Below are 72,089 nucleotides of genomic sequence, written 5' to 3'. Positions count from 1 at the left end.
TGAACTCCAGAGCCAAATGCCATGACTGTAGAACCTGTGTCTCCGTAGCCCTCAGGAGCCCCAGTACCTGCGATTGCAGCTACTTTGTCAGTCTCTGGCATCCTGCTGAGGTGTGCATAAGTGTGACCCCCCTGAGGACTTTCTGATTGTTTTTTGAAGACTCTTACTCATGTAAACTCATTTGTCTTTAGAATTTCTCCCTTTTATTGAAGGTCTTTTTCTAGTTGCATCACCACTTAGTGATTGGTTGTAATTCCTTAGTGTCAGGGAGGCTAATCCCCAGGAGTCATGTCCCATGGTGGGGGAAGGTAATGTGTTTACATGCTGAGTTTGGCTTAGAGAGTGGCCACATTTGAACAACATGGAGGCTCTCAGGCAGCATGTCTTAGGCACCCTGCAGCTCTAGGCCTAGTTGAAATTTCAGGCACACAGGCTCATAAGCATAGATTAGTATCAAGGACTCATCATTGGAGCATCCTCTTCAATGATATTTTCCCTTGCAATTGGGGAATTGTTGTTGCTTCATTGGGGAATGTGACAGAGCTCCCCTGGCCCCTGGCTAGGAACTCAGCACTCCCTCAGTTGTTATTTGTAACTCAGTTGAGATTTGTCAACTGTAAATACTGTGAAAATACCCAAAATATATCCAAACATTTTTATGTAACCTATATACATGGCCTGGAGAACTCCATTCCAACCATATGTACCCCATCAATAACACTGAGCACCAGCAGTCCTCCCTGCCATAGGTGAACCCCTCCATTGTCCAAAACTTTTAAAAAATGAAGCCTAATACATTGCCAAATCCAATTAATAGAAAATGAAATAGTAGTGATAGGATTAAAGTTTAGAAATAGACAAAAATACTAATACAGAAAAACTAAGATAAAGTAAAAATAAATTTGGGTATAAAAAAATGAACAGTATTATAAAACTGTTTTTGACGTTTTACCTTTCATCATTGTATTAGGTGTTGCCCTGTATGTACAGTGGCAAGGCAATTGCTTTCATTTCTTTCTCAGTGTCTTCATCTTTTCTTTTCTTTTCCCTGATTTTTGATTTTGTCTTCAAAAAAATTTTAGATCACAGTAAAGTCACAGATAAATTATTGGGGACTCCCATGTATCCAACATAAAACCCATTTCCCTATTCCCCAGAAATGATCTTTCTACATCTTTATGTTATATTTGCTGCAATTGAGGTACAGATATTGAAACATAGCTATCAAACATGGTGCCATTTTGTTTTACATTATGGTTTATATTTTAGACAGTCAATTTTCTAAATTTTTAGTTACTTTATATTTTACATAATAGTTTACATTTTAGCCTATAAACTTTTATACATTTTTGGTGTAATTCAATGTGTCCTGTGTCTATCATTGCATGATCTTGTGGAACACTTCGAATGCCCCCCAGTTACCCTGTTTCCATCTATTCTATTCTGTTCTGCCCCTCCCATCAGGGCACACAGTGACAACCAATCTTCACTGTCTGAAGGACCAGATTCACAGATACTTAAAACAAAGCTGAGAGCTTGACATACTAGACTGTGTTAACCAATTCGGAGCCATCAATTCTCTTTAGAGACACAATTCCCTTTATTTCAGAATATCAGGCCTCCCTAAGATGGGGGCACAACTTCCCAGTGATTGTATGGGTGTCCACCCAATTATATAAAGCACTAAGACAAGATGAGCACTCACATACTCCCTAAAAGTCTACCCCTGTACCAGATGCTCCCTCTTAGGCATCTTAATCAGGTAATCCTTCCTTATATTTTCCAAAGAGTTTTCTCAAAATTATAGTTTCGACCACATACCTGACAATCTCCCACGTTCAAATGTTCCCGAACAACCCCACCGCCCAATTCCTTGGGCCACCTGACCTCTCCTGCCAAGCCTTGCCCCCTCCAGCCTGAAATACCCACTGAAAGGTATCCCATCTAATCACTTCCCTGTACAAATAGGTTCCTCCATTTTGTCAAAGATTTCACTCATGTAGACATCAGCTCACAACCTTCCTCTCATCCCCTCTGAATTCCCTGTAAGCCTATCATCCAGTCTCTAGCCCTCTGAGTCAGCTTGGTATGCTTATTTCAGACCTGAGAGATCATGAAGTGTTTGTCCTACAATGCCTGACTTCCTTCACTCAACCTAGGTCCTCAAAATTCATCCAGGTTATCCCAAGTGTTTGTACTGTGTTCCTTCTTATAGCTCAGTAGTATTCCATTGTACGTATACACCACATTTTGTTTATCCATTTATCTGTTGATGGACATTTGGGTTGATTTTAACTTTTGGCAAGAATGAATAATGCTGCTATGAACATTGGTGTGCATATATATCAGTTTGTGTCCTTGTTTTCAGTTCTTCTGTTTATATACCCAGCAGTGGGATTCTTGGGTCATATGGCAAATCTATAGCTACTTCTTTGAGAAACTGCCAATCTATCTTCCAGAATGGCTGGGTCCTTCAGCATTTCCACCAGCACTGGGTGAGTGTTCCCATTCCTCCACATCCTCTCCAGTACTTGTAGTCTTCCAGGATTTTTTGACAGCCACCAGTCTTAAGGGAGTAAGATGGTATCTCATTGTAGTTTTGATTTGCATTTCCCTAATAGTTACTGATTTTGAGCTTTTTTCATGTGGCTTTTAGCCATTTGTATTTCTTCTTTCAAGAAGCATCTGTTTAAATCTCTTGCTGATTTTTTAAATGAATTGTTTGCCTTTTTATTTTCAAGATATAGGACTTCTTTATGTATGCAGGATATTATTCTCCTATCAGATATAGGGTTACCAAATATTTTCTCCCATTGTGTAGGCTGTCTTTACACTTTCTTGAGAAACACCTTTGAGGTGCAAAAGTCTTTAATTCTGAGGAGATCTTATTCACCTATTTGTTCTTTTGCTGCTCGTGCTTTTGGTGTGAAGTTCATGAAGTCATTTCCTATTACAAGGGCCTGTAGATGCTTCCCTACATTTTTTCCCAAAGTCCTTATGGTCTTGGCGCTTACATTTAGGTCTTTGATCCATTTTGAGTTAATTTTTGTACAAGGTTTGAGCTGGTAGTTCTCTTTCATTCTTTTGCATGTGGATATCCAGTTTTCTAGGCACTATTTTTGAAGAGGCCATTCTATCCCAGTTGAATGGGCTCCATGGCCTTGTCAAGTACCAGATGACTGTATATCTGATTAGCTATATCAGAATTCTGAATTTTGTTCCATTTGTCAGTTTGTTAATCCTTGCACCAATACCATGCTGTTTTCACTACTGTAGCTTTGTAGTATGTTTTGAAACCAGGTAGTGTGATTCCCCCAATTTAATTTTTTTTTAATATGTCTTGGCTATTTGAGACTTTTTCCCTTTCCAAATAAATTTTATAGTAAGTTTTTCTAGTTCATTATAAAAGGCTGTGTTGATTTTTGTTGGTATTGCATTGAATCTGTAGATCAGTTTTGGTAGGAGAGACATCTTAATGATAGTTAGTCTTCTGATCAGTGAACAGGGAATATTCTTCCATTTATTTAGGTCTTCTTTGATTTCCTTGAACAGTGGTGTGTACTTCTCTGTGTATAAATCTTTTACATATTTACTTAAATATATTCCTATGTATTTGATTTTTTTTTACTATTGTAAATAGTATTTGTTTCTTGATTTCCTCCTCGGATTGCTCATTTTTGGTGCACAGAAATGCTATTGATTTTTGTGCATTGATCTTATAACCTGAGACATTACTGAACTCATTTGTAAGTTTTAGAAGCTTCGTTGTTGACTTCTCATTGCTTTCTATGTATAGGATCATGTCTTCTGCAAATAGTGAAACTTTTACTTCTACCTTTCCAATTTGGATACTTTTTATATCTGGTTCATGCCTGACTGCTTCAGCAAATACTTCTTTAAAAATGTTCAATAGAACGTAATTGGAAAATTGTTTTAGGCTGCGGCAAGGGAGGGGGACACACCTGGAAGCCGATTAGGGAATACTCTGTGAAGCCTGGGAATTTCGGTTTTGGAATCTGTTTTTGGCGTCACAAGCCGGGCTTCAGATCTGTACTAGTAAAGTGGCTGCGGTGTAGAGGCGCCATCTAGTGGCAGTGGTTTGGAATCACAGGACGGGAGCTGTCCAAAAGCTGAAGTGAAAGATACACGTACTAATGAACCCAGCTTAGTAAGTGAATTGCAGGGTTCAGTCACAATATAGAGTTTGCGGATCTGACTTCCCCCATAGGGCTGGCACCCAGCTGTGGGGATCCCTGAGGGCTGTGTTACACTGCGGGGCTCCCAGGCTTCCTGTTGACCAGATTGGAGGTTGCCAGGTCTGAATTCCCTAAACTCTGGTGGCCCAAACCACAGAGACCCACACCTCTTGAGTCCTCAATATCTCAGACTTCCCATGCCTGAATCCATCATGCACTGAGGTCCATCTGAGGTCCTTAAATGCCCTAGCCTTCAAAGTTGGCGTTTTTTTCTTATCGTTTCATTTTGTTTTGTTTTTATTTTCATTCTGACTCATTCTTTACTTTTTTCAATTTCCTGATTGCTAACACCGCATTATCCCCGAGTCTTCTCTCACAGCATATCCCCCAAACTCTTTTTTTTTTACTCAGTTATTTAGGGTTTTTTTTGTGTGTGTGTGGTAGGTGCTGTGTAGTGGGTGTTTTAATTCTGGTTCGTGTATATCTGTTTTTTGTTTGTTTGTTTGTTTGTTTTTTCTTTCCCCTACCTGTTCCCCACCCATTGCCCACCCTCTTTTCCTTTCTTCCTCTCATCCCTTCCCCCCCCTTTTTTTTCTTTTTTCTTTTTTTTCTGCTGTCTCTTTCCCTCTTGTCCCTCATATTCTACTTAGTTTATTTTAACTCAATTATACAATAGGTGCGGCATGAAACACCTCACATTCACTGGGATTTCTCATCCTCCACTGCCTCATTTCTGTGTGAACTGATTTAGGCTACTACACTATCCTCTTTCCCCTACATCTTGATATCTGCCACCATCTACTGTCTCTCCTATATTCCATCTCCCACCTCACTTTCTTCAATCCACGAAGGGCCTAAGTCTTATTTCCTAATACCTTTGATTTGTTTTTTGTCTGTTATCCACACTTGAAACTATTACCTTTCTTTTCTCTTTCCCTCTCTCACGAAAACAATAGCTTTTTAGCTCATACCACATTCCTCCCATATTCAATCATCTACCTCATAATAAGTACTCTACCTACTGCTATAACTCTACACAATTTACATGAATCTAACCTCCATCCTCCCAGATCTCATATTCTTGCTTTGTTAACATAAATCACCAATACTACTATACACTTTTCCCTTGCTCACACAATTGCCTTTCCCCAACACTAATATACTTTCCTTTAAAGTGAACTTAACCAACAACAAGAAATTAGAATAAGAAGGAAAAAAGTAACAAAAAGAAGATATAACACCTATGCAAAAATAACAGCGAATTAACCTCCAAGAGTAGACAAAGAAGCTAATGAACTGATTAAATACGTCAAGATAAAGAGATGACCAGAAAGCAACAAAAATCTACAAACCAAACCAGTAATCAGGAAAACATGGCGGAATCCATTCAACAAACCAAAAATCATGAAGAGGAGCAAAACTTTGCACAAGCAATGAAAGATCTCAGAACATTTATCACCGACAAATTTGACGAAGTAATGAAAGAGTTTAACAACATGAAGACATCACTTGGAGGGGAAATTGCAGACAAACGCAAAAACATAACAGATATGATGGGAATGAACACCACAGTTCAAGAAATCAAAAATACACTTGCAGCAAATATCAGCAGACTAGAAGAGACAGAGCAAAGAATTAGTGATGTGGAAGACAGTACATCAGAAATCAAACAGATAGTAGAAGGGGTCAATAAGAAGATAGAAAAAATCCAGTTAGGACTTAGGGACCTGAATGACAATGCAAAACGCTCAAACATACGTATTATAGGCATTCCAGAAGGTGAAGAGAAGGGAAAGGGGTCAGAAGGAGTGTTGCAGGAAATAATGGCTGAAAACTTCCCAAATCTACTGAAAGAGACAGATGTGCATATCCAAGAAGCACAGCACACTCCACTAATCATAAACCCCAACAGGCCCACCCCAAGACATATACTGGTCAAATTATCCAATGCTCAAGACAAAGAGAAAATCCTAAAAGCAGCAAGAGAAAAGAAAACCATCACATACAAGGGAAGCTCAATTAGATTAAGTGCTGATTTCTCATCTGAAACCACGGAGGCAAGAAGGCAGTGGTATGATATAGTCAAGGTACTAAAGGAAAAAAATTTCCAACCAAGAATACTCTATCCAGCTAAACTAGCATTCAAACATGATGGAGAGTTCAAAATATTTGCAGACAAACAGAAACTGAAAGAGTATACCAACAAGAAACCTCCCCTTCAAGAAATTCTAAAGGGAGTTCTACAGGAAGAAAGGAAAAAACAGGAAAGGCAGAGTTGGAGGAGAGTATAAGAGCAACAACAACAACAAAAAAGACAAAAAAATGCAAACAAAATATGACAAACACAAATCCAATCAAAATATGGCTAACACAAATAATTCCTTGAAAGTAATAACACTGAATGTCAACGGATTAAACTCACCTCTCAAAAGATTCAGACTGGGACATTGGATAAGGAAATATGACCCATCTATATGCTGTCTACAAGAGAAACATCTTAGACACAGAGACGCATGGAGATTGAAAGTGAATGGCTGGAAAACAATCATAAAAGCTAACAATAACCAAAAAAAGGCAGGAGTAGCTATATTAATATCAGACAAAATAGACTTTAAATGTGAAACAATTGTGAGAGACAAAGAAGGATACTACATTTTAGTGAAAGGGAAAATCTGTCAAGAAGATCGAACAATCATAAATATTTATGCCCCTAACAAGGGTGCCTCTAAATACGTGAGGCAAACGCTGGAAAAACTAAGTGAAAGAATAGATACATCTACAATTATAGTGGGGGATTTTAATACACCACTATCAACTCTGGACAGAACATCTCAAAAGAGAATCACCAAAGAAACAAAACATCTGAACAGTATATTAGAGGAGCTGGATCTAATAGACATATATAGATCACTACACCCAAACACAGCAGGATAAACATTTTTCTCAAGCACACATGGATCATTCTCCAAGATAGATCATATGCTAGGCCACAAAGAAAGGCTGAATGAATTCAGAAAGATTGAAATCATACAAAACAATATCTCTGACCACAGTGGAGTCAAGCTGGAAATTTGCAAGGGACAGAAGCCCAGATTTCACACCACTATTTGGAAATTAAACAGCACACTGTTAGAAAAACAGTGGGTAAAAGAGGAAATCTCAAAAGAAATCAATGACTACCTTGAAACAAATGATCATGATAACACAACATACCAAAATTTATGGGATGCAGCAAAAGCAGTACTGAGAGGAAAATTTATAGCCATAAATTCACATATCAAAAAAGAAGAAAGAGCAAAATTGAAGAGCTAACTGCACATTTGAAGGAATTAGAAAAACAACAACAAAGTAACCCAACAGGTAGAAAAAGGAAGGAAATAACAAAGATAAGAGCAGAAGTAAATGAAATAGAAAATAAGAAAGCACTTGAAAAGATAAACAAGACCAAGAGCTGGTTTTTTGAGAAGATCAACAAAATTGACAAACCTTTAGTGAGACTAACAAAGAACAAAAGAGAGAAGATGCAAATATACAAAATAAGAAATGAGAAAGGCAATATCACCACTGACCCCACAGAAATAAAGACTATCATAAGAGGATACTTTGAAAAACTATATTCCAACAAAAATGACAATCTAGAGGAAATGGACAAATTCCTAGAAACACATAAGCAGGCCATATTGACAAAAGAAGAAATTGATGATCTTAACAAATCAATCACAAGCAGAGAGATAGAATCAGTTATTAAAAATCTCCCAACTAAGAAGAGCCCAGGGCCAGATGGCTTCACAGGTGAATTCTACAAAACATTCCGGAAAGAACTGACACCAATCCTGCTGAAACTATTCCAAAAAATCGAAACAGAAAGAACATTACCCAACTCCTTCTATGATGCCAACATTACCCTAGTACCAAAGCCAAACAAAGACATCATAAGAAAGGAAGATTACAGACCAATTTCTCTAATGAACCTAGACGCAAAAATACTTAACAAAATACTTGCTAATCATATTCAACAACACATTAAACGTATTATACAACACGACCAAGTGGGATTCATCCCAGGTATGCAAGGATGGTTCAACATATGAAAATCAATCAACGTAATGCACCATATAAACAGATTGAAGGAAAAAAATCACATGATTATATCTATTGATGCAGAAAAAGCATTTGACAAAATACAGCACCCTTTCTTGATAAAAACACTCCAAAAGATTGGAATACAAGGAAATTTTTTGAACATGATAAAGAGTATATATGAAAAACCTAAAGCCAACATTGTTCACAATGGAGAAATCCTAGACTCCTTCCCTCTAAACTCAGGAACAAGACAAGGATGCCCACTGTCTCCACTCCTATTTAACATTGTCTTAGAAGTACTTGCTCGAGCACTGAGGCAAGAACCAGAAATAAAAGGCATTCAAATTGGAAAGGAAGAAGTCAAAATTTCATTATTTGCAGATGACATGATCCTATACATAGAAAACCCTGAGAGATCTACAATAAAGATTCTAGAACTCATAAATGAGTTTAGTAAAGTTGCAGGTTATAAGATCAATGCGCCAAAATCAGTAGCATTTCTATACACCAATAATGGGCAAGATCAAGAGGAAATCAAGAAACAAATACCATTCACAATAGTAAATAAAAAAATCAAATACTTAGGAATAAATTTAACTAAAGAGGTAAAGAACTTATACACTGAGAACTATACAAGACTGTTCAAGGAAATCAAAGAAGACCTAAATAAATGGAAGACTATTCCTTGTTCATGGATAGGAAGACTGAACATTATTAAGATGTCTATCCTACCAAAACTGATCTACACATTCAATGCAATCCCAATAAAAATCAACACAGCCTTCTTTAAGGAACTAGAAAAACTAACTATGAAATTTATTTGGAAAGGAAAGAGACCCCGAATAGCCAAAGACATACTGAAAAAGAAAAATGAAATTGGAGGAATCACACTACCTGACTTCAAAACATACTACAAAGCTGTGATGGTGAAAACAGCATGATATTGGCATATGGAGAGACACACAGACCAATGGAATCGAATTGAAAGCTCTGATATAGAACCTCACATATACAGCCACATAATATTCGATAAAGCCACCAAACCTCTCAACTGGGAGAGAGTGGCCTATTCAACAAATGGTGTCTGGAGAACTGGATAGCCATATGTAGAAGAATGAAAGATTATTATCATCTCACACCTTATACAAAGATCAACTCAAGATGGATCAAAGACCTAAATATAAGAGCCAAGACCATGAAAACCTTGGAAAGCAGTGTAGGGAAACATCTACAGGACCTTGTAATAGGAAATGGATTCATGAATATCACACCAAAAGCACGAGCAGCAAAAGAACTAATAGATAAATGGGACTTCCTCAAAATTAAAGCCTTCTGCACCCAAAGGAGTTTGTCAAGAAAGTAAAAAGGGAGCCCACACAGTGGGAGAAAATATTTGGCAACCATATATCTGATAAGAAACTTATAACTTGCATATATTAAGAAATCCTATATCTTGAAAATAAAAAGATAAACAACCCATTTAAAAAATGGGAAAAAGACTTAAACAGACACTTCTCCAAAGAAGAAATACAAATGGCAAAAAAGCACATGAAAAAATGTTCCAAATCTCTAGCTATCAGGGAAATGCAAATCAAAACCACAATGAGATACCATCTTACACCCATAAGATTGGCAGCTATGAAAAAAACAGAAGAATACAAGTGCTGGAGAGGATGTGTAGAAAGGGGAACACTCATCCACTGCTGGTGGGAATGCAGAAGGATCCAACCATTCTGGAGGACAGTTTGGTGGTTTCTCAAAAAATCTAGCCATAGATTTGCCATATGACCCAGCAATACCACTGCTGGGTATATACCCAGCAGAACTGAAAACAAGGACACAAACCGATATATGTACACCAATGTTCATAGCAGTATTGTTCCCTATCGCCAAAAGTTGGAATCAACCCAAATGCCCATCAACAGATGAGTGGATCAATAAAATGTGGTATATACACACAATGGAATACTACTCGGCTGTAAGAACAAACACACTACAAACACATGTGATAACATGGATGAATCTTGAGAACCTTATGTTGAGTGAAGCCACCCAGACATTGAAGGACGAATACTACATGACCTCAATGATATGAAATAACCAAGCTGCCCTAGATAGCAAGAAACTGAACGATAGGCTTACAAGAAATCGGAGGGTGGAGGAAGGATGTGAGCCGATGTCTGCAGGGGTGGAATTTAAGACGAGATGGTGGTAAGTATGAACACAAAGAAGAGATAAAAGGGGGGCAAGGGGTTGCCTCTGGTTGGGGCTTTGCGGGTTTGAGGGTGGCTGGGGAGGGGTGGATGGGTAACATTGCCCAAAAGTGGGGGGAGGGAGGGGTAGCATACAAACACAGGAGAGGGTCAGGTGTTGGTGGAGAGTAAAATGCCGAGAAAATCATATCAAAATATAATAAAGAGGGTTACCTGTTTAGAACGCTCAGAGGGGAGGGTCTGATGCAGGATGGGCTCCTGGGCAATGTCTAAATGCTCATTCTGCCAGAGTGGGTGACACCATGGGGTAGAAACCCAAGTAGTGAGAGTGGGGGTGGACCCACATCCTAGGGAGGACTAATGCCATCAAATAGAGGGATATGTATCCCTCGAGAGAATGGGTGGCTCCCAGGGCATTGGGGCATTCGAGCAAGTTAGGCCCTGAACACTATTCCATCTATCTCTGGAAGTGGCTCCTTGGGAAACGGAGGTTGGCTGTCACTGTGGGCACCAAGGTGGAAGGGAAAATGGACGTTAAATGTGTGGAACCAAGGTAAATGTGGGGTAAGAGAGGAGTTTCGTGAGAGTACACAAGGATGGATATAAAACATGTAATATTACACCATAACATATAGGAGATGACAGACTGATAATGTAAACCATAATGTAAAACATAGGATAACTAAGAATGTAAAAAACTGTGTATCCTAAAGTATGCACCACAATGTAAGCACAGGTGTCACCTTGTTAGAAAGCTATTGTCTTAGACGCTGTACATCACGTTAAGTAAATATGATGTGAATAGGTTGTAAGGGTATCGCTGTGGAAGGGAAAAGGTTTTGTGGTGGATGTATGGGAGTGCTATATATTATATATATGCATTGCTGTGGTCTAGGGCTCCTGTGAAGAGAAGCTCAATAATTAGGGGGAAAAAAAAAAAAGAAAAAGATAGGATGTAGAATTTTTTCTATTCAACATGTATTCTTTATCTAACCTTTAAACCCATCGCTATTTGCCATTCCCTAGTAAGAGACACGGACATTATATTGGGCTTCAAATTTCAGGGAGTTCTGGATCACAGAGTGTTTCAACAATGGCAATGGAGGGATATTGGCATAGGATACCATTGACAGGTGATATATGGCTGACAGGGAGCTGTACAGAACATATGTCCAGGGTGCATGGTAATGTTTGGATATACTCATAGTGGCAACAATTAAAAACCACAGCAGGGGGGGTACTGGGTTCCTGGCCAGGGGTGCTCTGTCATGGTCCCTAAGGGAGCAGCGACAGTCTCCCAGGTGCAGCGGCGGGGACCAGGAGGGAGTGAGGGTTCAACAGGGAGCCCCTGACGCTAATGACTATGCTTGTGAGCTGATAAGCCTAAAATAAGAACAAGGCCTAGAGCAGCATTGTGCCTGGGAATTTCCTCCTGTCAGCCTTCATGTTACTCAAATGTGGCCAGTCTCGAAGCCAAACTCATCATGTAAATGCAATGCCTTCCCCTCAGCGTGGGACACGACACCCGGGGATGAGCCTCCCTGGCACCGAGGGACCACTATCAACTACCGACTGATGATGCAACTGGAAAATGACCTTATACGGAAGGTTCAATGCGGATCAGCAGAATATCCCTGTCTACATAAAATAACATGACTTTAAAATGCTGTTTGACCTAATGTAAGGGGGAAATGGAAAGGAGAAATGAGTTTATATGGCTACGAGTCTCTAAAAAAGAGTCTGGAGGCTGTCAGAAGGATTGCCCTTATGCACAAATGAGCAGAGTCTGAGAGACAGATAAAGCAGATACAACCCCCAGGTATTGGTTCCTTTGAGGGCTAAACAGACCCATGGGAGTTATGGTCATGGCCAATGGGGTTAACTACTAGGTCAGAGGGCCCCTCTTTGGAAATGGTGTTTATGTGTGATGAATCTGGACTCAGATGGGATCTCTCTTCATAAGACTTTCATGCTAATGTGCTGAAGGTGCAGTTAGTGTTGGAGTTTAAGATATATTTAGGGGATTTGAATCTCTGGACTGACAATGTGATAGCCAGGTCCTGAGCCTCAACAGACTCCAGCACCTACAATCTGATTTATTGGACTTACCACACTCAGCTAAGATGGAGTTGAAGAAGGACAACCACCACACCATGGAGCCTAGAGTGATTACAACTGAAAGTGGGAGGATTGCATCCAGCATCCATGTGGAATCTGAGCCTCCTCTCGACATAGAGGTGCAATGGACAGAACCAATCCAATGTCCACATAGAAGAGGTGGCATTGGATTGGGAAAATTCGACAGGGTGGCTGATGGGTATAGGGAAATACAGGAAGAGATGAGAGGTGGAGGCGTCTTTGGGACATGGAGCTGCCCTGGATGGTGCTTCAGGGGCAATCACCGGACATGGTAAATCCTCACAGGGCCCCCTGGATGGAATGTGGGAGAGTATGGGCCATGATGTGGACCACTGACCATGAGGTGCAGAGGTGCCCAAAGATGTACTTACCAAACGCAATGGATGTGTCATGATGATGGGAACGAGTGTTGCTGGGGGGTGGGGGGGAGTGGTGGGGTGGGGGAGTGGGATTGAATGGGACCTCATATATATATTTTTTATGTAATATTATTACAAAGTCAATAAAATAAAATAAAATAAAAAAGTAAAAATGTTCAATAGAAAGGGTGATATTGGGCATCCTTTTCTTGTTCCTGACCTTAGAGGGAAATATTTTAGGGTTTCACCCTTGTAAATGATGTAAGGTATGGGTTTTTCATATATACCCTTCATCATATTCAGAAAGTTTCCTACTATTCCTACCATTTGCAGTGTTTTTTCAAGAATGTGTGCTGTATTTTGTCAAATGCTTTTTCTGCATTTGTAGATATGATCATGTGATTTTTTCCTTTAACGATTTATGTTGTGTTTTACAGTAATTGATTTTCTTATGTTGAACCATCCTTGTATAAAAGAATAAAACCCACTTGGTCATGGTGTATAATTCATTTAATGTGCTGTTGAATATAATAGCACGCATTTTGTTGGTGATTTTCACATTGAGGTTCATTAGATTGATAGGTCTGTAATTGTCCTTTTTTGTTGTGTCTTTGTAATGCTTTGATATTATGGTAACATTGGCACCATAGAATGAGTTAAGTAATGTTCCTTCTTTTTCAATTATTTGGAAGATTTTTAGAAAGACTGATGTTAGTTCTTTCCAGAATGTTTGATAGAATTCACTTATAAATCCATCTGGCCCAGGGCTCTTGTTAGTTGGGAGATTTTTAGTGACTGATTCTATCTCTTTTCCTATGATTCATTTGTTGAGATAGTCAAATTATTGGGTGTGGGAACGGTAGCCATGGGGGTTGCTGGGTGTGGGGAACGGGAGGAAGAGATGAGATGTGGAGGCGTTTTCGGGACGTGGAGTTGTCCTGGATAGTGCTTCACGGACAATTACGGGACACTGTAGATCCCCCCAGGGCCCACTGGATGGAACGTGAGAGAGTCTGGGCTATGATGTAGACCATTGACTATGGGGTGCAGTGATGCTCAGAGATGAACTTACCAGGTGCAATGGATGTATCACGATGATGGGAGAGAGTGTTGCTGTGGGGGGAGTGGGGTTGAATGGGACCTCATATATTTTTTTAATGTAATTAAAAAAATAATAATAATAAATAAATATTTAAAAAAAATTATTCTTTCATCAATGTAGTCTGCTTATGTGTTTCTAGGAATTTGCTCATTTCCTCTAAATTGTCCTTCTTTTTGGAATATAGTTCTTCAAAATATGCTCTTATGATAGTCTTTATTTCTGTGGGGTCCATACTGATATCCCCTTCCTCATTTCTTCTTTTGTGTATTTCCATCTTCTTTTTTTTTTTTTCTTTGTTAGTCCGGGTTAGTGGTTGTCAATTTTATTGATCTTCTTAAAGATACAGCACTTTCTTCTCTTTATTTTTTCAAGTGATTTCTTATTTTCTATTTCATTTACTTCTGCTCTGATCTCTATTTCTTTCTTTCTTCTTCTTTTGGGGTTAGTTTGTTTTCTTGTTTTTTTTTTTTTTTTTTTTTTTAGTAATTCCTCCAAGTGTATAGTTAGGTCTTTGATTTTAGCTCTTTCTTCTTTTATGATGTATGAATTTATGGCTATAAATTTCTCCCTCAGTACTGCTTTTGCTGCATCCCATAAGTTTTGATATGTTGTGTTATCATTTTCACTAATTTTAAGGTAGTTACTGATTTCTTTTGAGATTTCCTCCTTGACTCACTCTTTATGCAAGAGTGTGTTGTTTAACTTCCATACCTTGTTGCCCAATCTGGGTCCCTGTCCCTTGCAGATTTCTAGCTTCATTTCACTGTGGTCTGAGAAATTATTTGTATGATTTCAATCTTTCTGAATTCATTGAGACTTTCTCTGTGGCCTACCATGTGGTCTATCTTGGAGAATGATTCATGTGCATTTGAGAAGAATGTATATTCTGTTGTATTTGGGTGTAATATTTTATATATGACTATTAGGTACAGCTCCTCTAATATACTGTTCAAAGTCTTTATTTCCTTATTGTTTCTCTGTTGAGATGTTCTGTCCAATGATGATAGTGCTGTATTAATATCCCTTATGATAATAGTAGAGGCATCTGTTCCTTAACTTAGTTTTTCCAGGGTTTGCCTCGCATATTTGGTGGTGCCCCTTTTAAGGGCATAAGTGTTTATGATTGTACTCTCTTTAGAAAGTTTATCACTTTCACTAGTATTTAGTGTCCATCTTTGTCTCTCACAATAGTTTTGCTTTTAAAGTCTATTTTGTTTGTTATTAATATTGCTACTTCTGCCCTTTTTTTGTTATTTTTTGCCTGTAAGATTGTTTTCTGGCCATTCACTTTCAACCTCCTTGAATCCCTGGGTCTATCATATGTTTCTTGTAGACAGCACATAGATAGATCATGTTTCCTTATCCATTCTTCCAATCTGTGTCTCTTAACAAGTGTATTTTATCCATTGGTATTCAGTGAGATTACTTTGAAGGAATTACTTACATTAGCCATATTTTCTTTGGATTTGCATTTGTCACATTGTTTTTATTTTCTTTTTCTCTTTTACTCTTTTAGTTGTTCTTACACTCTCCTCCAACTCTCTCTCTCCTGTTTTTTTTTTTTTCATTCCTCCTGCAGAACTCCCTTTAGCACGTGTTGAAGGGCAGGTTTCTCGTTGGCATACTCTCTTAATTTTTGTTTGTCAGTGAATATTTTGCACTCTCCATCATTTTTGAATGCAAGGTTTGCTGAATAGAGTATTATTGGTTGGAAATATTTTTTCTTTTATTATCTTGATTATGTCACACCACTGCCTTCTTGCCTCCATGGTTTCAGATGAGAAATCAGCATTTAATCTTATGGAACCTCCCTTGTATGTGCATCCTGCTGCTTTCAGGATTTTCTCTTTGTCTTGAGCACTGGATAATTTGACAAGTATATGTCAGGGGTAGGCCTTTTGAAATTTATGCTATTTGGGATGCATTGTGCTTCCTGGACATGTATATCCATCTCCCTCAATAGGTTTGGGAAATTTCCAGCCATTATTTCCTCCAACACCCCTTCTGTCCCTTTTCGCTTCTCTTCTTTTCCTGGGTTGTCTATAATGCATATGTCTGCATGTTTTGTGTTTTCATTCAGGTCTGTAAGTCCCTGCTGGAATTTTTCTATCTTTTTATCAATTAATTCTACTATCTGTTTGATTTCAGATGTACTGTCTTCCACATCACTAATTCTTTCCTCTGCCTCTTCAAATCTGCTGTTATTTGCTGAGAATGTATTTTTGATTTCTTGGATTGTGGTGTTCATCACCATCATCTCCAATATCTTTTTGTGAATGTTTACAATTTCTTCTGTATTCTTTCCAATTGTTTTCTTAATAATCTTAATCTCCTCCTTCACTACATTAAATTGTTTTATGATATATGTTTTGAGAGCTTTAATTAGTTGTTCATTGTTTTGCTCCTCTTTCTGGTTTTAGTTTCTTTATTGTATTGGGCCATGTTTTCCTGATTATTGGTATGGTTTATACATTTTTGTTGCTGTCTGGTCATCATTTTATCTTGATGGGTTTATTATGTGTTTTTTTGTTATTGCTGTCATGTCATCTTTTTTTTTTGATGGATTTATTCATGGGTTTATAGCTTCTCCATCTGTACTGGGGGGTTATTTAGGTGTCATTTTGTATGCAGTTAACTCCTCTCTTTGTCACTTTATTCTTCTAATTTTATTTCCTTATTATTGTCTAAGCTCCCTTGAAGGAAAATATCATGGCCTTGAAAATCAAATGGGGTGAGGAAAGAGAAAGTATAATCTTAGTATTGATAGTAAATTATAGCAAAAGAACCATGTGAAATCTAGGAGAATGGATATTAAACTCATATAATCTATGTAGAATTATAACAGTAAAAATGTGAAGTACCTACAATGAGACGGTATTGAATATGGAGAACAATATAGTATGATTTAAAAGGCCAGTGTGGTCAGGAGAGAGGGAAAAATAGAGGGCAATAATGTAAATAGTGAATAAAAGAAAAAAGAATATAGGTTTTAGAAATAAAAAGTAAAAATAAATTGGGGACTAAAGAAAGATGTAGGAAAGGGGATAGCATTAGTAGCCAAAATCAGTACACACAGAAAAGAGGAACTTGAGAATAAGGAAGAACAGCAAATAAGAAACACTGTCTGCAGCACCTAATAGGAAAAAAAAGTGAGACAACAAAATAAAAAAGGGCCATGGGGGATAAAGAGGTAGGAAAAACAAGAAAACAAACCAACAAAAAAGATCAGACAAGGTTTCAAGCAAGGAAGACTTCTTGCAACTGAATAAATTGATTAAGATTCTGACCTTCTCCCTTTCTCCCTTACTCACTTCCCTCTCCCCAGGGCAGCAGGAAGGTAGTGTGAAGGCTCCCCTTGGAGATTCAAATGGGATCCTCGTAAACCAACTCACCAAGGAAATAATGAACCTTAGTTTCCTGAGAGAGAGCACCCATAAATATGCTACTGGAGCCTACAAAGCACATCCTACTGTATCTTTCCCACAGGTGTGCTAAAGGGTCCTAGTTAATTTTCTGACTCCACCTTCTCCCAGTCCAAGTTTCCCTATCACAGGTCATTTAGGTAAATTAGGCTGTCTCAGCAGATTCACCTTTCCTCATTTCTTAGCCTTTCCCCACGCCACCTGGTATGCTTCTCCAAGCTAGAAAAAAGCAGGGGCTGAAAATTGTACCTGTACTGCTTGGGTTTGCCGCACCCCCCACCAAAACACTCTCATGCCTGGAGTCTCTCTGAGACCAGAGGGCTAGGTGAAGGTCGTAACTTGGGGAGTGCTGGTCCCGATAAACATGGGCCTGGGACAACATGGGCTTGGGGTACATGGTCCTAGGGAATGTGGGTCCTGGGGAATGTGATGTTTTGGGAATGTGAGGTTCAAGGAACATGGCCTTGGGGATTGTGTGCCTGGGCAACAAGGGCCTTGGGAATGCTGCCATTTGACCCACAGTATTCAGGGTATGCCACAGCTCTCAACCCTAGGGGAAGGGCTCTGCTCCCGCACATCTTCTGGTTTTAGTGTTAGAAACCCACAGTTTTACCTTGAGTGAGCACCACATGTGTTGCAATCTCTCCAGATTGATGTCCAAACATGCCCTGCTTCATAGTTCACAAAACTGCTTACTTGGGCAGGATTCTGTCCTACTCAGCTGTTGTTTTTTTTAAGAGAGATGACAAGAATGAACTCACTCAGATGGCATCTTCCCATATTCTCTTTAATGGTGCATAATAAGGTACATCTTAAATTCCCAATATTTGAAGAAATATTTTTGAATTAAATATAGTCATAATATGCCAAAAAAAATTAAAGTTCTATAAAGAAAAATTCCCCTGCCTCACTAATAATTAAAAAATGGATCAGTAATGCTGAAGAAAACTGGGAGGAGAATGACGAAGAGGGTAATGATGATATTAAGTTTCATATACATAGTCATATTGCCATGTTATGGTAATATTACTAGTAGTTCAAACCCTCTAAAACATATGAAAACTTTTAAAAAATATTTACACATTTTTCTTGGTAAAGGTAGTTTGACTTCACATAGTCACTTTACTATTTGCTGTGGTGGTATTTGTCATACCCTTAAACTTCCTAATGACATGATATTTATAGCAGTATGGACACTCATTTACAGAGACATAACTTTTATAAGAAATTTTCATCTATTACACAACCAAGCATAGTTGGAACACAGCAGTGGACAGTGGAGTTAATCCTTTGGGACAAGTCCCACCCAGGTGAATTCCAGGAAATCTCTGGTGACTGCAACTTCACTGGGGGCAATGAACCACTGACCAAATAGGCACACTTGGGGTACTGAACTAAATGGCATTCAGGTATAGGGCCATAGATCTCACTCAAGATATTGTGACTAAGCCTCACATCCATATCTCATTTCTCAATCTGGAAAATGGGGAACGAAAGTGAGAAATGCACTATATACTGAAGGTCTAGCACCATGTTTCACCATGAAGGTTCCCGTTATCTTGGAAATTCCTCTACTGGCACATATTGATTAAAAACATGATTCTTATCTCCAAAGACAGGCCCACTTTTCTTGATTTCTAATGACATCACTTCTCCTCCCTCTTTTCATCAGCTATCTTTTGTCTTTTGACAGTCATTGACTTCCCAGAGGAGGTCAAGAGTTATTTCAATGGTGAACCTTGGCTCAGGTGGTAGGTTTCCAGAACAGAATTTATCTCTATGGGTAATATTTCTACAAAACATTCTATAGCCAAGAAACTATTCTCATGGTGGCCACCTGAGTCAAGACTTCCTCCATGAGTCATCTTTCCAGTTCTGTATCCTCCGCAGTGCTCTGTACTTCCTCCTCTCCAAGTCAATATTGTTTCCAATGCTCTTCCAACATCAACAGGATTTATTTATATTTCCAGAACAACTTCCATGATTAAGACTCTTCACATGGCCTGCAAGAGTTTACTCAGATTCTAGTCTAATTCCTCCAAATAAATTATTCTGTCTTGTCCCAAGGTTCAGAAGGAATAGGTAGAATTCATTAAAATCATGCTCCTCAATGCAAAAAGAAGGTATTTAACCTACAGTCCCATTGAGTTTAGTGTGAACTTGTGGCTTACTCCTTCCATGATATATCTCCCTTGTTATTCTTTTATTGCATAACCTTCTTTCCCAGACCTCCATGATTTGGGGATGACTTGGCACATGGCTTCAGATATTGTTCATCATCTCAAAGCCCTGACATCAAAATTAGCTACTTCAGTGTCCATATCTAGTCGTGTTTCTCTCTCATCACTGCCTGAACATGTTCTCCTCATGCTTTTGATATATGCCTTGAATCATTTTCATCCATAAATCAATTAATTGCTCATATTGAATTGCCATATGTCAGTATGCTACAGTCAAGATCAATTCATTACATAAGATGGAAAAGATTTTTAGAAGCAAGTGAATGTAAAAGTGATCAATATGAATATGAGGACACTTAGACTGAGGTGCTTGACCTGCCCAAGTTCCAAAAGTGCAATTTATCAATGGAAGGAGAAATTCAGATATTATTCTCGTGGTCATGGTGGTCAGAGAGGAGAGCTCATACAGAATAAAACTGCAGTGGTAATAACATCTCAGAAATCCCAGTATGTATCAACACTTAATGTGACCACTGTGTAGTAAGTAATATCAACAAAAGTATGAGAAAGCTGCTCCAAACATCATTCCTGCACAGATATTGAAAATGCAGCAAAAACTTCAGAAACAAATTTGTCAGGGGTTTTACACATAAATGAAATCCCTTGGAGTAGTGACACAATGACCATAACTCCAAAGCATTTCTTCATCCATGACTACAACTTACTCCCTGACCAACTGATTCAACACATTTCCTGCCTGGAAATGAAATCAGGTATTGGTGAGAGGACTTCCCAGGGAAAGTACTGTATTCTCCAAAGTCTCTGTCAGCACCCTCTTCCCCAGGACAATGATCACACTCACCCTTTTCATTTTACATACAGAGTTGCCACAAAATGCAAATCACCTAACAGGCAAGCAGATAAAAACAGAGCATGTATTTACTTAAACTCTGGTTCCATTTCAGTCTAGGTAATATTTTTGGGAGTCACAAAATTCATCCACAACTACATAATAGACTTTACATCTGGGGTCTTTTGGTCATGTCACAACTTCCAAATGTGAGTATATCAGGGGTTCAGACAAGTAGGTAAAAGGCCAATGCATTTGAACACGTACCTCACTTGTTCTACTTTTCCCCAGGTGTCCTGTCCCAGCTACAGCTGCAGGAGTCAGGCTTAGAATCAGTTTTGCCCTTGCAGACATTATCCCTCACCTGCTTACAGTCTGGACTATCCATCACTGCCAGTGGTTACTGCTAGGTTACTATTTCCCTCCCAGGGAAGGGACTGAAGTGGTTTTCAAGAATATGCTATAATGGGGGCATTGACTATACTGAATAACCACTTCCAGATACACATCCTAGAACCAGTTCTCTCTTTAATTGAACTCCATGGCCATGGAGATTGTGGATGAGTATCACTGTGCCTCTAGTCAGTGTGAGACCAGACACAAACTTCCCAAGCAGGAGGGAGCTGGCTTTCAGGGATTACTCCAGAGCAGGGAACAAACCCAGGCTCAGCTTAAAGGAAAATATAGGAAAGTAGTGGATTACTCTAATCTCATCAGAGATTTCCCTGCTTATAAGAAATTCAATTTGTGTGTGTGTGTGTATGTGAAAGGGATATTTTATTAGTCCCTATCTTAATATTTTATTTTTACTTTTTAAAAAGATTTAAACTACATAAAAGTTACATGAAAATTGTATAGAGGATTCCCTTATACTCCTCCCCTCCCACACTTTCCAACATTAACATCTTTCATTAGTACATTTGTTAAAACTGATGAGCACATTTTGAAGTATTGTATTAACCAATAAATATAGTTTGCATTATAGTTGCAACTTTACCTCACACAATCATATAGGTTTTGACAAAATGTATACTGCTCTGTATTGATCATTGCAATGCCATGAAGGACCATAGTTTCTTATAGGCAGTATATAGCTGTGTCCTGAATTTTTATACAACTTTAAAACCTCTATTTTGGGAAACATGTGGCACAAGCTTTTGGGCTTCTGTCTACAATATAGGAAGTTCAGCATTTGATGCCCAGGGTCCCCAGGTTAAAGCAAGCTGGCCTGCACTGTAGGCTGGCCCAAATAGAGTGCCTGTCCATGTGAGAGTGCTGGCCCAGGCAGGACTGCCATCCCAGTGCAGGAGTGTGCTATGCACAGGAGTGCCAGCCAATGCAGAGAGCTGGTGCAGCAAGGTGTTGCAACAAAAAGAGACACACAGGAAAGACAATAAGAGACATAGCAGAAGAGGGTGCTGAGGTGGTGCAAGAGAATGATGGCTTCTCTCCTACTCCGGAAGGCCCAAGGATTGGTTCCCAGAGCCACCTAATGAGAATACAAGCAGACACAGAAGAACACACAGCAAATGGACACAGAGAGCAGACAACGGGGGAGGGGGAGAAATAAATTTTTAAAAATTCTTTAAAAAAAAACCCTCTATTTTATAATAGGATGCTTACACCAATTATATTTAATGTGATCATTGATCTAATTGAGTGCAGGTGTGCTGTTTTACAATCTCTTCTTTTTGTTATTTCTGTCCCCCTTCTCTTTCTTCCTGCTTACCTTCAGATTGAGTATTTTTATGATTCCTTCATATTTCTTTTGTGGACATTATTGTTGTAATTCTTTTCAATTACATGGTTTCTTTAGAATTTAGAGTATGTTTAATTCTTCACACTCCACCTTAGCAGACATTGAACATACAATAAAATTACAATAAAATTATTCCATTCTCCTTTCCCAGACTTTGGGCAGATTATGTTATAATTTTACTTCCATGCCAAATTATTTCCATAATACATTTGTAATTTTACTTTAAACAATTACGTTTTATTTTGTTTTTATTTCTATATTAAATCACTTCATAATACATTTTTATTTTTCTGTAAACAGTCAATTACTTATTTGTTCGTTTTGATTGTGCCGTGCACTTCCTGGGGAACATTTAATTTTCCTTTATTGTGGTAGTAACATACATAAAACATAAAATATCCTTAATTGTGGTAGTAATACAAACAAAACATAAAATTTCCTTTATTGTGGTAGTAATATACATGAAACATAAAATTTCCTATTTTGACAACTTTCAGGTATACAAATCAGTGGAACTGTTTACATTCAAAAGCTGTGCTACCATCACGGCATTATCAAAAATTTTCCATCACTCAAACAGAAATTCTGTAACACATAGGCATTGCTTTCTCATTCCCCTTCACCCCCTTACTCCTGGTAATCTGAAATCTAATTTCAGTCTCTATGTACTAGCAAATTTTAGTTATTTCATGTAAGTGAAATTACACTGTGTGGTCTTTTTGTCTGGCTTATTTTAAACAACGTGATATCCTCCAGGTTAATCCATGAAGTAGCATATAAGAGAACCTCATTTCTTTTATGACTGACTAATATTTCATTATATCCATATATATTACCATAATTTATCTACTTGGGTTACTTTCACATTTTGGCTTTGAATATGTGAGTCCTCAATTCCATCTCTTTAGGTACAGATACATTGAATAGGAATTTCTGGGTTATATGGCAATTCTATAAGTAAATTTTGAGGGAAACTGTTTGCCTTCCACATTTGCTGCTCTATTTTGCATTCCTATCAACAATGTACAAGGGTTCGTATTTCCCCCTATGTTGTCCAACACCTGTTATTTTTTTCTTTTCCTTTTTAGTAATAGCCATTATAGTGGAAATGAAATGGTAACTCATTGTGGTTTTATTTGCATTTCCCTAATAGCTAAAGATCTATAGCATCTTTTCACATATGTATTGGCCTTTTCTTGGAAAAATGTCCATTAAGGGTTTTACATTGTTAGCTCTTATATTTAGTCTCTTGATCCATAATGAGTGAATTTTTGTGTATATTGTTTTATAGGGGTCCACTATCATTCTTTTAATTTGTACTTGCAGTTTTCCTAGCATCGTTTATTGAAGAGGTTATTCTTCACCATTCAGTAGATTTGCAAAGATAAATTTGCCACCTTCCCTGCTTCAGTGAGGATATTCAAGGCTGAGTCACCAAACAGAAGCTTTGAACAACCAGCAAGTCTTGGCAGAAACATTTTTCTCAACGCTCCAGAAATGTTAAAGACTTGCAGTAACAGAGTGAATGCTAAGTCAAGAAAAGTCATCATAAAAAATGTTAGCATCTCATTGTACAATGGTTGGCCCCGTCTATTTTGGCAGGCCCATGCTCCCAGTGTGGGTCCTTGGCCCTGGTAAACATGTGGACAAATATAACAGTCATGTACCTATTCAGAACATGTATATCTGTCCAAATCTTTCTATTGATGGCCTGGTGGATTGAACCTGGATGCTTATCATAGACAAGCCGTCCCAGAATGTGACCTCCATGAGAAGGCCTCTCACAAAGCTCTTCCATAAATTCTGTATGAAAACATTCATGCTGTGTCTGCCTGAGACAAGGGAATGCCAGCTGTAGTAAATACAATGCAGTACTCAGAACTGTGAGGAAACTGTTTCTTGGGGAAGATAGAAGATTTGCATTCATATAAATAGAGGAAATAGTAGGATCACACAAACATGCCTCATATTAACATTTTCTGGGACTCTACTTTCAAATAAAGCCACATTCACAGGGACAAGTTTAGACTTGAAAACGACTATTTGGGAAACAGAATTCAACCTGTAACAATGATCCAATAAATTAGTGAGCTGAGGACCTTCCACTGAGTGTTTCTTTTTGTATCTGGGGAAAGGGATTATATTCTTTAAGTTTGTCCTAAAAGAGTGTGTGTTGAGCTGCAAGGTATCCATACAGACTCAGCTTAGGACATGGAATAAGCAGGTATAGATGTCCGTTAGAAGTGATTATCATCTAAGCCATAATATCTACTTTGCTAAATATAAACTGCAAGAGATATTGACATGAACAATTTCAGCTCTACAGTAATTTTTGGAAACACATTGTACTTTTACACAATGCACTTTCAATACTTTCACAGAAGATAATGAATCGAAATCATTCTGATTTATGACATATATTGGATTGAATCCAGTTTGTCTTAATTCATTGTGTTCATACAATTAACTGTTGCCTCAAAACTTTAGAATGTTCAATAAAAATCAGGTAACAGGATATAAATGAATCAGAATATTTATTGGGAAGATTAGATGACCCAATAGTTGTGTTGGGTATTTGATAAATGAACAGATATATATTGACTATGTTCCCAAAGTCATCCATCTTACTTGGCTGCATCCAGCCCTCCTACCATCTCCTTCAGCAATTTTTCATGACTTCAAAAAGAAAATACTATACTTGGGGAGGTGAGACCCCAGGAAGTGAGCTGTGCTTTCCTAGGTCTCAGCCATCCTCCTGCTCACAGAAGAGGCCAGGAGACAGGGAACTCCCCTGGCCCTTTTAACCTTTACATACAAAGGAACACCCCATATGCAAACCTCCACTTAAGCAAACAGAAGAAAGCCCATCATGCATGGACTTAAATTCAGGATCCTCCTCAACCAGAAAATAGTGTCTGCAAGTCATGGACTTCATGAACAAGAACATTAAACCATTGTGGTTCTTCCTCTTTCTGGTGGCAAGTCCTAGATGTGTCTGAGGGATTCAGGAAGGAGGTAGAGGGGATAGTGCCTCTGAGCACAGGACTTACTGTAATTCTCTTTCTTAGGTATTCTGTCCCAAGTGCAATTACAGGAGTCAGGTCCAAAACTGGTGAAGCCTTCTCAAACCTTGGTCCTCACCTGCTCTGTCTCTGGATTCTCCATCACAACCAGTGGTTACTGCTGCAATTATATACTTTGTCACTGGGGAAAGGCCTGCAGGGGTTGACAAGAATATGTAATTATGATGACACTTACTTCAACCCATCCCTCAAGATCTGACTCTCCATCATCAGAGGCAAATCCAAAAAAACAGTTCTTTCTTCGGCTGATCTTCATGAATGCTGAGGATACAGCCATGTATCATTGTGTAAGAGACACAGTGAGAGGAAATCACTGTGAGCCCAGACAGATACCTCTCCATGTAGGACTTGACTTGGCAGTCAGGGGCTCTCAGGGCCCACAGAGAGTAGGGATCAAACCAAGGCTTAGGTTCAAGGAAGATTTGGGAAAGGAGGTGATTCTTGTTACAAAACAGGGTTTCCTGTTTTGACTTAAAAGCATTTAATTCCTAGGGATTCTCCTGTATGAATGTGTGTGTATGTGTGTATATATAAAGTAATGGCATACTATATGACTTCAAACATAGAATTTATATGTAATGCTGTTATGTATATATATATATGTAATGTTTAGTATTATATAGTCTCATATATCATATCATGCCATATCAATAATATCATATTAGTGTATATATTTATCCACACACTCATGTAAATTAGTTATCTTCATATTAGTTTTCTGGATGAGATTGGAAGGATGAAATGAACATTCATTTAAATGACACTGACACTGTCAGTTAATTATCTGCAATTAATTCTCTGCCGTGATCTTATCTGGGAAAAGTTTATTAATTATAATTAAAATTATAAAGTAGAAATTGCAAGATTTTTATCATCAAAAGGGTATATTATATTATGGCAGGAAAATGTATCTATTTGAAATTTAAAGCCCTCACTTATTTCCACAGAGAGTGAACATGTATATCCCATCTCTTCCAGGTTATTCAGAATTCTTTGTTCCTAGGCATAGTTCCCAAGCACCATGTAGCACCCATGACCTTATGGATAAGGAACATAAAGAAGAAACTAAGCATAGTCTTAGATACATTGTCCAGGGTCCTCATCGTTTTCTCTTTATCATGGACATGTCTTCTGCCCATATTATGATTGGACCTGATCCACACACACAGAAGGCTGACCCTGACAATGACAGATGCCTTGATGGATTGGATAAGTCACCCAAATCTCACTATAGACAAATGCCCCGTGGGGTGGTGAGAATCTTGTCTATTGTCTGAAAACATGAAGACTCTTCCTAACTTATCACTTCTGCGAAGGGGTGACCTGGTCCAGAGAGAAGTGAGGAGAAGAAATGTGGGTTATGATGGGTCTGAATCCTTCTTTCTTTCCTGAGAGACTGACCTCTGGCTCAGGGGATGCTCAGGCTCACTTGTCTCACTTGTTCTTGGAGCTATACTTTGAAAGCTATACCTATGCAGTTGTCTGTGGGTCCCAGTGGCTCTAAGCTGGACTCAGACCTGAGAGAGCCCATTGCTGCAGGATGACACCTGGGCAGAAGTAAGATGAGAAAGCCTTAAAAAGAAGGGAGGGAAACGGACTTGGCCCAGTGGTTAGGGCGTCCGTCTACCACATGGGAGGTCCGCGGTTCAAACCCCAGGCCTCCTTGACCCGTGTGGAGCTGGCCCATGCCCAGTGCTGATGCGTGCCAGGAGTGCCCTGCCACACAGGAGCGTCCCCCGCGTAGGGGAGCCCCACGCGCAAGGAGTGCACCCCCCCCGTAAGGAGAGCCGCCCAGAGTGAAATTAAGTGCAGCCTGCCCAGGAATGGCACCGCCCATACTTCCCGTGGCGCTGACGACAACAGAAGTGGACAAAGAAACAAGACGCAGCAAATAGACACAGAGAACAGACAACCGGGGGAGGGGGGGTAATTAAATAAATAAATAAATCTTTTTTTTTTTAAAGAAATGAATATTTGAAAAAAAAAAAGAGAACAGGGCTGTGGTCAGGGTCCAGTTTCATCCATTCAGGGAGTGAAGGGACCTGATTTCCTTTTTATTGAGTGAACTCCAGGAATCTCATGATGTTCATCAGTTTCCAAGGTAATACTTGTTCTGAGAATAGCAGGGAAACATGTAAAATGACAGCTTCCCACCAAACTGCAGGGTAAGTCACCAAAGAAAGACTCAGGTGAGTCTTTCTGAGCAAGTGACTGTTTATTAGGGAACTTACAAGGGGCCTTGCTCTCAATGGTTGGAGGGGGGATCCTCTCTCTTGGAGTGGCCAAACCTGGCCATGGTCTAAAATTCTATTGGTGGCTGGAGAGAAGTTAAAGCATACAAGATATACTTAGCTCACAAGCAGTTATCCAAGGCTTGCTATGTAACTATTAAAAATGTATTGTTTCGGCTGGGAGAAATGACTGGAAGTGCTGTGGAAAAAGGCAAAACCATATACACTACAATTCACCCTGTCCCAAACTCTTACAATCTTTCCACCAGTCTTCCACATAAAGCCATGAGCATGGAACAGGGGGTAAACAAATGGCAATATTGTGCCATTAGACAACAGCTACAATATAAACAACAAAACAGGCAAATAACTATTAAAATGAGATTACAAAATAATAAAGTGCAACTACTAAGTGTGAGTAGGTTATCAATCCAGGAGGAAAAAAAATTCAATAACCTAGGGTTTTCATATGCTAGATAGATTTTTGTAAATGATTTAAAGCATTGGCAACATTAGAATACCCACCAGGTATATAGGTGCAGGAAGAAGAACCAATTATAACACAAGTGTTCCTCCATGCAGTGGTAAGTATATCCAAAGCTGTACATTCTGTAATACCACTTTTCTCATAATCAGGATGAAGCATCTGAAAAAGGCTCACTGTGATTTCCCTTGTCCTCAGGTGTCCTGTCCCAGGTATAGTTTCAGGAGTCAGGACCTGTCCTGATGAAGCCCTCACAGACCCTGTCCCTCACCTGCACTGTTTCAAGATTCTCTTTAACCAGCAGTGGTGTGCACTGGATCTGCCAGTTTCTAGCAAAAGGGCTGGAGTGGGTCAGTGTAATATGGGGTGATGGAAACACAAAGTGTAACCCAACTTATTTATCTTGACTCTGCATCACCAGGGACAATTACAATAATGAAATATATTTAAAACTAAGCAGCCGGAGAGGCAAGGACCCAGGAATGTATTACTGTGCAAAACACACACAGAGAAGAAGGCAGGGTGAGCCCAGACAAAACATCTCAGGGCACAGCAGGGGGCTGGACTTCAGGGGAATCTCATGACCAGCAGGTAGCACTCAGGGCCAGCCTCATGGGTAGGTACAGAGAGGGACTGGGGAGGAGTTTCCTGTCCTTGTCTAGGGTGCACTCTTTTTCCTCCACAACATATAACCCACAGGGAACTGCCATTGCTCCTTGTTAAAGCAGTACTTTAATGTACTCAAGATTCAAGTAAAGTAGAGATTTTTAAAAATGTTATTTGGTGCATGAATACATTATCCACTCCTCCCCCTGCTCTTTCTTCTGGATATGGCTGAAATTTTAAATAAAACTGGCTTTCAATTGATTTGATGACGTTCTTTCCCTGAACTTCAGTCAATCACCTGAGACAGACCATGCAAAGTAGACTCTTCTCCTTCCATCAGGTAGGACTTGTGTCCTCAGGCAGAAGGAGGAGAAAGAGGGAAACCCTGGCATTGTCTCAGGGACAGCATCCAGGGTATTCAGTTTGTTCTTACATATTTTGTGGCATCAAGGACCAGGTGCCAGTGCTTATTTTAAATCTCTTATAAATTCTGATGCTATTACATGGGATATTATAATTATGTCACATATACAGAACAGTTTTTCCATGTGTACATTAGAACAGGATAAATTATAAGATAAATATAGACTCACAGTGTTGGCTAGTTTTCACTTTTCCAAAGAGCATCCCTAAAATTATTTACACTTAATATCTTTACTTTAATATTCAGTGATATATTAATCAATCATTTATCTATATATTCTTTTACCCTATTTTTAATTTTTTCCTTTTTTCCCCAAAATTGTCAAATGTTTTCATATAAAGAATAGATCAAGCTGTAAATTTCCAGTTTCCTATGAAGAAGTAAGAATCATCAGGAAGAAGTAATGTACACACAATTCTGTCTGCACAACCATAGGTTTCTACAGGAAGAGTAGATGAGACACTCTTCCAGGGAGTCTAGTGCATGCCAGACTTGTGCTTGAACTTATTTTTCAGGGAATTCTAAAAATCTGAGGAGATCTCCATTTGCCTCAACCCCATCCAGGACCTCAGAGAGCTATTTAGCTCTCTCCTTGGTTTATCTTGTGTTTAGGGAATGAGAGTTCCTGTTCCTGGTTGTGAGAGCCCAGGTACTTTTCCTGGATCCAGCCCAGGGGAGAGGATCCCCATCCACAGCACAAGCATCACCTGTGAGATAACTGGCTCCTTGGCTGTTGCACTTTCTGAATTCCAGCTTCCTTGGAAAAGGCTGTGGAATGTGGGCAGGATGATCAAAAGTGGTAAGAAGATTATCCACAGAAGTATCATGGGGGCTCATGACAGCCTCACAAAGGACTCTCTAGAGCCAGATGCATTCACAGGTAAGCCTCTGAGATCTGAGGACACAGCTGCACAAACATCTGTGCAACAAAACACCAAGGACCCCATGGTAGGGCATGAGACACAAATCTTCCCTCTGGGAAGCAGAGTATGGGTGGGCTATGGGGAAAATACTTCCCATAGAACACAGGGGCCACACCCTGCAGATGGAGGGTGGGGAGATTACCATTAAGCTTCTAAGTCTCCTCCTTCTAATGTGAGAGATTCCCACAGAACCCTGCACTCTTCTTATTGTCCTGTTTTCCTTATTTCCTCAGACCCACAGGTCCAGGAATATAATATTTGTCCATGAATCTGTAACTTTCACAGGAACCTGAGACAGAGGCAGCTTTGACCTGGATATGTGCAGAGTGAATGGGAAGACAGCTCCAGTCTCCTCATACCAGATGATTTCAGCACCTCCTGCTGCTCAAACACATTCCTCTCTTCAAAATGGCTGAGGGGAGTCTATGAGGGATGGTCAATAAAAACTACAGGCACTGGGGTTGGTGTATACTCAGGAGAATTGAATCTCTTGATTGGCCACATGACAGCTTGGCCTTGAGACTCAGGAGAGTTGCAAAACCTGCTTTCCAGTTAATTGGACATACCCAGGTCAGCTAACAGGGAGGTGAAGATGGTCAACCACCACACCAGGGAACTGAGAGTGCCTATAACTCCAAGCAAAATTGCATCCATCAACCATGTGGCATCTAAGCCCCCTCTCAATATAGAGGTGGAGTGGACATCACCATCCAAGTGTCCACAGGATAGAGGAATAAAATGTGGATTAGAGTGAACTTACTGGTATTCTACTATAGAACTATTGTGAGTAGTAATGGAAGAAACTGAAGCATTGATCTGGAAAAAGTGGCCATGGTAGTTGCTGAGGGCATGGAGAGGGAAGAAGAGATGATGTGGGGGCATTTTTGGGACATGGACTTTTCCTAAATGATATTACAGGGACAGATGCTGGACATTGTATATCTTTTTTTTTTTTTTTTAATAGTATTTTTCATTTTATTTTATTTTATTTTTTTATTGACTTTGTAATAATATTACATTAAAAATATATATGTGAGGTCCCATTCAACCCCACCCCCCCACCCCCTCTCTCCCCCTCCCAACAACACTCGTTCCCATCATCATGACACATCCATTGGATTTGGTAAGTACATCTTTGGGCACCTCTGCACCTCATAGACAATGGTTCACATCATGGCCCATACTCTCCTCCATTCCATCCAGTGGGCCCTGTGAGGATTTACAATGTTCGGTGATTACCTCTGAAGCACCATCCAGGGCAGCTCCATGTCCCAAAGACGCCTCCACCTCTCATCTCTTCCTGCCTTTCCCCATACCCATTGTCCACCATGTCCACTTTTCCCAATCCAATGCCACCTCTTCTATGTGGACATTGGATTGGTTGTGTCCATTGCACCTCTATGTCAAGAGGAGGCTCAGATTCCACATGGATGCTGGATGCAATCCTCCCATTTTCAGTTGTAATCACTCTAGGCTCCATGGTGTGGTGGTTGTCCTTCTTCAACTCCATCTTAGCTGGGTGTGGTAAGTCCAATAGATCAGATTGTAGGTGCTGGAGTCTGTTGAGGATTAGGACCTGGCTATCACATTGTCAGTCCAGAGATTCAAATCCCCTAAATATATCTTAAACCCCAACATTAACTGCACCTCCAGCACATTAGCATGAAAGTCTTATGAAGGGAGATCCCATCTGAGTCCAGATTCATCACACATAAACACCATTTCCAAAGAGGGGCCATCTGCCCTGGTAGTTAACCTCATCGGCCATGACCATAACTCCCATGGGTCTCTTTAGCCCTCAAAGGAACCAATATCTGGGGGTTGTATCTGCTTTATCTGTCTCTCTGACTCTGCTCAGTTGTGCATGAGGGCAATCCTTCTGCCAGCCTCCAGACTCTTTTTTAGAAACTCGTAGCCATATAAACTCATTTCTCCTTTCCATTTCCCCCTTACTTTAGGTCAAACAGCATTTTAAAGTCATGGTATTTTATGTAGACATGGATATTCTGCTGATCCGCATTGAACCTTCTGTGTAAGGTCATTTTCCAGTTGCATCATCAGTTGGTAGTTGATAGTGGTCCCTCGGTGCCAGGGAGGCTCATCCCTGGGTGTCATGTCCCACGCTGGGGGGAAGGCATTGCATTTACATGCTGAGTTTGGCTTCGAGACTGGCCACATTTGAGTAACATGAAGGCTGACAGGAGGAAATTCCCAGGCACAATGTTGCTCTAGGCCTTGTTCTTATTTTAGGTTTATCAGCTCACAAGCATAGTCATTAGCATCAGGGGCTCACTGTTGAACCCTCACTCCCTCCCGGTCCCCGCCACTGTACTTGGGAGACTGTCGCTGCTCCCCTAGGGACCATGACAGAGCACCACTGGCCAGGAACCCAGTACCCCCCCTACTGTGGTTTTTAATTGTTGCCACTATGAGTATATCCAAACATTACCATGCACCCTGGACATATGTTCTGTACAGCTCCCTGTCAGCCATATATCACCTGTCATTGGTATCCCATACCAGTATCCCTCCATTGCCATTGTTGAAACACTCTGTGATCCAGAACTCCCCGAAATTTGAAGCCCAATATAATGTCATGCTCCCCTACTAGGGAATGGCATATAGCGATGGGTTTAAAGGATAGATAAAAAACTTGGATAAAGTTAGATAAAGAACTTAGATAAAGAATGTTGACTTGAAAAAATTCCACATCCTATCTTTTTCTTTTTTTTTTTTTTTCCCCCCCTAATTATTCAGCTTTTCTTCACAGGAGTCCTAGACCACAGCAATGTATATATATAATATATAGCACTCCCACACATCCACCAGAAAACCTTTTCCCTTCCACAGTGATACTCTTACGCCCTATTCATATCATATTTACTTAAAGTGATGTACAGAGTCTGAGACATTAGCTTTCTAACAAGGTGACATCTGTGCTTACATTATGGTGCATACTTTAGGATACACAGTTCTTTACATTTTTAGTTATCCTATGTTTTACATTATGGTTTACATTATCAGTCTGTCATCTGCTATATGTTATGGTGTAATATTACATGTTTTATATCCATCCTTGTGTACTCTCAAGAAACTCCTCTCTTACCGCCCATTTACCTTGGTTCCACACATTTAACATCCATTTTCCCTTCCACCTTGGTGCCCACAGTGACAGCCAACCTCCGTTTCCTGAGGAGCCACTTCCAGAGATAGATGGAATAGTGTTCAGGGCCTAACTTGCTCAACTGCCCCAATGCCCTGGGAGCCACCCTTTCTCTCGAGGGATACAGTTCCCTATATTTGATGGCATTAGTCCTCCCCAGGATGTGGGTCCACCCCCACTCTCACTACTTGGGTTTCTACCCCATGGTGTCACCCACTCTGGCAGAATGAGCATTTAGACATTCCCCAGGAGCCCATCCTGCATCAGACCCTCCCCTCCGAGCATTCTAAACAGGTAACCCTCTTTATTATATTTTGATATGATTTTCTCGGCATTTTACTCTCCACCAACACCTGACCCCCTCCTGTGTTCGTATGCTACCCCTCCCTCCCCCCACTTTTGGGCAACGTTACCCATCCGTCCCTCCCCAGCCACCCTCAAACCCACAAAGCCCCAACCAAAGGCAACCCCTTGCCCCCCTTTTATCTCTTCTTTGTGTTCATACTTACCACCATCTCGTCTTAAATTCCACCCCTGCAGACATCGGCTCATATCCTTCCTCCACCCTCCGATTTCCTGTAAGCCTATCGTTCAGTCTCTTGCTATCTAGGGCAGCTTGGTTATTTCATATCATTGAGGTCATGTAGTATTTGTCCTTCAATGTCTGGGTTGCTTCACTCAACATAAGGTTCTCAAGATTCATCCATGTTATCACATGTGTTTGTAGTGTGTTTGTTCTTACAGCCGAGTAGTATTCCACTGTGTGTATATACCACATTTTATTGATCCACTCATCTGTTGATGGGCATTTGGGTTGATTCCAACTTTTGGCAATAGTGAACAATGCTGCTATGAACGTTGGTGTACATATATCGGTTTGTGACCTTGTTTTCAGTTCTGCTGGATATATACCCAGCAGTGGTATTGCTGGGTCATATGGCAAATCTATGGCTAGTTTTTTGAGAAACCGCCATACTGTCCTCCAGAATGGTTGGATCCTTCTGCATTCCCACCAGCAGTGGATGAGTGTTCCCCTTCCTTCACATCCTCTCCAGCACTTGTATTCTTCTGTTTTTTTCATAGCTGCCAATCTTATGGGTGTAAGATGGTATCTCATTGTAGTTTTGATTTGCATTTCCCTGATAGCTAGAGATTTGGAACATTTTTTCATGTGCTTTCTTGCCATTTGTATTTCTTCTTTGGAGAAGTGTCTGTTTAAGTCTTTTTCCCATTTTTTATATGGGTTGTTTATCTTTTTATTTTCAAGATATAGGAGTTCTTTATATATGCAAGTTATAAGTTTCTTATCAGATATATGATTGCCAAATATTTTCTCCCACTGTGTGGGCTCCCTTTTTACTTTCTTGACAAACTCCTTTGAGGTGCAGAAGGCTTTAATTTTGAGGAAGTCCCATTTATCTATTAGTTCTTTTGCTGCTCGTGCTTTTGGTGAGATATTCATAAATCCATTTCCTATTACAAGGTCCTTTAGATGTTTCCCTACACTGCTTTCTAAGGTTTTTAGGTCTTGGCTCTTATATTTAGGTCTTTGATCCATCTTGAGTTGATCTTTGTATAAGGTGTGAGATGGTAATCCTCTTTCATTCTTCTACATATGGCTATCCAGTTCTCCAGACACCATTTGTTGAATAGGCCACTCTCTCCCAGTTGAGAGGGTTTGGTGGCTTTATCAAATATTATGTGGTTGTATATGTGAGGTTCTATATCAGAGCTTTCAATTCGATTCCATTGGTCTATGTGTCTCTCCTTATGCCAATACCATGCTGTTTTCACCACCATAGCTTTATAGTATGTTTTGAAGTCAGGTAGTGTGATTCCTCCAATTTCGTTTTTCTTTTTCAGTATGTCTTTGGCTATTCGGGGTCTCTTTCCTTTCCAAATAAATTTCATAGTTAGTTTTTCTAGTTCCTTGAAGAAGGCTGCGTTGATTTTTATTGGGATTGCATTGAATGTGTAGATCAGTTTTGGTAGGATAGACATCTTAATAATGTTCAGTCTTCCTATCCATGAACAAGGAATACTCTTCCATTTATTTAGGTCTTCTTTGATTTCCTTGAACAATCTTGTATAGTTCTCGGTGTATAAGTTCTTTACCTCTTTAGTTAGATTTATTCCTAAGTATTTGATTTTTTTATTTACTATTGTGAATGGTATTTGTTTCTTGATTTCCTCCTGATCTTGCTCATTATTAGTGTACAGAAATGCTACTGATTTTTGCGCATTGATCTTATAACCTGCGACTTTACTAAACTCATTTATGAGTTCTAGAATCTTCGTTGTAGATCTCTCAGGGTTTTCTATGTATAGGATCATGTCATCTGCAAATAATGAAATTTTGACTTCTTCCTTTCCAATTTGAATGCCTTTTATTTCTGGTTCTTGCCTCAGTGCTCGAGCAAGTACTTCTAAGACAATGTTAAATAGGAGCGGAGACAGTGGGCATCCTTGTCTTGTTCCTGAGTTTAGAGGGAAGGAGTCTAGGATTTCTCCATCGTGAACAATGTTGGCTTTAGGTTTTTCATATATACTCTTTATCATGTTCAAAAAATTTCCTTGTATTCCAATCTTTTGGAGTGTTTTTATCAAGAAAGGGTGCTGTATTTTGTCAAATGCTTTTTCTGCATCAATAGATATAATCATGTGATTTTTTTCCTTCAATCTGTTTATATGGTGTATTACGTTGATTGATTTTCTTATGTTGAACCATCCTTGCATACCTGGGATGAATCCCACTTGGTCGTGGTGTATAATACATTTAATGTGTTGTTGAATACGATTAGCAAGTATTTTGTTAAGTATATTTGCACCTAGGTTCATTAGAGAAATTGGTCTGTAATTTTCCTTTCTTGTGATGTCTTTGTTTGGCTTTGGTACTAGGGTAATGTTGGCATCATAGAAGGAGTTGGGTAATGTTCTTTCTGTTTCGATGGTTTGGAATAGTTTCAGCAGGATTGGTGTCAGTTCTTTCCGGAATGTTTTGTAGAATTCACCTGTGAAGCCATCTGGCCCTGGGCTCTTCTTAGTTGGGAGATTTTTAATAACTGATTCTATCTCTCTGCTTGTGATTGGTTTGTTAAGATCATCAATTTCTTCTTTTGTCAATATGGGCTGCTTATGTGTTTCTAGGAATTTGTCCATTTCCTCTAGATTGTCATTTTTGTTGGAATATAGTTTTTCAAAATATCCTCTTATGATAGTCTTTATTTCTGTGGGGTCAGTGGTGATATCGCCTTTCTCATTTCTTATTTTGTGTATTTGCATCTTCTCTCTTTTTTTCTTTGTTAGTGTTGCTAAAGGTTTGTCAATTTTGTTAATCTTCTCAAAAAACCAGCTCTTGGTCTTGTTTATCTGTTCAAGTGCTTTCTTATTTTCTATTTCATTTAGTTCTGCTCTTATCTTTGTTATTTCCTTCCTTCTTCTTCCTGTTGGGTTACTTTGTTGTTGTTTTTCTAATTCCTTCAAATGTGCAGTTAGTTCTTCAATTTTTGCTCTTTCTTCTTTTTTGATATATGAATTTATGGCTATAAACTTCCCTCTCAGTACTGCTTTTGCTGCATCCCATAAATTTTGGTATGTTGTGTTATCATTATCATTTGTTTCAAGGTAGTCATTGATTTCTTTTGAGATTTCCTCTTTGACCCACTGTTTTTCTAAGAGTGTGCTGTTTAATTTCCAAATCGTGGTGTGAAATCTGGGCTTCTGTCCCTTGCAAATCTCCAGCTTGACTCCACTGTGGTCAGAGATAATGTTTTGCATGATTTCAATCTTTCTGAATTCGTTCAGCCTTTCTTTGTGGCCTAGCATATGATCTATCTTGGAGAATGATCCATGTGCGCTTGAGAAAAATGTATATCCTGCTGTGTTTGGGTGTAGTGATCTATATATGTCTATTAGATCGAGCTCCTCTAATATACTATTCAGATGTTTTGTTTCTTTGGTGATTCTCTTTTGAGATGTTCTGTCCAGAGTTGATAGTGGTGTATTAAAATCCCCCACTATAATTGTAGATGTATCTATTCTTTCACTTAGTTTTTCCAGCGTTTGCCTGAAGTATTTAGAGGCACCCTTGTTAGGGGCATAGATATTTATGATTGTTCGATCTTCTTGACAGATTTTCCCTTTCACTAAAATGTAGTATCCTTCTTTGTCTCTCACAATTGTTTCACATTTAAAGTCTATTTTGTCTGATATTAATATAGCTACTCCTGCCTTTTTTTGGTCATTGTTAGCTTGTATGATTGTTTTCCAGCCATTCACTTTCAATCTCCATGCATCTCTGGGTCTAAGATGTGTCTGTTGTAGACAGCATATGGATGGGTCATATTTCCTTATCCAATGTCCCAGTCTGAATCTTTTGATAGGTGAGTTTAATCCGTTGACATTCAGTGTTATTACTATCAAGGAATTATTTGTGTTAGCCATATTTTGATTGGATTTGTGTTTGTCATATTTTGTTTTTATATTTTTTTGTCTTTTTTGTTGTTGTTGTTGGTCTTATACTCTCCTCCAACTTTGCCTTTCCTGTTTTTTCCTTTCTTCCTGCAGAACTCCCTTTAGAATTTCTTGAAGGGGAGGTTTCTTGTTGGTATACTCTTTCAGTTTCTGTTTGACTGTGAATATTTTGAAGTCTCCATCATGTTTGAATGCTAGTTTAGCTGGATAGAGTATTCTTGGTTGGAAATTTTTTTCCTTTAGTACCTTGACTATATCATACCACTGCCTTCTTGCCTCCATGGTTTCAGATGAGAAATCAGCACTTAATCTAATTGAGCTTCCCTTGTATGTGATGGTTTTCTTTTCTCTTGCTGCTTTTAGGATTTTCTCTTTGTCTTGAGCATTAGATAATTTGACAAGTATATGTCTTGGGGTGGGCCTGTTGGGGTTTATGACTTGTGGAGTGTGCTGTGCTTCTTGGATATGTACATCTGTCTCTTTCAGTAGATTTGGGAAGTTTTCAGCCATTATTTCCTGCAACACTCCTTCTGACCCCTTTCCCTTCTCTTCACCTTCTGGAATGCCTATAATACATATGTTTGAGCGTTTTGCATTGTCATTCAGGTCCCTAAATCCTAATTGGATTTTTTCTATCTTCTTATTGACCCCTTCTACTATCTGTTTGATTTCTGATGTACTGTCTTCCACATCACTAATTCTCTGCTCTGTCTCTTCTAGTCTGCTGATATTTGCTGCAAGTGTATTTTTGATTTCTTGAACTGTGGTGTTCATTCCCATCATATCTGTTATGTTTTTGCGTATGTCTGCAATTTCCCCTCCAAGTGATGTCTTCATGTTGTTAACCTCTTTCATTACTGCATCAAATTTGTCGGTGATAAATGTTCTGAGATCTTTAATTGCTTGTGCCAAGTTTTGCTCCCCTTCGTGATTATTGGTTTGTTGATTGGATTCAGCCATGTTTTCCTGATTATTGGTTTGGTTTGTAGATTTTTGTTGCTTTCTGGTCATCTCTTTATTTTGACGAATTTAATCAGTTCCTTATCTTCTTTGTCTGCTCTTGGAGATTAATTAGTTGTTATTTTTGCATAGGTGTTATATCTTCTCTTTGTCACTTTTTTCTTCTTATTCTAGTTACTTGTTGTTGGTTAAGTTCACTTTAGAGGAAAGTATTAGTGTTGGGGAAAGGCAATTGTGTAAGCAAGGGAAAAGTGTAAAGTAGTATTGGTGATGTATGTTAACAAAGCAAGAATATGAGATCTGGGAGGATGGAGGTTAGATTCATGTAGATTGTATAGAGTTATAGCTGTAGGTAGAGTACCTTTTATGAAGTAGATGACTGAATATGGGAGGAATATGGTATGAACTACAAAGCTATTGTTTTCATGAGAGAGGGAAAAAGAAAAGAAAGGTAATAGTTTCAAGAGTGGATAACAGACAGAAAACAGAACAAAGGTATTAGAAATTAAGAGTTAGACTCTTTGTGGATCAAAGAACGGTAGGTGGGGGGTGGAATATAGGAGAGACAGTAGATGATAGTGGATATCAAGATGCAGGGGAAGGGGGATAGTGTAGGTAGCCTAAATCAGTTCACACAGAAATGAGGCAGTGGAGGATGGGAAAACCCAGCAAATGTGAGGTGTTCCCTGTAGCACCTATTGTATACTTGAATTAAAATAAAATAAGTGGAAGATGAGGGACAAGAGGGAAAGAGAAAACCGAAAAAAAAAACTAATTATAATAAAGAAAAAAAGAAAGACAAGAAGAAAGGAAGAAAGAAAAAGAGGATGGGCAAACGGTGGGGAACGGATGGGGGAAGAGAGATACAGGTATACACGTGTCACAATTGCAACACTATCTAAAACAACAACTTCCTCCCGCTTTGCCCTAAAACCCCCCGTCTGTCTGCCCAAATGGGTCTGCAAGCACCTCCCTTCCCACAAACCCCCAATAGGCCGCCCAGGGCCCACAAACTCCCCAGTACTGCAGATGCTCCAAAAAAAAAAAAAAAAAATTAAGTAAAATAAATTAAAAGAAAAAGAAAAAAAAAAAATCAAAGAACAGAAACCCCTCCGCAGGCCCGGCTCCGCCCGCCGCTGCCCGCTGCGGAGGCCTGGACTGGCTCTGCCCGGCTCCTTACGCCGCCGCGGCCTGGCCTGGCTCCGCCCGGCTCCGCTCGCTACAGCGGCCCAGCCAGCTCCCGCGTCCACCTCCCGCCGCTGCGGCCTGGACCGGCCCCGCCCGGCTCCGTACGCCCCGGCGGCCTGACCCGGCTCCGCCTGGCTCCGCTCGCTACAGTGGCCCGGCCCAGCTCCGGCGTCCGCCTCTCGCCGCCGCGGCCTGCACCGGTCCCACCCGGCTCCGTACGCTGCCGCGGCCCGGCCCGGCTACGCCCGGCTCCGCTCGCTACAGCCGCCCGGCCCGGCTCCAGCGTCCGCCTCTTGCCGCCGCGTCCTGGACCGGCCCCGCCCGGCTCCGTACGCCGCCTCGGCCCGGCCCAGCTACGCCCGGCTCCGCTCGCTACAGCGGCCCAGGCCCGGCTCCGGCGTCCGCCGCCCGCGGCCGCGGCCTGAACCGGCCCCGCCCAGCTCCGCACGCCGCCGCGGCCCGGCTCGGCCGGGCTCCGCCCGCCCAGCTCCACACGCCGCCGGGGCCGGCTCGGCCCGGCTCGGCCCCGCCCGGCCCCGCTCGCCGCCGGCGCAGCCCGGCCCGGCTCCGGCGTCTGCCGCTGCGTCCCGGCCTGGCTCAGCCCCACCGAGCGGGGCTAGATGCCTCGTCTCCGCCTACCCAAGGAGGGAATCTTCTACAGGTAGCTGGGATCTCCGTGTATATTTCACAGACGGATCCTCTCTGTTACCTTCCCTCCAAATCGATGTCCAGACACCTCCGGACCAGCAAAAATCCTGAAACAATCCGGTCCCAAAGAGTCTCCAACGCCGCCCAGCCGATTCCCTGCAGAAGACCCTAACAGGGATGTTCACTCAGCCGCCATCTTGCCCCCTCGACATTGTATATCTTGCCATAATCCACAGAATGGAATGGGGGAGAGTATAAACTACAATGTAAACTATTATCCAAGTGGTGCAGCAGTTCTCCAAAATGTATTCACCAAATGCAATGAATGTGCCACAATGATGAAAGAGGTTGTTGATATGGAGGAGTGGGGGGGTAGGGTATGTGGGAACCTCTTATATTTTTTAATGTAACTTTTTTGTGATCTATGTATCCTTAAAAAGACAATTTAATAAATAATAAACTGAAGGTAGAACGTATATTTTTTCTTGTCTTTATCTTCTCTCTGTTATTCCATCCATTTCTCTCCATTTTGTTCAGTAGTATGTTCACACATTTAGCATGTATTTATTTATTGCCTTCTATAATACCTGGGCATTTCTTTATGACTAGTGAAAATTCCTCTTCACATGAATGTAATTCTTGTGAACATGGTAAGACATAATACAAAGTCATAAATTTTATGCTTATTTGCACAAGACCTTGCTCTCTGAACTGTGCTCAGTAAACACAAAATTTCCCTGGATAGCCTCTATAGTGCCCAGAGAGAGACTATACCCACAAACTGTTCCATCTTTATACAAAAATGTGCCTCCCATATGAAAATCAGGACCTAGAGTTCCTGGAAGACAACTCAGTCCCTGTGCTACTCTACTCAGAATCAGGTTTCTGATTGTTCTGAACAGAATTCTTTGGTATTCATGGGATTTATCCAGTAGAACATGAAATCCTTTTGTTCCTCCTCTTGGTGGCAAAACCAGGCAGAACACATATACGTGTGTATGCTCATGTTGGTGTGCATGTGTGCAGATGTGTGATGGTGCATCCATGTGTGTGTAGATGCCTATTTTGTGTTTGTAGATGTATTATTGTATTATTGGAATAGTATATGTGCATTTAATGTGTGCATGTGTGTCTGTGTGTGCAGTGAATATGTGTATGTCTGTCTGTATAGGTGTGAGTATGTGTATTATGGATATATTAGATTTGTGAATGTGTGTTGGTAGTGTGTGAATGTGTGTCCATATATGTGTATGTATGTTTATGTGCTCATATGTTATTGGTATACTAGAATTTTGAATTTAATTTTAGCAACATGGTTCTGTATGTTAAGGTGTTTACTGATGTGACCTTCAAATAGAGGAGCACAAAAGAGATAGAGCCTCTGAAATTCAATGAAAATACCATCAACATCATGTCCTCACACTGATCATGGTGCTGATTTCCTCTAGCATCTTCATGTCTGGTAACTTTTAAGTGCAACTCACTTAAATATCTACTTCCATTCTCTCTGTCTTTGCAAATTAATCATTTCCCTTGGTTCTTCACTCAACCACTGAAAGAGTCTACTGTTGGTGTCTGGCCACAGATGCATTAAATAATGTAATCAAGTAACAGAAGCTGATTTTTTGGGAAAGTGGATTTAGCTTAAATAGAGCATCCACCTACCACTTGGGAGGTCCAGAGTTCAAACTCAGGGCCTCCTGACTCATATGGTGAGCTGGTCCACATTCAGTGCTGATGCATGCAAGGAGTGCCATGCCATGCAGGGGTGTCCCCTGCAAAGGGGAGCACCACGTGCAAGCAGTGTGCCCCATAAGGAGAGTCGCCATGTGGGATGAAAATGCAGCCTGCCCAGGAGTGGTGTGGTGCACATGGAAAACTAATGCAGCAAGGTGACACAACAATAAGAGACATAGATTCCTGGTGCTGCTGACAAGAATACAAACGGACACAGAAGAACACACAGTGAATGGACACAGAGAGCAGACAACTGGTGGGGGGAGGAAGGGAGATAAATAAATTTTAAAAATAAATCTTAAAAAATCATAAAATAAAGCTAATTTTTCATTTAGGTTGCACAGGTGGAAGCTTGAGTGTTCTAGCTTATGGGAGCTGAAGGACTGCTCACAAAGAAGAAAATATAATAAGTGCACATATGTTCCTATGTATGAGCAAAAGTTTGTAGGGTCAGCACTTTTGTAATTCTATTTGTCCACCTGGCTCTGCTATTTGTTCCTCTCCACTTTCTTAAAGTGTTTCAGTCCACATTTCCTTAGCTTAAACAATGGGTTCTGATTTGGACTATTAATCTTGCTAATCCTATATCTGATGGCTTTCCTGTTAACTACTTTCAGGGATATAGGTTTTTTGTTAAGTAATTCACTTGACTAATATTGCAGAGCCAGTTCCAGTATGCTGCATTCAAGTCTGTGTTCCTGGAACAATAAGATAAAAAGGGATTTTCAGGAACAACAGCATCTAAATCAGTCAATGTACAGGTAGGGACAGTAAGACTGAGGAGGTTGACCTGCCCCAGTCACACAAGTGTGACATGTAAAGGACAGGACAAGAGCAGGTGTCCATTGTGCATTTGTGATGGTCAGAGTTGAGGGCTCTCATTGGTTCCTGCATTCTGGCTCCCAAGGAAATGATAAAAGAACTCCGACAACAGCAAACAGCTCTTGGTCCCAAAAATATAATTCACATACAAAGTTTCTGCTTTGACCCCAATTTGCATCTTGCCAGACTGAACCTCATAGTGATGAGGTAACATCCTTGGGGCACAGGGCAGGAGGGGGTGGAGCTGTGGTGGGCTCTCTGTCACTTCTGTCTTCTAGGACCTCAGCCAATTTCCCATGATTCAGTGACACAGGCCTCAGGAGGGCATCTTTCAGGTCAATTTTTAAGAGGACTGTGTTTTGAGCAAGTAGTTTCCCTCTAGCCTTTATGAGCTCTTCCCTTCTGCAAACCATTCAAAGTGTGGATATATTGGCCAGGACCTTCATGTTATTTCCCTGGATATAGTGGAAATAATTTTCACTGAATCTCAAATTCACTGAAATAGACAAAGAAAGCAGGAATTGGACTTCTCTGGAAATAATTCTTGAATGAATTCCTAGGCTTTTGTAATGGAGAACACAACTGAAATGACTTAATGCAATACACACGTATCATCTCAATACAAATATATAGTTCAGGAGGCTATAAATCTGAAGTCTGTAGGGAATAATCCTTCCTATCTTTCTCCTAGCTACTGGTGTTCTGCCCAAAATACTTAGGGTTTACATTCTTAATTCAGTCATAACAGTAGTCCTCCTTGAGTCTGTCTTTCTGTGTCCACATCTTCCCTTCTATACATACAGCAGTCATAATGGGATAGGGTCCAACTCAATCCAGTTTGGCCTGATCTTAGCTAGCAATATCTTCAAGGAAACTATTTCCAAATAAGGCCACATTAGTAGGACCAGGGATAGGATTAGAACATGTGTTTTGGGAGACAGTATTCAATCAATAAGGAAATCCAACATATTGGTGAACTGAGGACCTTCTTCTGACTCTGTGATTGTTGCTCTGCCCAGGGTTTATGCTCCCTTAGTTCTTTCTAAAGGAATGCAGAAATTTTGACTTTATGCTAAAAATAAACTTTAAAAAGAACTGACCTGAATGATTTCAATTCTATGGTAATTTTAAATTATGCATTGTATAATTGTCCTTGCAGAAGAAGAAATGCTCACAAAATTTAAGCGACTCAAACAGTGTCATTGTGAAATATGACACTTATTATATTTGGTGCAGTTTACCTGAATTTAGTGTGCTTTTCCATTTATTTATTGTCTCAACACTTTATTATATCCAACAGAAATCAGTTAACAGAGGAGAAAAGTGTGTCAGAATATTTACTAGGGATATTAGAAGTTCCCATAAATAAGTATATTCATGAAATTAGGGGCACATTCCCATAGGAATCTTTGTTCATTGGCTGCATCTAGCTCCATTATCAGCTCCTTCAGCAAGTTCCATGACCTGAATAAATAAAACCCTTGTCTTAGAGAAGTGAGATCCAGGAAGGGGGCTGTGTTATACTAGGGCCCAGTCAACAACTTCTTCCCAGAGAAGCCCCAGATAAAGGGAACTCTCATGACCATTTTGACCCTTGTTTCTGAAAGTACCCCTTCATACATATTGCCATTTAGGCCAACTGTTAAAAGCAAAGTATACATGGACTTAAAGTTAGGATCTCCTTCAACCAAAAAGTACTGTTGGTAAGTTATGGGGTGCACCTACAGGAATGTGAACCCATTAGGGTGATTTCTTTTCCTAGTGGCAACTCTAAGATGTGAATATCTTAGTATTCAATTATGACGGTAATGGGGGATCTGAACACAGGACTCACTGTTCTCCTTTTTCCCAGGTGTCCATTCCCAGGTGTAGCTGCAGGCATTGGCCCCAGGAATGGTGAAACCATTCCATATCCTTTCTCTTACCTGCTATGTCTCTGGGTTCTCTATAACAACTAATGGTTACACTTAGCATTGTATCCTTTAAACCCTAGGAAAGGGGCTGCAGCAGTTGTCAACAATATGCTATAATGGTAACATGTAGTACAACCCTCCAAGATAAAATTCTCTATCTTGAAAGATGTATCCAAGGAGCTGTTTGCAACTGAGCTCTGAGACTGCTGAAGACATGGCCATGTATTAAAGTTTAAGAGACAAAGTGAGGGGAAATTTGTGTGAGCCCAGACAGAAGTCTTCCCATTCAGGAGGAGACTGGGCTGCAAGAGGTTCTCAGGACCACCCAGAGCAGGCACCAACCACAGGCTCAGGTGAAAGGGAGATTTGGAGAAGGAGGTGAATGCTCTAATGAGATAGGGTTTCCTCTTATTGCATAAGAACATTTAATCTCTAGGAATTCTCCGTTACATCTATTCTAAGTAATGCCATTGTATTTCCAAGCTTCAAACATAGAAAATATATTTGCAATGCTATTGTATCTATGTATTATTATATATAATATTATATTGTATTATGTTGTGTACACACACTCATATCAATATGTTAGTTTTCTTCATATTGTTCTTCTAAATAATCAGGAAGTATGAACAAACTTGCATTCAACTGATACTTTGACACTTTGCAGTAAATTCTCAGAATTTAATTGTACTGACTTGCCTAAGAAAAGTGTAATATAATATTTAAAATAATAATCATAAAAGTGGATTTTCTAAGATTTTTTAGTCACCATAATATAATTCTATGAGAGGATAATTTTATAAGAATTGAAAATTAAAGGTCCAATTTCTTTTCCCACAGTGTGAACATAGATACCCTTTCTCTCCCAGGCCATTCAAAATTTTTTGTCAACAGTCCTAGCTTCCCACCATTACATAAAGCCCCTTTACCTCAGGAGATCAGGAACAGAAAGAGAAGACAACATGGCAAGGCTTTAAGTATATCATTCAGGTGCCTCACCTTGTTCTTTCCATCATGGATGAGGCTTCTGCACTTATTTAGATTGTAGATGTCCAAAATACATATCAGGCTAATCCTAGAAGGGACAGCTAGCCCAATGGACTGAGAAAAATCACCCACTACTCACTCAGAACAAACGTCTCATAAGGAATCACAACCTCATCTGTTGTCAGGAGCTCTGGGATACTCCTTGAGCTATCACCTCTGGGGAAGGTGCTGAATTATCCAGAAAGAAATGAAAAGATAAATGTGGGACATGGCAGGTCTTAAACTTTGTTTCCACACTAACAAGCTGGCCTCTGCCCCAGGAGAGTCTCAGACCCACCTGCATCATTTGTTATCTGGAACTGAAGTTTGTCTGAAAGCTGCAACTATGCAGGATGGTTGTGGGGTCTATTAGTGCTAAGTTGCAGGATAAGACTGGGGCATGAGTTGGATGGAAAAGCACTAAATAGGAGGGGATACAAAGTGAGAGGAAACCAGTATGAGTGAAGAAACAATCTTACCAACAGGTTGACAGGAGGAGTCTCAGATGAAGTGGGTGATTAGGACCCCACAAGCAAAGGAACAGTATAGAAGCTCGTTTGCTGTATGTAGTTCTTCCCTCAATAAACCTGGAACAGGAAACAGCAAACCCTGGTTTTCTGTGTACTCAAAGGGTAAGGCCCATTGCTTACACTGATACTCGGTGTGTGGACAGTCAGTGACTTGAGCTTGGACTTATGAGTGAATGAGTCACCCATGTCAGAAACCCAGGGAGTAGCAATATTGTTCAGTGGTCTGCACTGTTTGTGGTTGCTGGAAGTTGGCTATCTGTGCCTGGCTTTAAGTCTACTGAAGACAAAGATGGGCTGAAGCTGGTATTTGATTCTCTCATTGCTGCCAATTGGTTAAAAGCTAAGGATAGATAATCTTTTGCTTCTGGACAACTCCCTAGTATGTCATTTCACTGCGGCTGCATCCCTGAACAATGACAAATATGTAAGCATCTGGACAAAATGTTTATATTTGCACCTATGACCATAGACTCAAGGATTATATCCAGAAATCTGCTTGAGCAACCTTATAGGTTTGCTTATTTTAATTTTTTCATTTTTTAAATCATCATTTTTAATTCTATACCCTGGGCACATTCAAATACGTTTTTTAATAAGTTGGATAATTTTCAAAACATATATGTTGATAATTGAGAGGTAAATTGTTTGGCATTGCTTCAGGTTTCTCAATGACATTTTCGAATTGAGAGATTTTTAATTAATGATATTTCCAACACATGAATATGCTATGTTCTCCATTTATTCACGTTTCCTCTGAAATCCTGCATTTTGCAGTCTTAGGATGAGATTTGCAAATATCATATTTTGTTTCCTAGCTTTTTGAAATTCTTGAAATGTTTACTAGCTGTGTGGCCTTTATATTAAAATTATATATATTTATTGCAAATGTATAGATATATAATTGATTTTTTAATTGAACTAACCTGTGTCCACTATTTTTTCCTTTCCTTTATTTTTATTTTTTTCTGCAATGATCACTTTATTTTTTTTAAATATCACATTCAAAAAATACAAGAGGTTCCCATATATCTCCCACCCCCCTTACCCTATCCTCACACATCAACAATCTCTCTCATCATTGTGACACATTCATTGCATTCAATGAAAAATGTTGGAGCATTGCTACACCACATGCATAATAGTTTACATTGTGGTTTATGCTCTCCCCCAGTCCACCCAGTGGACTATGGCAGGAAATACAATGTCCAGGATTTGTCCCTGCAATATCATTTAGGACAACTCCAAGTCTGGAAAATGTCCCCACATCCCATCCCTTCTTCCCTCTCCCTGCCCTCAACAACTACCCTAGCCACTTTCTCCACATCAATGCTATAATTTCTTCCATTAATAGTCACAATAATTCTATGGTAGAATATCAGTAAGTCTACTCTAATCCATATTTTATTCCTCCATCCTGTGAACCCTGGGATGGTGATGTCCACTCCACCTCTATATTGAGAGGGGGCTTGGAGTATACATAGATGATGGATGCAATTCTCCTGCTTGTAGTTGTAGGCACTCTCAGTTCCCTGGGGTGGTGGTTGACCATCTTCACCTCCCTGTTAATTGGCCTGGGTAAGTCCAAGGAGCCAGAGGGTAGGAGATGCAAGTCTCCTGAATTTCATGGACCATATGTCACATGGCTAATCCAGAGATTCAAGTCTCTGGAGTATACACCAATCCTAGTGCCAACCACAGGTTCAGTAAAAGTGACAGAATAAGAATGTGTAGCAGGTCACATCTGAGTCCAACTCCTTCACATTCAGGAGCACTGAATTCCAGAGCCATTTGCCATGACCATACAACCTGTGGGTCCGCATAACCCTCAGGAGAACCAGTACCTGGGGTTGTATTTACTTTGGCAGTCTATTGGGTCCTGCTGAGGCACGTTTAAGCATGACTCCTCTGATGACCTCCTGACTCTTTTCTAAAGACTCTTAGCAATATAAACTCATTTGTCTTTGCCTTTTCCCCTTTTATTCAAGGTCAAAAGCAGTTTATAACACATAATCCTACATGTAGGCTGAGATATTCTGTTCTGAGTTGACCCTTTTATTCAAGGTGTTTTTCTAGATACATCACCTGCTGGTGCTTGGTAGTAATCCCTCAGTGCCAGGGAGGCTCATTCCTGAATTCATGTCTCATGCGGAGGGAAAAGTAATGCATTTACATGGTGTGTTTGGCTTAGAGAGTGGCCACATTTTGAGCAACACAGATGCTCTCGAGGTAACTCTTAGGCACCCTGCAGTTCTAGGCCTGGTTTATATTTCAGGCACACAGGCTCATAAGCATAGTCACCAGTATCAAGCACTCATTGTTGGACCATCCCTCTTTGTTGGTGTTTGCTGTTGCACTTGGGGGATTGTGAGAGAGCTCCCCTGGCTAGGGAATAAGCACTTCTCCATTTGTCATTTGTAATGGTAATTACTATGAAAATACCCAACATATATCTGAACATATTTATGTACCATATATACATGCTCTGGAGAACTTGTGCCCAACCTTGTACCTCCATCATTAACACCCCGTAACAGTGTTTCTCCTCTGCCATAGTTAAGCCACTCTGTGGTTCAAAACTTCCTCAAAAATGAAGCCTAATAATACTGCCAAATTCACTTAATAGGATAATGAAATGTAGTGATGGGTTTAAAGATTAGAAACAGAACACATACTAATTTAGAAAAACAAAAAGTACAAATAAATTGGGGTATTAAAAAATGAAAATATTATAAAGCTTTGTTTTTGACATTTTGCCTTTCATCACTGCAGTAGGTGTTGCCCTGTACATACAGTGGCAAGGCAACTTCTTTCATTTTTTCCTCTGTGTCTACATCCTTTTTTTTCCTAATTTTAAATTTTTGTCTTCACAAAAGTTTTAGATCACAGTAATTCACATATATAATATAGGGGACTCCCGTATATCCAACATCTGTCCCTTTCCCCCCTTGCCCAGGAATGATCTTTTTACATGTTCATGTTATATTTGCTGCAGCTGATGTACTGATATTGAAACATAGCTTTCAAACACAGTTCCATTTTGGTTTACATTATGGTTTATATTTTATAATGTACAATTTTCTAAAATTTTATATGCCCTAAGTTTTACATTACAGTTTACATTTCAGCCTATGTACTTTTAACAACTTGGTGTAATTTAACATGTCCTATATCCATCATTGCATGATCTTGCAGAACATTTCCATTGCCCCCCAGTTACCATGATTGCATCTATTCTATGCCTCTCTCCCACTCCCCTCAGGGCACACAGTGACAATCAATCATCATTTCTTGAAGGACAATATTCACAGATACTTGCAACAATGCTGATGGCTTGATATACTAGAAAGTTCTAATTCTTTGGGAGTCATCAATTTTCTCAAGAGACACAATTCCCTCTGTTTTAGAACATCAGGTCTCCCCAGGATTGTATGGGTCTCCACCGTGCCATTCAGGGGTGACCCTGCATAAGGGAGTCCAACAAGGATTGCATCCTGCAAGGAGAAACCGCAGCCTTCCCAGGAGTGGCACCTCACACATGGAGAGATGTTGCAGCAAGATGATGCAGCAGAAAGAAACACAGATTCCAGGTGTCACTGACAAGAATGCAAGCAGACACATAAGAATACACAGCAAATGTACACAGAGATCAGAAAACACAACACACTATGACAAAAGGAGCACTCATTTTAAAAAAACACAACACATTATGACAAAATGAGCACTCAGACACTCCCTAGATGCCTGTCCCTGTGTCAGATGCAGCCCTTAATCATCTTAAATAGGGAATCCTCCCTTATTATATTTTCTAAAGAGGTTGCTCAACATTGTAGCTTCACCCACATCCCTGATAATCTGCAATGTTCAAATGTTTCCCTCAGCCCTCCCCCAATTCCTTGGGCCATCTGACCCATCCTACCAAACCTAGCCCCCCTCAATCCTGCAAAGCACCACTAAAAATTATCCCTATGCCCCCATCATATCCCTTCCCTGTACAAATACTTAACTCCTGCTTATCAAAGATTTTGCCTATGTAGGCATCAGCTCAAAACCTTCCTCTCCCACCCCAATTCCTTTAAGCCTATCACCCAGTCTCTAGTTCTCTGAGGAAGTTTGGTTTATTTATTTCATATCAGAGAGGTCATGTAGAATTGTCCTTAAATGCCTGGTTTGCTTCACTCAACATAAGGTTCTCAAGATTCATCCATGTAATCCCATGTGTTTGTACTGTATTCCTTCTTACAGCTAAGTAGTATTCAATTGTATGGATATACCACATTTTAATTATCCATTTATCTGTTGATGGGCATTTGGGTTGATTCCAACTTTTGGCAATAGAAAATAATGTTGTTATGAACATTGGTGTGCATATATCGGTTTGTGTCCTTGTTTTCAGTTTTTCTGGGTATATATCAGTAGTGGAATTGCTGGGCCATATGGCAAATCTATAGCTAGTTTTTTGAGAAACCCCCAAACTGTCATCCAGAATGACTGGATCCTTCTGCATTCCCACCAGAAGTGGATGAGTGATCCCACTCCTCCAAATCCTCTCTAACGCATTTAGTCTTCTGTATTTTTTTTATATTTGCCAGTCTCATGGGAATAAGATGGTATCTCATTGTAGTTTTGATTTGCATTTCCCTAATAGCTAGTGATTTTGAACAATTTTCATGTGCTTTTTAGTAATTTGTATTTCTTCTTTGGAGAAGTGCCTGTTCAAATCACTTGCCCATTTTTAAATGGGCTGTTTGTCTTTTATTTGAGATATAGGAGTTCTTTATATATGCAGGATATTATTCTTTTATCAGATATATGAGTACCAAATATTTTCTCCCATTGGTTAGGCTGTCTTTTCATTTTCTCTATATAGTCCTTTGAGGTGCAAAAGGCTTTAATTTTGAGAACGTCCCATTTATCTATTTGTTATTTTGCTGCTTATGTCACTTGCTATTACAAGGTCCTGTAGATGCTTCCCTACATTGTTTGCCAAGGTCTTTATGGTCTTGGCTCTTAAATTTAGGTCATTTATCCATATTGATTTGATTTTTGTATACGGTTTGAGATGGTAATCCTCTTTCATTCTTTTTCATATGGATATCCAGTTCTCCAGACACTGTTTGTTAAAAAGCCATTCTCTCTCACTTGAGTGGGTTTGGTGGCCTTGTCAAATATCATATAACTGTATATATAAGAATCTATATCAGAACTCTCAATTTGGTTCCATCAGTCAGTGTGTATATCCTTGTGCCAATACCATGCCGTTTTCACTATAGTAGATCTGTAATATGTTTTGAAGTGAGGTAGTATGATTCCTCTGATTTCATTTTTCTTTTTCAATATATCTTTGGCTATTTGGGACCTCTTTCCTTTCCAAATAAATTTCATAGTAAGTTTTTCTAGTTCATTAAAAAATGCTGTATTGATATTAATTGGGATTGCATTGAATATGCAGATCAGTTTTGTTAGGATAGACATCTTAATAATATTCAGTCTTTCTATCCATGAAGAGGGAATATTCTTCCATTTATTTAGGCCTTCTTTAATTTCCTTGAACAGTGTTGTGTAGTTTTCTGTGTTTAAGTTCTTTACAAAATTACTTAAATTTAATCCTAGGCATTTCTTTTTTAATTCAGTATTTTAAGTGGTATTTTTTTTCTTGATTTCCTCATCGAATTGCTCATTATTCATGAACAGAAATGCTACTGATTTTTGTGCATTGATCTTATAACTTGTGAATTTACTGAACTCATTTATATGTTCTCAAAACTTTATTATAGAATTCTCAAGGTTTTATATGTACAGGATCATGTCTGCAAAGAGTGAAATTTTCATTTCTTCCCTTCCAATTTGGATGACTTTTATGTCTGGTTCTTGTCAGTGCTCGAGTAAGTACTTCTAACACAATGTTAAATACAGGGAGTGACAGTGGACATCCTTGTCTTGTTTCTGATCTTAGAGGAAACAATTTTAGGATTTCACCATTGTAAATGAAGTTAGCGGTGGTTTTTCACATGTACACTTTATCATGCTCGGAAAGTTCCAATCCTATCTTTTGCAGTGTTTTTATCAAGAAAGGGTGCAGTATTTTGTCAAATGTTTTTCCTGCATCTATATATATGAACATGTGATTTATGTGGTATATTACGTTAATTGATTTTCTTATGTTGAAACATCCTTGCACACCAGGAATGAATCCACCTTGTTCATGGTGTATAATTCATTTAATGTGTTATTCAATATGATTAGCAAGCATTTTTTTTTGAGGATTTTCACATCTAGGTTCAAAAGAGAGATTTGTCTATAATTTTCCGTTTCTGTTGTGTCTTTGTTTGGCTTTGGTGTTAGGCTAATGTTGACATCATAGAATGAGCTAGGCACTATTCCTTAACTTTTGATTTTTTTTGGAAGAGTTTAAGCAAGATTGTTAGTTTTTTCCGGAATGTTTGGGAGAATTCAAACATGTAGCCATCTGGCCCTGCACTCTTGTTAGTTGGGAGGTTTTTAACGACTGATTCTATCTCTTTACTTGTGATTGGTTTGTTGAGATCATCAATTTCTTCTTTCATAAATGTAGACTGCATATGGGTGTCTAGGAACTTGTCCATTTCCTCTAAATTGTCCTTCTTGTTGGAATACAGTTTTTCAAATATCCTCTTATGATAGTTTTTATTTCTGTGGGGTCAGTGATGATATACCCTTTCTCATTTTTATTTCATGTATTTGCATCTTTTTTCTTTTTTCCTTTGTAAGTTCAGCTAAGGGTTTACAAATTTTTTTGATCTTCTTAAAGAATCAGCTCTTGGTTTTGTTTATTTTTTGAGTGATTTCTCATTTTCTATTTCATTTAGTTCTGGTCTGATCTTTGTTATTTCTTTCTTTCTTCTTCCCTTGTGTTTGCTTTGTTGTTGTTTTGCTAATCCCTCTATGCGTGCAGTTAGTTCTTCAATTTTAGCTCTTTCTTCATTTTTAATGTATGAATTTATGGCTATAAATTTCCCTCTCTGTACAGCTTTTATTGCATCCCATAAGTTTTAATATTTTATGCTTTTACTTTCATTAGTTTCAAGGTAGTTATTGATTTCTTTTGAGATTTCCTCTGTGACCCACTGTTTTTCTAAGAGTGTTTTGTTTAACTTCCATATCTTAGTGTCAAATCTTGGTATCTTGCTCTTGCAGTTTTCCAGTTTCAATCCACTGTGGTCACAGAAAATATTTTGTATGATATCAGTTTTTCTGAATTCATGGAGTCTTTCTTTGTGGTCTAGCATGTGTTCTCTCTTGGAGAATGATCCATGTGTCCTTGAGAAGACTATATATCCTGCTGTATTTGGGTGTAATATTTGTATATGTCTATTATTATTCCAGATCCTCTAATATTTTGTTCAAAATCTTTGTTTCTTTATTGATTTTCCTTTGAGATGTTCTATTCAAGGTGATAGTGGTGTATTAAATTCACCAATATAATTGTAGATGCTTCTATTCTTTCACTTAGTTTCTCCAGTGTTTGCCTCATGCGTTTGGAGGTGCCCTTATTAGGGGCATAAAGGTTTATGATTGTTCTTTCTTCTTTAAAATTATCCCAATCACTAATATGTAGTGCTCTTTTTCAACAATGCAAAACACACAAACATACGTATTACAGGCATCCCAGAAGGAGAAGAGAAGGGAAAGGGAATAGAAGGGGTGTTGGAGGAAATAATGACTGAAAACTTCCAAAACCTATTGAGGGAGTTGGATGTACATGTCCAGGAAGCACAAGGCACCCTGAATAGAATAAATCCCAACAGGCCTACCTCAAGACATGTTCTTGTCCAATTATCCTATGCTTAAGACAAAGAGAAAATACCAAAAGCAGCAATAGAACAGGGAACTATCACATAAAATGGAGGCTCCAGAAGATTAAGTGCTGATTTCTCATTTGAAATCATGCAGGGAAGAAGGCAGTCGTAAGACATAGTCAAGTTATAATGGAAAAAATAATTCCAATACTCTATCCAGCTAAGCTGGCATTCAAAAATGATGGAGAATACAAAATATTCACAGATAAACAGAAACTAAGAGATTATGCCAACAAGCATCCTGCCCTTCCAGAAATATTAAAGAGAGTTCTGCAGGAAGAAAGGAAAAACAGGAGAGACAGAATTGGAGAAGAGTATAAGAACAACTAAAAAGACAAAAAGAGAAGAAAATATCAAAGACAATATGACAAACACAAATTCTAAGAAAATATGGAGAATACAAGTAATTCCTTGAAAGTAATAACACTGACTATCAATGGATTAAACTCACCTGTCAAGAGACTCGGACTGGAAGATTGGATAAGGAAATAAAACCCATATGAATGCTGTCTACCTGAAACATATCTTAGACACAGGGATTTAAGGAGGTTGAAAGTGAATGGCTGGAAAACAATCTTACAAGCAAACAACCAAAAAAGGGTAAGAGTAGCTGTATTAATAACAGACAAAATAGACTTTAAATGCAATACAATTGTGAGAGACAAAGATGGACACTACATATTAGTGGAAGGGATAATCTTTCAAAAAGTAAGAACAATCATAAACATTTATGCTTCTGACAAAGGCACCTCCAAATATGTGAGGCAAACCATGGAAAAACTAAATGAGGGAATAGAGGCCTCTGTAATTATAGTAGGGAATTTTAATAGACAACTATCAACTATTGACAGATAGTTCTCAAAAGAGAATCAATAAAGAAACAAAGACTTTGAACAATATATTAGATGAGCTAGACCTAATAGACATATACAGAGCATTATACCCAAATAGAGCAGGATATACATTCTTCTCAAGTGCAAATGAATTATTCTCCAAGGAAGACCACGTGCTAGGCCAAAGAAAAAGTCTCAATGAATTCAGAAGATCAAAATCATACAAAATAATTTCTCTGACCATAGTAGAATGAGGCTGGAAATATGCAAGGGCCAGAGACCCAGATGTGGCAACAAGATATGAAAGTTAAAAAATATACTCAGGAAGAGAATGGGTCCAGGAGGAAATCTCAAAAGTAATCAATAACTACCTTGAAACTAATGGAAATGATAACACAACATAAGAAAACTTATGGGATATAGCAAAAGCAGTACTGAGAGTGAAATTTAGAGCCATAAATCCATACATCAAAAAAGAAGTAAGAGCTAAATTTGAAGAACTAACTGCATACTTAGATTGCAGGTGTTATTAAAAAAAGAACAAAAAAAAAAAAACCCGAAGGAAAAAGAAAGACAAAAATAATAAAGATCAGAGCAGAACTAAATGAAATAGAAAATAAGAAAGCACTTGGGAAAAAAAAAAAAAACACAAGTCATTTCTTTGAGAAGATCAGTAAACTTGATGAACCCTTAGCTAAACTAACAATGAAAGAAAGAGAGAAGATGCAAATGCACATAACAAGAAATGAGAAAGGAGATATGACGACTGACCCCACAGACATAAAGACTATCATAAGAGGATACTTTAAAAAAAGTACATTCCGGGAAACGGACTTTGGCCCAGTGGTTAGGGCGTCCGTCTACCATATGGGAGGTCCGCGGTTCAAACCCCGGGCCTCCTTGACAGTGTGGAGCTGGCCATGCGCAGTGCTGATGCGCGCAAGGAGTGCCTTGCCACGCAAGGGTGTCCCCCGCGTGGGGGAGCCCCACGCGCAAGGAGTGCGCCCGTGAGGAATGCCGCCCAGCGTGAAAAGAAAGTGCAGCCTGCCCAGGAATGGCGCCGCCCACACTTCCCGTGCCGCTGACGACAACAGAAGCGGATAAAGAAACAAGACGCAGCAAATAGACACCAAGAACAGACAACCAAGGGAGGGGGGAAAATTAAATAAATAAATAAATCTTTAAAAAAAAAAAAAAAAGTACATTCCAGCAAGAAGGACAATTTAGAGGAAATGGACAAATTCCTAGAATCACATAAGCAGCCTACATTGAAGAAAGAAGAAATCGATGATCTCAACAAAGTAATCACAAGTAAAGAGATAGAATCAGTCATTAAAACCTCCTGACTAACAAGAGCCCTGGGCCAGATGGATTCACAGGTGAATTGGACCAAAATTTCGGAAAGAACTAATACAAAATTTTCCTTAAAGTCTTCCAAATAAAGAAACAGAAGGAAAATTGCATAACACATTCTATGATGCCAACATTACCCTAGTACCAAAGCCAAACAAAGACACCACAAAAAAGAAAATTACAGACCAATCTCTAATGAACCTAGACATGAAAATCCCCAACAAAATCTATGCTAAACATATCCAACAACACATTAAATGACTTACACACCATGACCAAGTGGGATTCATTCCTGATATGGAAGGATGGTTCAATATAGAAAATGAATGTAATACACCTCAAAAAGAAATTGAAGGAAAAAGAAACACCTCAGATGTGATCTCTTTTCACAAGCCTTTCATGTTCATACCTCTTGATGCAGAACAAAGCATTTGAAAAATAAAGCACCCTTTCTTCATTAAAAAACTGCAAGATTAGAATAGAAGTAGACTATCTGAACATGATCAAGAGTATATATGGGAACGCGGACTTGGCCCAGTGGTTAGGGCATCCACCTATCACATGGGAGTTCAGCGGTTCAAACCCTGGGCCTCCTTGACCCATGTGGAGCTGGCCCATGTGCAGTGCTGATGTGCGCTAGGAGTCCCATGCCATGCAGGGGTGTCTCCTGCCTAGGGGAGCCCCACTCGCAAAAAGTGTGCCCCGTAAGGAGAGCCGCCCAGCACGGAAGAAAGTGCAGCCTGCCCAGGAATGGCACCACGGAGAGCTGACACAACAAGATGATGCAACAGAAAGAAACACAGAGTCCCATGCCACTGACAACAACAGAAGCGGACAAAGAAGAAGACGCAGTAAATAGACACAAAGAACAGACAACCGGGGTGGGGGTGGGGGGAAGGGGAGAGAAATAAATAAATCTTTTTTAAAAAAGAGTATATATGAAAAACTCACAGCTAACATCATTTACAATGGTCAAATCCTAAAATCTTTAGCTCTAAGGTCATGAACAAGACAAGGATGCCCATCACCACTTCTATTGTCTTAGAAGTACTTGCTTGAGAACTGAGGCAAGAACAAGACATGAAATGCATCCAAATTGGAAAGGAAGAAGTCAAAATTTCACCATTTGTAGATGAAATGATCTTAACTTAGAAAACCCTGAGAAATCTACAGCAAACCTTCTGGAACTTAATACATGAGTTAAGTAATGTCCCAGGTTACAAGATCAATGTGCAAAAATCAGTAGCATTTCTGTACACCAATAATGAGCAATCTGAGGAGGAAATCAAGAACCAAATACCATTTACAATACTCAATAAAAAAATCAAATACCTAGGAATAAATTTAACTAAAGATGTGAAAAACTTATACATAGAAAACAACACAACACTGTTCAAAGAAATCAAAGAAGACCTAAATAAATGTAAGAATATTCCCTGTTCATGGATAGGAAGACTAAATATTATTAGGATGCCTCTCTTACCAAAACTGATCTACAGATTCAATGCAATCCCAATAAAAATCAGCACATCATTCTTTAATGAACTAGAAAAAATAACTATGAAATTTATTTGGAAAAGAAAATGGCCCCAAACAGCCAAAGACATATTGAAAAAGAAAAATGAAACTGGAGGAATCACAAAACCTGACTTCAAAACATACTACAAACCTACAGTAGTGAAAATGGCATGATATTGGCACAAAGATAGACACACTGACCAAAGGAACCAAATTAAAAGTTCTGATATAGATCCTCACATATACAGCTCTATGATATTCGACAATGCCATCAAACACAATCAACTGGGAGAGAATGGCCTCTTCAACAAATGATACCTAGAGAGCTGGATATCGATATGTAAAAGAATGAAAGAGGATTACTAACTCACACCTTATACAAAAATCAACTCAAGATTGATCAAAGGCCTAAATATAAGAGCAAAAACCATAAAAACCTTAGAAAGCTTTGTAGGAAAGCATCTACAGGAACTTGTAATTTAAAAAATGGCATCATGAACTTCACACCAACAGCAAAAGCAGGAAAAGAACAAATAGATAAATGGGACTTCATCAAAATTAAAGCCTTGTGCAATTCAAAGGTGTTTGTCAAGAAAGTGAAAAAATAGTTGGTAACCATATATCTGATAGGAGACTTATATACTGCTTATAAAAAGAACTCCTATATCTAGAAAATGAAAAGACAAACAACCCTTTTAAAAAATGGGGAAAAAAATATGAACAGACACTTCTCAAAAGAAGATGTACAAATGGCTAAAAAACTCATGAAAAAATGCTCAAAATCACTAGCTATTAGGGAAATGCAAATCAAAACTACAATGAGATATCGTTCTACTCCTATAAGACTAGCAGCTATCAAAAAATCAGAAGACTACAAGTGCTGGAGATGATGTGGAGGAATGGGAACACTCATTCACTGCTGGTGGGAATGCAGAATGTTCCAGCTATTTTGGAGGACAATCTGGCAGTTTCTCAAAAAACTAGCTTTAGATTTGCCATATGACCCAGCAATTCCACTGCTGGATATATACCTGGTAGAACTGAAAAAAAAACTACATACACTGATATATACACAACAATGTTCATAACAGCACTATTCATTATTATCAAAAGTTGGAATCAATCCAATGTCCATTAACAGATGAATGGATAAATAAAATGGGGTATATGCATACAATGGAATACTACTCAACTATAAGAACAAATATAGTACAAACATATGTGATAACATGGGTGAATCTTCAGGACTTTATGTTGTGTGAAGCAACCCAGACATTGAAGGACAAACACTACATGAACTTTCTGATATGAAATAAGTAAATCAAGCTGTCTCAGAGAACTGGACACTGCGTGATAGGCTTAAAGGAAGTTGGGGGGTAGAGGAAGGTTGCGAGCTGTCACTTACATGGGTGAAAGCTATGATAAGTTGGAGGTAAATATTTGTACAGGGAAGGGATAAAATGGGGGCATAGAGATAACTTTGGGTGGGGCTCAGTGGGCTTGAGGAGGGCTAGGGAGGGGAAGATGGGTCAGATGGTCCAAGAAATTGTGGGAAGGATGGGGACAACATTTGAACGTAGGAGATTGTCAGGTATGTGTTTGAAACATTAATTTTGAGGAAACTCTTTAGAAAATATAATAAGGAATGTTATCTGTTAAGCGGGGGCATCTGACACAGGGCAGACTTTTAGGGAGTGTGTGAGTGCTTATTTTGTCATAGTGGGTTATATCATTGGGTGGAGACCCATACAATGAGAGTGAATGTATATCCACATCATGGGGAGGACTGATGTTCTCAAACAGAGGGAATCTATTGATTGAGAGAATTGGTGGCTCCCAGTGGGTTATGGCAGTCGAGTGTGTCAAGCCCTCAGCATTGTTGCAAGTATCTGTTAATATGGTCCTTCAAGTAATGAAGACTGACTGTCTCTGTGAACCCTGAGAGAAGGGGAAAAGAGGTATTGAATAGATGGAATCAGTGCAACTGTGGGGCAATGGAAGTGTTCTACAAGATCATGCAATGACGGATATAGGACATGTTAAATTACACCAAAAATGTATAAAAGTCTATAGGTTAAAATGTAAACCACAATGTAAAACATAGGATAACTAAAAATTAGAAAATTGTATAGTCAAAAATATAAACCATAATGTAAACCCAAATGGGACCATGTGTGAAATCTATTGTTTCAATACCTGTACATAAAATATAATAGGAACATGTAAACAGATCACTGCTGGGGAAGGGACAAAGTGTTTGGTGTTGGATGTGGGAGTACCATGATTGTATATGTGAATTACTGTGATCTAAAAACTTTTGTGGAGACGAACTTAATAATTTGGGGAAAAATTAAAAAGAGGGTTGTGGACATAGTGGAAGAAATGGAAGAAATTGCCTTGCCACTGTACATACAGCACAAGACTTATAGCAGTGATGAAAGGAAAAAGGGGAAAAACAAGTTTTTTTTCATTTTTTGATACCCCAATTAATTTTTACTTTATTTAATTTTTAAAAATTAGTATGTATTCTATAACTAACCTTTAAACACATCATTATTTTTTTTAAATGGACTGTTTATCTTTTTATTTTCAAGATATAGGAGTTCTTAATATATGCAAGTTATAAGTTTCTTATCAGATATATGGTTGCCAAATATTTTCTCCCACTGTGTGGGCTCCCTTTTTACTTTCTTGACAAACTCCTTTGAGGTGCAGAAGGCTTTAATTTTGAGGAAGTCCCATTTATCTATTAGTTCTTTTGCTGCTCGTGCTTTTGGTGAGATATTCATAAATCCATTTCCTATTACAAGGTCCTGTAGATGTTTTCCTACACTGCTTTCTAAGGTTTTTATGGTCTTGGCTCTTATATTTAGGTCTTTGATCCATCTTGAGTTGATCTTTGTATAAGGTGTGAGATGGTAATCCTCTTTCATTCTTCTACATATGGCTATCCAGTTCTCCAGACACCATTTGTTGAATAGGCCACTCTCTCCCAGTTGATAGGGTTTGGTGGCTTTATCGAATATTATGTGGCTATATATGTGAGGTTCTATATCAGAGCTTTCAATTCGATTCCATTGGTCTATGTGTCTCTCCTTATGCCAATACCATGCTGTTTTCACCACCGTAGCTTTATAGTATGTTTTGAAGTCAGGTACTGTGATTCCTCCAATTTCGTTTTTCTTTTTCAGTATGTCTTTGGCTATTCGGGGTCTCTTTCCTTTCCAAATAAATTTCATAGTTAGTTTTTCTAGTTCCTTAAAGAAGGCTGTGTTGATTTTTATTGGGATTGCATTGAATGTGTAGATCAGTTTTGGTAGGATAGACATCTTAATAATGTTCAGTCTTCCTATTCATGAACAAGGAATAGTCTTCCATTTATTTAGGTCTTCTTTGATTTCCTTGAACAATCTTGTATAGTTCTCGGTGTATAAGTTCTTTACCTCTTTAGTTAAATTTATTCCTAAGTATTTGATTTTTTTATTTACTATTGTGAATGGTATTTGTTTCTTGATTTCCTCCTGATCTTGCTCATTATTGGTGTACAGAAATCCTACTGATTTTTGCGCATTGATCTTATAACCTGCGACTTTACTAAACTCATTTATGAATTCTAGAAGCTTTGTTGTAGATCTCTTGGGGTTTTCTATGTATAGGATCATGTCATCTGCAAATAATGAAATTTTGACTTCTTCCTTTCCAATTTGAATGCCTTTTATTTCTGGTTCTTGCCTCAGTGCTCGAGCAAGTACTTCTAAGACAATGTTAAATAGGAGCGGAGTCAGTGGGCATCCTTGTCTTGTTCCTGAGTTTAGAGGGAAGGAGTCTAGGATTTCTCCATTGTAAACAATATTGGCTTTAGGTTTTTCATATATACTCTCTATCATGTTCAAAAAATTTCCTTGTATTCCAATCTTTTGGAGTGTTTTTATCAAGAAAGGGTGCTGTATTTTGTCAAATGCTTTTTCTGCATCTATAGATATAATCATGTGATTTTTTTCCTTCAATCTGTTTATATGGTGTATTACGTTGATTGATTTTCTTATGTTGAACCATCCTTGCATACCTGGGAAAATGACCTTATACGGAAGGTTCAATGCGGATCAGCAGAATATCCCTGTCTACATAAAATAACAGGACTTTAAAATGCTGTTTGACCTAATGTAAGGGGGAAATGGAAAGGAGAAATGAGTTCATATGGCTACGAGTCTCTAAAAAAGAGTCTGGAGGCTGTCAGAAGGATTTCCCTTATGCACAACTGAGCAGAGTCTGAGAGACAGATAAAGCAGATACAACCCCCAGGTATTGGTTCCTTTGAGGGCTAAAGAGACCCATGGGATTTATGGTTATGGCAGATGGGGTTAACTACCAGGGCAGAAGGCCCCTCGTTGGAACTGGTGTTTATGTGTGATGAATCTGTACTCAGATGGGATCTCTCTTCATAAGACTTTCATGCTAATGTGCTGGAGTTGCAGTTAGTGTTGGGGTTTAAGATATATTTAGGGGATTTGAATCTCTGGACTGACAATGTGATAGCCAGGTCCTGAGCCTCAACAGACTCCAGCACCTACAATCTGATTTATTGGACTCACCACACCTAGCTAAGATGGAGTTGAAGAAGGACAACCACCACACCATGGAGCCTAGAGTGATTACAACTGAAAGTGGGAGGATTGCATCCAGCATCCATGTGGAATCTGAGCCTCCTCTTGACATAGAGGTGCAATGGACACAACCAATCCAATGTCCACATAGAAAAGGTGGCATTGGATTGGGAAAAGTGGACATGGTGGCTGATGGGTATGGGGAAAGGCAGGAAGAGATGAGAGGTTGAGGCGTCTTTGGGACATGGAGCTGCCCTGGATGGTGCTTCAGGGGCAATCACCGGACATGGTAAATCCTCACAGGGCCCACTGGATGGAATGGGGGAGAGTATGGGCCATGATGTGGACCATTGACCATGAGGTGCAGAGGTGCCCAAAGATGTACTTACCAAATGCAATGGATGTGTCATGATGATGGGAATGAGTGTTGCTGGGGGGGGAGAGGTGGGGTGGGGGTGGTGGGGTTGAATGGGATCTCATATATATATATTTTTAATGTAATATTATTACAAAGTCAATAAAAATAAATAAATAAATTACTCAAAAAAATAAACACATCATTATATTCCATTTTACTATTAATGCAAACTGGCAATATATTAGGTTTCATTTTTGAAAAAGTTTTGGACCACAGAGAGATTCAACTATGGCACGGCAGGAACACTAGTGTGGGGTGTTATTGATAGGGGGCACAGGGTTGGAAGGGAGTTCTACAGGACTTGTATACAAGGTACATAAAAATGTTTGTATATTTTCGTGGTGGTTACAGTTAAAAACGACAACTGAGGGAGTGTTGAGTTCCTAGCCAGGGGAGCTCTATCACATTCCCCAATGGAACAGCAACAATCCCCCAAGTGAAATGGCAAAGAGAAATAAAGAAGAATGGTCCAACAATGAGCCCTTGATCCTGATGACTATGATTATAAGCTTGTGCACCTCAAATATGAACTAGGTTTGGAGCTTCAGGTTGCCTAAGAGTTACTTCCTGAGAGCCTCCATGTTGCTCAAATGTGGCCACTCTCTAAGCCAAATTCAATATGTAAATGCATTACCTTCACACCAGTGTAGGACATGACTCTCAGGGATGAGCTTCCCTGGTGCTGAGGGATTATTATCAAGCATAAGCTGATTATGTAACTAGAAAAAGACCTTGAATAAAAGGATCAACTCATACCAGCAGAATTTCTCAGCCTACATGTAATATCAAGTGTTAAAATTGCTTTTTGATCTTGAATAAAAGTGGGAAATGGAAAGGACAAATGAGTTTATATGGGTATGAGTCTCCAAAGGAGAGTTGGGAGGTCATCAGAAGGGTCACACCCATGACTCAGCAGGGTTCCTGAGACAACCAATGTAGATACAACCCTAGGTACTGGTTCCCCTGAGGGCTACAGAGACTCACAGGGTCTATGGTCATGGCAGATTGTTCTGGACTTCAGTGCCATGTCAGTGGCCCTACTTTGGATTTTGTGTTCCTCAGTGTAATGGAGTTCAACTCAGATGTGACCTTCTTATTCATGCCTCTTCTTTTAATTTTACTGGGCCTGTGGTTGATGCTGGGGTTGTTGTATACTCAGGAGAACCGAATCTCTAGACTGTCCATGTGATAGCCAGGCCCTGAGACTTTGCAGACTTTCAAATCCTACCTTCTGGTTTATTGTACTTACCCTGGCCAGCTAACAGGCAAGTGAAGAAGGTCAACCACCACACCAGGGAGCAAAGAAAGCCTACAACTGCAAGCAGGAGAATTGCATCCACCATCTGTGTGGAATCTAAGCCCCTTCTTGATATAGAGGTGGAGTGGACATAACCATCACAGGGCCCACAGAATGGAGGAATAGAGTATGGTTTAGAGTGGACTTACTGATATTCTACTATGAAACTATTGTGGTTAGTAATGGAAGAAATGGTAGCATTGATGTGGAGTAAGTGGCCACAGTAGATGCTGACGGGAGGGAGAGGAAAGAAGAGGAATGATGTGGGGTAATTTTCAGGACTTTGAGTTGTTCTGGGTTGTACTGCAGGGACAGATGCTGGACATTGTATGACCTGCCATGGCCCACTGGGTGGACTGCCAGAGAATGTAAACTGCAATGTAAACCACTATCCATGTGGTGCAGTAGTGCTCTGTAATGAACCCACCAAATGCAATGAATGTCCCATGATGTTGAAAGAGGTTGTTGATGTGGGATGAGTGGGGTGAGGGGGATGGTGGGTATAAGGGGACCTTTATTTTTTAATGTAACATTTTTTAAAAAATAGAAAAAAAGTTAAAACCTGGAATCTTTCCAAGTTTCTAGAGGAGAAAAGATAAACACATTGTGCTATATGTAAATATTGGAAAACCACTCAGCATCAAAATCAATGAATATCTGATACCCATTAAAGAGTGTGGAATCTCAAATAATTAATCTATGAGATACAAACTAAACAAAAGTACATACCAGGCAATTCACTTTCTATAAAATCTGTAATTTGGCAAAACAATATGTAATAATATCAGTGCATGCCTATAAACAGCGGAGAAGGAAGGAATAGTTTGGTGGAAGGAATTGAAAAATTTAAGAGGAAATTCTGTAAGCTGATGATTTGTTCACTCTCTTGATGGTGGGTATGGTTAATGGGTACACAGATGCCATTACTTACCAAACTGGAAAAAAGAAACATATTCAGTTTATTGCATGTAAATTTTATTTTAATAAGGTTATTGAAAATAAGCACATGAATGATTTTTTGTTTTTATAGCAAAAGAGATAGAAACACAGGCAATGACTTGTGAAATATCAGTGTCCTACAAATTCATCTGCCAGAACCCTGGTAAACTATATGCTCTTTAAGTGAATAGTAGAATACAAAATCACACCATAATAAAGATAGACTTTGTGAAAACCACACTCAAAATGTCACAATCTGTCATGCTTAAAGGGAGCAGAAGCCCAGACACTTGGGCTCTCTCCCACCAGACATGAGGCCTTGGGATCATTACACAAACCTGCTGTTTCTGTTTGGAGATTGATATCTATAAAATGGCGATAACATTGCCACCTTCTTCACATCATTTTGTGGCTTTAAAAAAATGTATCTTCATATTAATCATTGTGATATTAAATTCTTTATGTATTTCACTTCCAAGATCTGGGTCACTTATTATGCTCATTTAGTAGTTTCTACATTAAGACTGTTCTCTTGCTCCTTGATTTACCCTACAAATTTTTGTTGAAAGCTAGATCTATTGCATGAGACAGTAGATATAGTTGTATTATTTTATTTCCTTCATTATTACTTTTTATTATAATTCATTTTCCCCATTTTGATATTGTCACACTATACCTTCTACTAGGCCTGCATTTTGGGGTTCCATTAGAGTAATCATGGCTGACTTGGAATTTGCTGTTGCTGTCTATACCTGAGTTGAATATTTTTGCTCTGGAAAACAAAATATTAGTTTTCTCTAGTGATACCTTGTTTTTCTCCTGCCTGCTTGGCTTTGGGGCATTTTATCTGTGTTCTCTGCAAAGAGGATTCCCCCTTTTTCTGCTTTTCTAAGTCAACTCCTCTTTTATTCTTTTAGTTTTACATCTGTGAAGTGAAGGTAACATTGGTACTCATTTCCATGTTTAGCATGCTTTTGTAAAAAGGAAATGAAATGATTAGAATGTGTTTAGCTCAGCTCAACCATATATTAAGAAATCACATTTTCCTGAATGTTACAACTATCAACTCCACCAGGACACTCACATCTTCTCTGGTAATGATCCCTTCTGATAGTAGTCAACATAGACCTTGCTATATGGTAGAATGACTTGAAAAAAGAGCCCCAACTGCAGCTGATTAAAACAGACCAGCCCAGATCCTGCAGCTCTGGGAGAGTAGTTCCAGCTTTGGGATTTTGAGGTGTTTGCATTCATTGCTGGGAACCAGAGATGATTCATCTTGGAGTTAGAGCTTAGCTGGTTTTACATTACTGAAAGCTTACAAGAAATTCCAAGGAAAATGGAAAAAAAATAAATATTGAGTATGTGAGTGAACGTGAGTGATAGGAAAATTGATATTTTTTGGCAATTTTCTGAATGGATGTCTTGTACTTGGAAATGTCCAGTGAGAGGTACACATGGTGGAATCTGAGGGAGACATGATTAATGACTGTGGGATCTCTGAGACTCTCCTGGACATTCTAGGATTTCATCTTCAGTAGCTGTTTGGTGGGTTCATTTCAGCAGGATTGAAGGAGGGATCTGGATGATGGGATTAAAACATACTATAATGAATCTATGAAGAGCAGTTTCATCATATCAAAAAATAATGCCTAGAGCATGCTGTGTCTGCAGATGGACAGTCTGTGAGCTGTGGACATAGCTGTATACTAATGAGTCAGTTGATGTGAAGGAAGTTAGTGTGAGGTCAGACTCGAATCTCCCCTGAAGAGTAACCTCCAGAGGGGTACTCAAGACCACACAGCTCCAGGATCATGTGCAGACAAAGGGAAGGGAGGGTGACTTTGGTCATCTGTAGTTTTCTCTAAGAGTCTGTGTGTCCTCTTCTGTCCCAGGGATCAGTTGTTCAACCAGGACACTTGGAGAGTCAAGCAGCTGAGAGCAAAGTGAGCAGCTTTGATGACCACAGGCTCTATTGGAACACTGAGGAGATTTACAAGGGACTGCAGATGATGGTCAGCTACTACAACCATAGTGACCAGAACTATAGCTCAGTGATCAATGGCCTGGATGCCACCAAGGACAGTTTCACCTACCATGTATAGCCAACAAACTAAATGATCAAGACCAAAGACTTGCTGTGGGTGATTCACATTTGAGGGAAGAACATAGGAACCCAAGACTAGAACCCTCTGCAGGAGCAGCAAGACTGAATGAAGGGGGCTCTCAGGAATACTTAGCCCAATGGCCAGGACCAGGGCACATGCAGGCGGAAAGCCAGAACTTGCAGTCCAGGGACTAGGTCAAAGGGCAGGTGAGGGGAAGCTCATGGCCACTGAGCCAAGATATCAGTACAGGTCAGGTGCAATGAGAGTTCAGGGTAATTGAGTCCAGAGATTTTAACCAAGGTTAGTTGGAGGGAAAAATCTAGACCAGTGAGACCAGGGACCAGGACCAGATACAGGTGCAGGGGACCTCAACCCTACTGAGTCTAGAGGACAAGAGCTGGGACAGGTGCAGAGAGAGGTCAAAACCATGGAACCTAGCCTCCAGAGCAAAGGCAGGTGCAAGGGGCGCTCAACACTTGGAGTCAAAGGGGCAAGAACTAAAATCAATGCAGGGGTAGATCAGGATCTCTGAGGCCAAGGCCAGAATGAGAAGAAACTCAGTCATGGATCCAAGGGAACAGGGTAGGTAGAAGTCAGAAGCACTCATACCAGGGACCAGGATGAGGTGTAGGTGCAAGGGAGCTCAGAACCACCAAATCAAGGGCAAGAACTAGTAATATGAGAGTGTAGTCTAGATGACTGGACCTGGAGCACGAGCAGTGGGACTATAAGGAGCTACTTTCAACATCTGGGTTTTCTTCTTATGACTTCTGTATTCATCTTAGGAGAAGGATCTCATAAACCTGGTATTGACTCTGCTAGGTGACTTAAGACTTAGGTTCAGTGAAATTTCATTAATGCATTTAAATTTGGGTAATTTTGTTGATAAATAAAAGCTATATTGTTATGTGAAGCAATATACTCAGAAGTTTTCTTACATGGATTTACATAACCAAATGACAATTTCACAATCAATATAACAAATGGAGATATGGACATACGTCACCTATGAAAAATGCATTTTGATATTCAGGAAAATGTCCTCACAGTCACAAAATTCACTCCCATGTGGATTTCACTTTCCTGTTGGCACATTCCCTCACAGCACCTTCATGCATGAACTTCCTGAATTTCTCATGCACCAGATCCTAACCTTGGAATGTACCTTATGATGTTCTGAAAATATGAATCCTGCCGTAATTATGGTGACGTTAGTATGCTGGCTAATTTCTTTTCATGTCATGTTATTGCCTCACCAACTTGGAACCAGGCTAGAGCTAAAGGTCATACTGAATTTATTGTTTAATCATTAATTAATATTATTGAATAGCCAGGTTGCAATATGCTTCTTTCATGTTCTTTTCATGATACGATAATTTAGAAAGACATATTCAGAGATGAGTGGATCAAAGTCAATCAATATTCAGTTGAGTGGAATTGACCTCCCCAGTTACACAGGTGTGACACTGACACACCTGATAGGGCAGGACTGAGGCAAATGGTGCTTGAGCAATCATGGTAGACAGAGGCGAGTGTATATAACAGGTGCTTTCTGGATCCCAGAGGAGATTATACCACTAATATGAGTAATGAAAACATATAACAGCTCTGGCAAATTTCTTAAATTTTACACATGAAGTTACAACTGAGGAATGACATCAACAAATTGAAGGAAGTAGCATCAAACATCCTTTCCTCCACTGATAAAAATCAAATATAATCCATTATAATCAACATTGTCAGGAAATATATAGATATTACATATTATGTACATATTATATATTCTATATATGAAATAGGCATGCATGTAAACACACCCAAATACATACAAATGCATACATATATGTGTTTACATATATAATACATACATATATATACATACATACACACACGCACACACATATATATAATCCCTTGGAGTAGGGGGACAATGAATGTATTCACTGAGCCATTCTTGATTCCTTGGCCACATCTGTCTCCCCATTCAACACACTACCTGCCTGGAATTAAAGGAACTGGGTTCAGTTAGGGACACCCCAGGGAGAGGAATGCAGTCTCTGGGGGCTTAGCCATCATCCTCTTTGCAGGGTTCCTCTAAAACAAGGACCTCCCCTCATCCCCTCTCATTTTGCATACAAAGTTGCCTCCCAAATGGAATTTGCCACATGGGTGAATGGATGAAAACAGAGCAAACATTTACTTAAATGCAGGTTCCGCCTCAGTCAGGAAAATATTTCCTGGGACTCATGGACCAAATCCACAAGAATACGAAACCCTTGTGGTTCTTCCCATTTCTGTTGGCAGCTCCCAGATGTGAGGGACTCAGAAATCAGACTTGAAGGTAATGGGGATGATGCATCTGAGTGCATGACTCAGTGTGGTTCTCCTTGTCCTCAGGTGTCCTGTCCAGTTGCAGCTGAAGGAGTCAGAACCTGAGTTGGTGAAACCCTCACAGATCCTGTTACTCACCTGCAAAGCCTCTGGATTCTCTTTAACTGTCTATTATATACATTGGGCCTGCCAGTCTCCAGGAGAAGGACTAGAGTGGGTTGTCAGAATACATAGTGGTAGAAACACAATCTATAACCCAACTCTTCAATCTTGACACAGCAATACCAGGGACACATCCAAAAATGAAGTTTATTTAAACTGAGCAGCATGAGAACAGAGGATGCTATCAATATTATTGTGCAAGAAACCCAATAAGGGGAAATCATTGTGACCCAGAAAAAATCCCCCCCTGCAGGACACAGGTGGCTGGACTTGGAGAAGCTTTTGACCACCAGGGGGTGATGAAGGTCCAGCACCAGGAGCTGGTTCAAAACATGTAATTCCCATATTCTGAGAACAGCCATGGCATCTTTTCTAAGCAGTGCTATGATGTACCCACAAGTCAAACTCATAACTAATGTTACTACATGTCTGTTTAAATATATTCGTACATATATAATCATATAAAAATATTTGCACATGTTGAGAATTAGTCTTGTCTTGCAAATATGCTTGAAAATGTGAACAAATCTTAAGTTTTTATCCCTGTGAAATTATTTCCCTCAGTGCACCTCAAATTACTGAGAATTCCCAGCAAAGTAAATCCCATCCTCTATCATGATGAGTCCCATGTCCCCAACTGGAAAGAGAAGGAATTGGAAAGCCTGGTGCTCTCTAGGAGAAGCACTGGAGTGCTTTACTTTGTTCCTTCCTTCTCATGTGGCATCAAAGACCAGTTTCCTGCTCTCACATTAATTCCTTTATAGATTATGTTTCTATTACATAAAATGCCATCATTGTGTCATTTGCACAGCTTTTCAGTATATAATACATATATAAGATAAAAAGAACAGATTCACAATGCATCATTTTTTACTCCAAATAGCATTTCTCATATATTAATATTTAATTAAAGAATTTCTTTTAGTTTTTTCGTGCCTGTACCAATCTCTCATTTGTCACATATTCTTTTTCCTAACATCATCATATGATCTCCATAAATATAACATTAATCTCCCTCTAATAGTTTTCTGTGAAGCATTTAAGATCATCAAAAAGAACTTGTGACACTCATTCTCCCAGCACATCCACAAGCTTCCAAAGGCAGAGCTTAGCTGAGGGTTCTGACAGGGAAGCCAGACCTTATCAATCTTGTACTCACCTTCATATTTCAGTACATCCTGAGGAGTAGAGCATGCCTCCAAGTGCCTCCTCCCCGCTCTGGATCTCCCTGTGGGAAACAGCTTTCTCATCACTCAGTTTTGTGTAAAAGTTCATCACTCAGTTTTGTGTAAAAGAAAGATTTTCTGTTCCCAGTTGGGCAGGCAAAAGTCTCCCTTTAGTACCCAGGGCAGGGGCAGGGACAGACTCTTTCAGAACATGACAATCTCCTGAAGCATACCTGGCTACTTGTGAGTTGTAAACACTGAATAGAAGATGCCAGGTGAAAGGCGGAAGATAAGCAGGATTGGCAGTGATGGAGATATCATAGATGTGTCCCTGTCCCTCCATATGAGGCAACAATTGGCCTGCCTTGTATTACTGCCCCTAGGTAGAGTGTGCATTTTCCCAGCTATTTCTTAGTAAGATGCGTTGGTCTTAGCTACCTATTTAAAAGAAAATCATCTGCAGGTTAAGGCTTTTATTCCACAGTGAAGGGGAGAGGGTTCTGGACATATTTTCCATGATGAACTCTGTCTCCTTCCACTTTCTCTGTGTACCTCAACAGTGTTCATAGGATATTGGTTTCATTTGCTTTTCCAACACAGAATAATTGTATTGTTTGGTAATGGAGCTGAGGAGATTGCGGGGGTATTTCTACAACAGTTGCTGTCCCTCTCCCAAAACACCACTGGGGAATAAACTATTATTTGATTTTTTTTGCTTTTGTTTTGTTTTGTTCTATGAAGTTTTTTTATGTACTTCCATAATTTTGGAGAAAATTCTTTCAATAGAGTATGGATAGACCCCTGTGAGATTTACTCTAGCAACTTTATCACACTCAGACTTTAGAAACAACAATTACTAGTTTCATCTTCTTACTAACTTATGTGTGATCTGACAATAATGGCTTCAAATAGATTTTAGTTTGGGTCCTGTTTCTCTTTATTAACAACTCTTTGTCTCAAGATTTTATGATTTTTCTTAGCTCTGTGACATCAACTTTAGCATATTGAGAA

The sequence above is a fragment of the Dasypus novemcinctus genome, chromosome 19 (assembly GCF_030445035.2).
Source record: "Dasypus novemcinctus isolate mDasNov1 chromosome 19, mDasNov1.1.hap2, whole genome shotgun sequence".
Classification (NCBI taxonomy): Eukaryota; Metazoa; Chordata; class Mammalia; order Cingulata; family Dasypodidae; genus Dasypus; species Dasypus novemcinctus.
Note: the sequence above shows the minus strand (reverse complement) of the source record.